This window comes from Aquila chrysaetos, chromosome W (genome assembly GCF_900496995.4).
Source record: "Aquila chrysaetos chrysaetos chromosome W, bAquChr1.4, whole genome shotgun sequence".
NCBI classification, from domain to species: Eukaryota; Metazoa; Chordata; class Aves; order Accipitriformes; family Accipitridae; genus Aquila; species Aquila chrysaetos.
This window is the reverse complement of record NC_054457.1, coordinates 6,141,218-6,213,306: the sequence shown is the minus strand read 5'-3', so window position 1 is coordinate 6,213,306 and position 72,089 is coordinate 6,141,218. Positions and strand designations below refer to the sequence as shown.

The 72,089-nt window shown below is 44.0% G+C and overlaps 1 protein-coding gene across 7 annotated transcripts; it reads right to left on the bottom strand.

The window, feature by feature from the left end:
* Positions 1-19,410: 19,410 nt before the first annotated feature.
* LOC121232762 (AN1-type zinc finger protein 5-like) lies at positions 19,411-71,288 on the bottom strand. 7 transcript variants are annotated; one of them, XM_041121180.1, is made up of 6 exons: positions 71,269-71,288; positions 56,977-57,140; positions 56,462-56,573; positions 55,550-55,647; positions 21,357-21,482; positions 19,411-21,080 (listed from the first exon to the last, which is right to left on the bottom strand). In XM_041121180.1, exons 2-6 carry the CDS (start codon positions 57,131-57,133, stop codon positions 20,932-20,934), a joined length of 642 nt encoding a protein of 213 aa, XP_040977114.1. In that variant the 5' UTR covers positions 57,134-57,140; positions 71,269-71,288; the 3' UTR covers positions 19,411-20,931. The 7 variants fall into 7 exon arrangements, with proteins under 7 accessions (XP_040977114.1, XP_040977111.1, XP_040977112.1 ...); XM_041121177.1 differs by lacking the exon at positions 71,269-71,288 and adding an exon at positions 61,989-62,422; XM_041121178.1 differs by lacking the exon at positions 71,269-71,288 and adding an exon at positions 62,192-62,422.
* Positions 71,289-72,089: the final 801 nt, after the last annotated feature.

Below are 72,089 nucleotides of genomic sequence, written 5' to 3'. Positions count from 1 at the left end.
AGCCAGCTCCAAAACAGACCCACCACAGGCCAAAGCTGAGCCAAGCAGCGATAGTGGTAGCACCTCTGTGATAACATATTTAAGAAAGGGTAAAAAACATGATGCAGCAGCTGTGAGGGAGAAGAGTGAGAAAAGTCTGAGAGAAGCAACTATGCAGACACCAAGGTCAGGGAAGAAGGAGGGGGAGGAGGTGCTCCAGGTGCCAGAGCAGATTCCCATGCAGCCCGTGGAAAAGACCATGGTGACACAGGTTGTCCCCCCACAGCCCATGGAGGTCCACAGTGGAGCAGATATCCACCCTGCCGCCCATGGAGGGCTCCACTCAGGAGCAGGCTCCTAGCAGGAACTGTAGCCCGTGGAAAGGACCCACTGTAAGAGTCGGTCAGAAAATCAGCATTGTCTCAACATTGTCAACAGGAACATGAACAGTACATTACCTGACAACGGCCTGTTTGGAGTGCAGCGGCCAATCCCAAGGACAGAATGTGCGGTACAAGGCTCCTGGAAGGTACCTGGCTAGAGCCGTTGGAGATAACCACATAGCTACTGTCAAAAAGGATGGATTGCAACCGTTGCCATAACATCGATGAAGAAATCATGAACTCTAGACGAACTTTGCTTCATTATAATACCAAAACACACCTCCTGGTCGAAGGCTACCCGCCTCTAAGACTTACCACGCCTCAGACACTGACCCTGTGCCTGCGTGATAGCCTCCCTCAAGAAGGGCGGAGATATGATAATTGTATTCTGAGAAGGGCGGAGACTCCTGAGGCAGAGGTGGAGCAAGGTGTGTTACTAAGCATAAAAGATGACTTCTAAACAATGGGAATTTGAAGCTTCCCCACCAAGGACCACGACGATCGACGACGCAGCATTAGCTGGACCCGGGACCGTTAGGACGTCTTGAGATCAGCGGTGGTAGCTATAACCTCTCTTTCTCCTCTCTCTAAACTTAACTTTACTTTTCTCCTTTCTCTCACCCATCTCTAACTATCGCGTGCCTCTTCACAGGCAATACACTAAAGTTTTACTGTGTGATTACTGCTATCCCCTTTGGTGTTGGTCACCTTAATTTTGCACTTTCGAGATCGTAGCAAACGAACCATCACGAGTCCACCGAGTGGACCGTGACATTAAACTGGCGTCATGGACAGGATCCTGAGAGACAGAGGGGTGCAGGTTTTGTGTGGTTTGTAACAGGGGAAGAACGTTTCGTTCCAGCTGCACCTGGCCCTACACCTGAAAGGGTGAGAAGTGTCCAGAAAGCAAGGGGGGCGATTCGGGATTCTGTAAGAGACTGAATTGTTATCTTGAACCATTTGCCTCAAAGATTGTTAGGTGTGAGGGACTGGGCTGTCATCAAGGAACTGTGAACTGCTTATCTTGAGCCCTTTGTCTCTGAGATGGCCTGTTTAAGCAGGACACTCCTCTGTCCATAAGGACGATTACCAGGCCATTGAGGCATCCAGGGGAGGAAACTGGGCTGGAGCTGATAAGATACTGGTTTCTGGTGTCGATCAGGCAAAGGTCCTGTGATAAATGAAACCTGCAGCGCATGACATCATCGAAATATGCCCTATAAAAACCCATAGAGACAAGCTGTGGGAGGCTTTTTCTTCCTCACCAAAGAATTGAAGATTGAGGACCGACGGGACGCCGCTGGATCCGTGGTGGTGACCATCCTTGCAACTCCCACCACCGACTGCTTGCCTGAGGACCAACGGGACGCCGCTGGATCCATGGTGGTGACTATCCTTGCAACTCTATCCCGACTGCTTGCTTAATTTCTACCTTTTCTTCCATTCTATCCTATCGCCACCATTTTCCACTTTTGATACTTTTGATAATAAAACCTCTTTTGACTATACGGCATTTGACCTCGTTTGTGTCTTAATCTTGCTCTTGGGATCATATCGAAACCTTCCCCGACATTGGATCGGGACAGATTCCCGCACACACCTCAGTGTATTTCACCCCAAACTCGAATTGAGGGCTCTGTCTATCAGGATCAAGTGAAGGATCTCTTAGTGCAAAAGGGGGAACTGTCCTCATTAGATGAGGTTGACTACTCGGGGAAGTTGAAGGGACAAGCAGAGAAAGTCTGCACTTGTGAGCAACTAAGTTTTGACTCCCCGAAGTGAGATTTTGGTCCCTTCAGCCACTCGGGGAAGAGGAGGGTGACGCAGCAGTTGTTGCGTGTGTGGTGTAACTAAGTTTGACCTCCCCGAAGTGAGTTTGGCCCTTTGCAACAAAAATGACTGAAAAGAATGGTTATCAAAACTCTCCATCAGTAAAAAAATCTTGACTCGTTTTATGCACTCTTGGCAAAGTATGGAGCTCGACCCTCCCCGCCTGGGGAAGAGTGGGCTCGAGACAATTGGGCAAATTTACAGAGTGTAACAGACCGAGTGATTTCTATACAGAATGAGGCTAGATCACGGTCAGGCAAAGGCAAAGCGATAATCTGTGCAGTTCTTGGAGCCAGCCTGGTCGCAGCAATTGAAGACCGCTATAAGCGGCGTAGCCAGGGAAAACAAATCATAGAATCCCTTGAAAATTTGGTACAACTTTTGCAGAAAACAACCTCCAACCTGGAAGAGCAGTTAGCAGAGAAAGAAAGAGTAATTTGCTTGTACAAACAGCAAGCAGAGGAAAAGGAGGAAGAAAATCGCTGTCTAAAAGATGCCTTAAAAGAAGAACTTTCAAAGTCTGTTGAATCATTGAATGAGAGAGAAATGAAAATGGAAAAGATAGGTATTCGGCAAATAAGTCAGGTATACCCCCAAAAGGAACTAGAGGAAGCAAGGAAACACTTCAGGGAAAACCCCCAAGTGAGGCCTTTGATTAAAGCAGAATATACTTATATAAATGATGAGGATAATGACCCACATATTACAACTAAAGAGATACCATACACTCCCACTGAATTGGCCAAAATGAAAAGAGAATATGGGCGCCTTCCCAAAGAATCCGAAACAGAGTATGTGTGGCGTGTATCTTTAACTGGTGGGGACCAAATTCAGTTAAGTGAAAGGGAAGCTAGTGGTTACTGGGGCCACGGTGTCTTTTTAACAACAGGGGATAGACGTGCCCCATGGTCCCTAACCCAGCGGGCTGCCTATTGGGCCGGAGGGCTGAACCCCTTAGACAGGGGGGATCCCCTAGCAATCACAGGCACAGTTGATCAATTGCTAGAAAGTGTGCACAAAGCAGCCTGCCTGCAAATGATACATGAAAGGAAGTTAGTTCCCGGATGTGAATCCCCAATGATGTTGCCGGTGAATCCTGAAATCATGACTCCTTTGATAAGGGGACTCACAGAATCACTCAAATCTACTGGGATTGTTCTCCAAAGGACCATAGCGTCTTTAGACCCTGTAGAAAAGTTGGAGAGCTTTATTAAAGGCAAAAGAGATGAAACTTATGTTGGCACAGATTCACCTTTTAATCATAGCTCGACTTCTTCCCACTCAAAACATAAAAGGATGTGGACATGGGGAGATGTAGCACAGGAATTGATAGATTATAGCAGAAAATACGGTCCTGTGAGAACTTTGGAGGAGAAACCTAAAGGAATCCGTCAAGTAGGAGCTAAAGATCTACCCCTATCTGTTAGTAAAACTGTAACCGCTCTCACTGACTCCGCCAGTGCTGCTGACTACTCCTACTCTAAAACTGGGGGAGGAGGAAGACAGCCCCTGACTCGACAGCAATGGTGGGCTTTGGGAATTAAAAAGGGAGTTCCCAGAGATGTAATGGATGGTTTACCCCTTAATAAACTGAGTAAACTGATATCAAAGTGGTATGGTCCAAAACAACACCCACAGCACTTAAGGTCAAATAGAGAAATCTCTCCTGTCATGCCCACAGCCCCCCCCGCGGAGAGCACGGGCGATGGGGAAAGTCAGCAGGGAAACTAGAACCTCCGTTCCTTAGCAGTGGGCGGGGGAACGGAGGATGGATTTATATCCGACAGCTCGCTAAAACTAACAGAGGAGATTTATTGATTACAGCTATTGTAGGTCCTAAGCGTGCACCCGTAACCTTTTTAATTGACACCGGTGCACAGATCTCTGCCCTGACTGAGGAAGATGCACAGAGGTGTGGGGTGATTCCCTCTAAGCGAAACGTTTGTGTCTTGAATGCTTTAGGGTCAACAGAAGTTATGAACGTTGTTCCGGTAAAGCTGATGCTGCCGGGAGAGGAAGGCACAATCACTATTAACATGGTGGTTGGGAACATTCCAACTAACCTGTTAGGAATAGATGCCCTTAAAGGAAGGGGGTGGGAGGATTCAGAAGGATTGTTGTGGACTTTCGGGACACCGCAGCTGAACATCAGGCTACTTCAAACTGCACCCCCTCTGCCATTTAGCAAAGTAACTAGTGTTAAACAATATCCCCTCCCCCTGGGAGCAAAGGAAGGTATCAAACCAGTCATGCAGGAGATGCGGGAACAAGGAGTGGTGATAAATACCCATTCTCCTTTCAACTCGCCGGTATGGCCGGTGAAAAAACCTAATGGGAAGTGGAGGCTCACAGTAGATTTTCGAAGGCTGAATGCTAACACAGGGCCTCTGACTGCCGCAGTCCCTAATATGGCTGAACTGGTAATAACAATTCAGGAGAAAGCTCATCCGATCATGGCAACCATAGATGTTAAAGATATGTTTTTCATGATACCTTTGCGACCAGAAGACAGAGATCGTTTTGCTTTTACTTGGGAGGGACAACAATTTACCTTTACCCGGCTGCCTCAGGGATACAAACATTCCCCTACACTAGCTCACCACGCTTTGGCCCAAGAACTGGAGAAAATACCAAAAGCCGACGGCATAGCTGTCTATCAGTATATTGATGATATTCTCGTGGGTGGAGATAAAGAAAAGGAGGTGGGGGCAACCCAACAGAACATAATTTCTCATTTGGAGAACTTGGGTTTGCAAATTCCCCCAGAAAAGATCCAAAAACCCTCACAAGAAGTAAAGTTTTTGGGAATCTGGTGGAAAGGGGGAATGACATGTATCCCACCAGACACCCTCACTTCTCTAGATCAGATTAAAATGCCTGAATCAAAAAAGGATTTGCAGCATGCTTTAGGGTTATTGGTATTCTGGAGAAAACATATCCCAGACTTTTCTATCATTGCCAGACCTCTTTATGATTTGCTGAGAAAACGGGCCAAATGGGAATGGACTGCTTCTCAGGAAGAAGCAATGCAATTGTTAATTTTTGAAGCAACAGCTCATCAGGCTCTTGGCCCTATCCACCCTACAGACCCTTTTCAGGTAGAATGGGGGTTTGCCACAACAGGATTGTCAGTACACATTTGGCAACGTGGTCCTGAGGGTCCAACCCGCCCTGTAGGATTTTACTCCCGCGGCTTTAAGGATGCTGAGAAGAGATATACTGCATGGGAGAAAGGTTTGTTTGTGGTTAGCATGGCTCTCATAGAAGTGGAGAAAATTACACGTCAGCAACCAATCGTGCTAAGAGGCCCGTTCAAAGTTATAAAAGCAGTCACTAACGGGACCCCCCCCTCCTGACGGGGTGGCCCAGAGAGCCTCGGTACGAAAGTGGTATGCCCAGATTGAACACTATTGTAACCTTTTCTCAGTGACTGAAGGAGCTTTAAAAAACTTAGCTATCCAAGAAACAGAAAGCCTGGACGGCAGCCAAGACAAACCTATATCTCAGTTATTCGGGTAGCCCCTCCTTTCTCCCACGATCAGTCAGTGAATGCTTGGTTTACCGACGCTTCGGCAAAGCGAGAAGGAAAAGTGTGGAAATACCGGGCAGTAGCCCTCCACACTACTACTAAAGAACAGATAATAACAGAGGGAGAAGGGAGTGCCCAGGTAGGAGAATTAATTGCAGTATGGAGCGTTTTCAAGCATGAAGCACAAACCGCTTCCCCTGTCCATATATATACTGATTCCTATGCAGTGTTTAAAGGATGTACTGAATGGCTCCCTTTCTGGGAGCAAAATGAATGGGAGGTTAACAGAATTTCAGTGTGGCAAAAGGACAAGTGGCAAGAAATCCTGAGCATTGCAAGACAAGGGAACTTTGCTGTGGGATGGGTAGCTTCTCATCAAGTAGATGGGGGCTCGGCAGGAGAATGGAACAACAAAGCTGATGAATTAGCAAGACTAGCTCCTGTACAAAAGGACCAGATCACAGAAGATTGGGATCGTTTGCTAGAATGGTTACATATAAAACGTAAACATACGGGAGCTAAAGATCTGTATCGTGAAGCCCTTGCCCGGGGTTGGCCTGTCACTAGGGAAATGTGTAAAACCTGCATATCAGCCTGTGAACAGTGCCGTACACGGCTCGAAAGACACCCCTTAGAGGATGACCCTCTGCATTTAAGAGAGGGTAAAGGCTTGTGGGATGCTTGGCAGGTAGATTATATAGGCCCCTTTAAGAAATCAGGAGGAAAACGCTTTGTGCTGGTAGGAGTGGAGATAACATCAGGGCTAGTCCAAGCCGAAGCTTTGAACAAAGCTACGGGAGAAAAAAACTGTGAAAGCACTGCGTGAATGGTTTGGAATTTTTCCAAAACCACAAGAAATACAATCTGACAATGGCTCCCACTTCACCGCCAAAATCGTACAGGATTGGGCACGAAGCGAAGGGATTAAATGGGTCTTCCACACTCCATACTATCCACAGGCCAATGGGATTGTAGAAAGAACAAATGGTCTCTTAAAACGACTTTTGAAACCACAAGAGGGAAATTGGGATGCCCGCCTATGGGAAGCTGTCAAAGGTGTAAATGACAGATGGGGGGTAAATGGATGCCCCAAAATTACTGCCTTTTGCCCGAAGGCTCCCTCTCTAGTTCCCTCATTAAAGGGACCAGATGATTCTAAGAATCCAGCACATTTCCCTGGACAACCTGTCCTAGTAGAACTTCCCACTGTAGGAAGTGTGCCACTGGTATTAAAAACCCCACTGAATGTATACTCATGGGTAGCATCCGATGCCCTAGGGAAGGAGCATCGGATAAATACTCGCTGGATAATTCCATCATTTTAATTTTCTGTATAGTATTAATCTCTTTTGCCTCAGAGAGGCAAGTTTTGGTTTTTTTTGTTTTGTAGAAGAACTCCGAGGGACGCCAAGAACAGCATGAATTATGAATCACTTAACTAGATTGATAGTACTTTTTTGTATTTTACCACTAATCTGTAGCCAAAAGAATACAGAATGGCCATGGTCCCAAGCTATTGTCCAGTATACTTGGAGTATGGGACAGTATCCCAAAGACCGTCTCCCAAACTTAGCCACTGTAGTAATGCATGATTCTGAAGTATACCACCCACTTGAGTGGGGGGGAATGGGACAAAAAAGACTGGGTCCGTGTCCTGACTGGAACGATTGGAGAAAAAATCCAAGTGGGATGCAGAAAGGTGGAAGGATCTCTTTATGAGAAAGCCTCTTCAATTACCATCTCTGGAAATCTATTGGACCCTAGTTCCAACATCACTGCGAAACTCTGTCCTACTATAGAATGGGGATGTAACAAACAGGATTCTCTCATTACGTGTTGCCGTCAAAAGAATGTCGGTAACTACCCCCTAGACCCAAGTACCAATAATGTTGAAATCACCAAATCCTGTCTTAAGGAACAAGGAGATTGTTGGTATAATTTCACTTTGACCAAGCCAGTTTATGTGGTGTGCTATTGGCGATCTAATCCACCGACCGGAGAGCTATCAGGCCTAACATTTAAATTCAAAATGAATGTTGTAACTAAGATGCTTGTTGCAGTAGTCACGCACGATGGCATAGATACCCTCTTTACGCTAACTGACAAAGATGAAGTTATACCCTCTTTTACAGTAGTACAAGGAAATAACATCACAATAAGATGCAGACTGATCACTGAATCTCACACTGAATCCACAAACAGTTATGGAATTGGACCTCATGGCCCTGTTTTGTTGTGTAAAAATCAAAACCTAGACTGTTGGTTAAACTTGACTGCTGTACAATACTCTTACAAAGTTATGTGTGGTAAAAACAACACTAAATATTGGGGAGGATTTAAAATAGATGTTGTAATACCTAGTACCCAACCAATTGTTGTGTTCAGTCCAAAAATCTTTGAAATTGGACCGTATGTGATCAGAAATACGGGCCTACAACAAATGTTGTTTAACCCGGCGTGGTCTCTCAAACGAGTTGAATTGTCAATGCAGAACAATGTTTCAGACATTCAGCCAGCTTGCTCACCTTTCCTAAAGACTTCTTACGAGGGATGGACAACCTGGCTGCAAAAACGAACTCTTCCCATGAGAAGAACACAGAGAGACCTAACCGGTGTTTTGGGAACAGGATTGGAAGTTTTAAATAGCATCAATTTGGAAGTAATAATGAACAAGTTGGCTACCTCAATTAGTGATTTGGCTAAATTACAACAGCCTTTGCGGTCTTCTTTATTGGCTTTGGGGACTAACCAGTGGCTGTTGTCAAATATATTACCAAAATGGGAAAAGGTAAATGTAAGGGACCACGAATTGATTACTGATGCACTTGGGGTGATCCAAAATAACGTCTCTTTGGCTCTCAGTTGTATCCAGGCTCAAATATGGATGCAGTCGATAGCCGCCTCAATTATAAGAGAAGGTGAAGAAGGCACTCTCCCCACTGAAATTCGGAAAATAATTTGGGACAGTGCCACTGATTTTGAGAAGGAACTCCAATCCTGGTGGAACCTGGTAAACTTTACTTATGATCCCGTTACAAACATAGCTACAACTTTTGTGCTTACTATATATAATGCTACCATATACCCAATTTATCCCGTTATTGCATTAGGGTTGAACCACAACGGAACTATACTCTATCCTTTTGAGCATAGAGTATGGGCCCGAAAGGTGAATGAAAAATGGCAAACTGTTAATTTGGAATCTTGTATTGTATGAGAACAACAAGGATTTGTTTGTGAAGGCAAAGCAATTGAGGCACAAGATATTTGTTTAGATACTGAACAAAATATTTGCCACTTTGAGATTCATCCTAATGAAAACCCTGAAACAGTACTCATATATCGGCAAAGGCTGTGTATGTTTGAGGACTGTTTGTGATTTTCTATCTGTAGATAAGGTAGTTGTGGAGACTAAAAATCATTCAAATTTTTGTGTTTGTAATTTTATTAAGATTGTCGGATGTGACTTTTCCTATTCAGCCCCGGTCACATCTCACCAACTTTTGCAATCTAACTATATGTTGATTCATGAATTGCTGCCTATACCCATTGGAATGAATCTCACTTTGGTAAAACAGTTATTACAACACAAGGATTTGGTTGAGATTTTGGAAAAAATTAGGGAAAACGGACAGAAAACCTTAATAACTGTTCATCACAATATGAAAGAAATACACCGAGTTTTAGAAAGAGTGCAAAAGGATGCAGAACATAGATGGTGGGACACACTTTTCGGATGGCCGCCTACTGCTACAGGCATCCTGAACAAGTTGTGTCACCCCATCGTGGTTCTCTTGATATTGGTTTTGATCAGTTTGGCTTTGTCTGCAGTATTGTATGTCATAGCCTGGAGAATGATGAATCGGTTAACGCGTTTGATGTCTGTACTGAACACATATAATATGCTTGATGTTCCATCCAATGTGGATATTCCCAAATCAATTGATGTTTTGAAACCTCATTGATTATTTTTTTTTATATATAAACAATTTTGATTGGAATTGATACAAATTGTAGTTGCCTTTCTATCTTCTCTCCTTTTCTCTCTCGCTCTCTGTCTTTTTCTTTTCCTTTTCTTCTTCCTCTTCTTTATCATGCTACCACCAAGCGGTCCTGACGTCCTGACGACCATGTTGAGCCACGGGGTGGTGTAAGAGTCGGTCAGAAAATCAGCATTGTCTCAACATTGTCATCAGGAACATGAACAGTACATTACCTGACAACGGCCTGTTTGGAGCGCAGCGGCCAATCCCAAGGACAGAATGTGCGGTACAAGGCTCCTGGAAGGTACCTGGCTAGAGCCGTTAGAGATAACCGCATAGCTACTGTCAAAAAGGATGGATTGCAACCATTGCCGTAACATCGATGAAGAAATCATGAACTCTAGACGAACTTTGCTTCATTATAATACCAAAACACACCTCCTGGTCGAAGGCTACCCGCCTCCAAGACTTACCACGCCTCAGACACTGACCCTGCGCCTGCATGATAGCCTCGCTCGAGAAGGGCGGAGATATGATAATTGTATTCTGAGAAGGGCGGAGACTCCTGAGGCAGAGGTGGAGCAAGGTGTGTTACTAAGCATAAAAGATGACTTCTAAACAATGGGAATTTGAAGCTTCCCCACCAAGGACCACGACGATCGACGACGCGGCATTAGCTGGACCCGGGACCGTTAGGACGTCTTGAGATCAGCGGTGGTAGCTATAACCTCTCTTTCTCCTCTCTCTAAACTTAACTTTACTTTTCTCCTTTCTCTCACCCATCTCTAACTATCGCGTGCCTCTTCACAGGCAATACACTAAAGTTTTACTGTGTGATTACTGCTATCCCCTTTGGTGTTGGTCACCTTAATTTTGCACTTTCGAGATTGTAGCAAACGAACCATCACGAGTCCACCGAGTGGACCGTGACACCCTCCAAGCCATAAATAGCTCACCCTTATGTTGCCAGTCCAGGTCCACCTGAGCCACTTCAATCTTGGCAGCCTGATCCACATGTTGGTTATTTTGATGTTCTTCAGTGGCCCGACTCTTGGGTACATGAGCATCTACATGACGTACTTTTACAACCAGATTCTCTAGCCGGGACGCAATATCTTGCCACAGTGCAGCAGCCCAAATGGGTTTACCTCTGCGCTGCCAGTTGCTCTGTTTCCATTGCTGTAGTCACCCCCACAGGGCATTTGCCACCATCCATGAGTCAGGATAGAGATAGAGCACTGGCCACTTCTCTCTTTCAGCAATGTCTAACGCTAGCTGGATGGCTTTCACCTCTGCAAACTGACTCGATTCACCTTCTCCTTCAGCAGTTTCTGCGACTTGTCGTGTAGGACTCCATACAGCAGCCTTCCACCTCCGATGCTTTCCCACAATGCGACAGGACCCATCAGTGAACAGAGCATATTGCCTCTCATTTTTTGGCAGTTTATTATACAGCGGGGCTTCTTCAGCACGCGTCACCTCCTCCTCTGGCGACATTCCAAAATCTTTGCCTTCTGGCCAGTCTGTGATCACTTCCAAAATTCCTGGGCGACTGGGGTTTCCTATGCGAGCCCGTTGTGTGATCAGTGCAATCCACTTACTCCACGTGGCATCAGTCGCGTGATGTGTAGAGGAGACCCTCCCTTTGAACATCCAGCCCAGCACTTGCAGTCGGGGTGCTTAGAGGAGCTGTGTTTCAGTACCAACCACTTCTGAGGAAACTCGAACTCCTTCATATGCTGCCAATATCTCTTTTTCAGTTGGAGTATAGCGAGCCTCAGATCCTCGATATCCTCGACTCCAAAACCCCAGGGGTCGGCCTCGGGTCTCCCCAGGTGCTTTCTGCCAGAGGCTCCAGGTAGGACCATTCTCCCCGGCTGCAGTATAGAGCACATTTTTAACATCTTGTCCTGCCCGGACTGGTCCAAGGGCTGCTGCATGAACAATCTCCCGTTTAATTTGTTCAAAGGCTTGTCGTTGCTCAGGGCCCCATTTAAAATCATTCTTCTTCCGGGTCACTTGATAGAGAGGGCTTACAATCAGACTGTAATTTGGAATATGCATTCTCCAAAATCCCACAACACCTAAGAAAGCCTGTGTTTCCTTTTTATTAGTCGGTGGAGACATAGCTGCTATTTTGTTGATCACGTCCATTGGGATCTGACAACGCCCATATTGCCATTTTATTCCTAAAATCTGGATCTCCTGTGCAGGTCCCTTGACCTTACTGTCTTTTATGGCAAAACCGGCTTTCAGAAGGTTTTGGATTATTTTCTTCCCTTTCTCAAAGACTTCTGCCATGTTGCCCCATATGATGATGTCATCAATATATTGCAGGTGTTCCGGAGCTTCACCTTTTTCCAGTGCAGTCTGGATTAGTCCATGGCAAATGGTGGGGCTGTGTTTCCACCCCTGGGACAGTCAATTCCAGGTGTACGGGACAACCCTCCAATTAAAGGCAAATTGTGGACGACACTCTGCTGCCAGAGGGATTGAGAAAAACGCATTAGCAATGTCACTTGTGGCATAGCACTTGGCTGCCTTTGACTCTAGTTCATATTGAAGTTCTAGCATATCTGGAACGGCAGCACTCAGCGGTGGCGTAACTTCATTCAGGCCACGATAGTCAACTGTTAGTCTCCACTCCCCATTAGACTTTTGCACTGGCCATATGGGACTGTTAAAGGGTGAGCGAGTTTTGCTGATCACTCCTTGGCTCTCCAGTTGACGAATCAACTTGTGGATGGGAATCAGAGAGTCTCGGTTGGTGCGATATTGCCGCCACTGTACCGTCGTGGTAGCAATTGGCACTTGTTGTTCTTCAACCCTCAGCAACCCCACAATCGAAGGGTCTTGAGAGAGACCAGGCAGGGTAGACAGCTGTTCAGTGCCCTCCGTCTCCAAGGCAGCTATACCAAAAGCCCATCGATACCCCTTCGGGTCCTTTAAAATACCCTCTCCTGAGATAGTCTATGCCAAGGATACACGGAGCCTCCGGACCAGTCACAATGGGGTGTTTCTGCCATTCATTCCCAGTTAGGCTTACTTCAGCTTCCAATACAGTTAACTCTTGGGATCCCCCTGTCACACCAGAGATACAGATGGGTTCTGCCCCTTTATAACTTGATGGCAGTAGAGTACACTGTGCGCCGGTGTCTACTAGAGCCTTATACTCCTGTGGGTCCAACGTGCCAGGCCATCGAATCCACACAGTCCAGTAGACTCAGTTGTCCCTTTCCTCCACGTGGCTGGAGGCAGGGCCCCTCTAATTCTGGCCAGAGTATCCGGTATTCACTTCTCATGAAATTGGCTCAGAAGTCCCTTCAAGAGGATCAGAAATAAGATCAGCCCTTCTACTCTGTTTGGAAACTGGAGCGGCATTTTTCCTGTTAGAATCCCCTTTTGTGGTGGTTTTTCCTCGCAGCTCATGTACCCGTGCATTTAGGACTGAGGTAGGTTTTCCATCCCATTTCCTCATGTCCTCTCCGGGATCACATAGGTAAAACCACAGGGCACCTCGCGGTGTGTACCTTCTATATTCTCTCTCTTGGGCAGAGGAGTGCTCACTCCTAATAGCTGAGACATTGGTCCTTACAGGTGGGCAATAGGACATATCCTCTTTGAATTGCTGGACATCCTCGGACAGCTTCTCCACAGCCGAAATGCAGGCTTGTAGGGAGGAGGAGAGATTTTCTTCGTATTGACGGAGTTGGCGAGCCTCTTCATCCACTGTCGGTGCCTCTTCGTCTTTCCAGGTCATTATCGCCAGTGAGTTGGCATAGGACGATGGTGCGCTCCGTACAAATTTCCGCCACATGGGTCGTGTGCATTGGACTTCGTCTGGATCTTTGGGCAATAGTGGGTTGTCCGGGTCATCATGAATCGTCTCTAGCACAGCTAATTCCCTCAGATATTGGATACCTTTTTCCATGGTGGTCCACTTGCTTGATTGACATATAACATCTTCCTTGAAGGGGTACCTTTCCTTCACACTTGACAGGAGTCGCCTCCAGAGGCTGAGGGCTTGTGTTCCTCTTCCAATTGCCTTGTCAATGCCACCTTCCCTGGCAAGTGATCCCAGCTGCTTGGCTTCCCTACCTTCTAATTCCAAGCTATTAGCCCCATTGTCCCAGCATCGGAGGAGCCAGGTGATAATATGCTCACCTATACGGCGGCCAAAATCTTTTCGCATATCCCGCAGCTCACTCAAGGATAGGGACCGGGTTATTACCTCTGGTTCTGCCTCTTCCTCCTGTTCCCGTGATGACCCTGGTTCACCTTCACCCTTTGCTAAGCGAGCTGATTTTTTTGTATATTTCTTTTTCTGTACGGGGGCAACTGATACTGGTGCAGGTTGATCCGCTAGTTCCGTTGCAGTACCGCTCGCCGGGTTTTGGATAACCGCAGCGTCTGTCGCCAAGGTTTGGGTAGCAGCGTCTGTCGCCAAGGTTTGGGTAGCAGCAGTGCTCGTCGCTGGGGCTGGAGGGACCGCAGTGCCCATTGCCAAGGTTTGGGTAGCTGCTGTGCTCGTTGCCGGGGCTGGAGGGGCTGCAGTGCCTGTTGCTGAGGTTTGGATAGCCACAGTCCTCATTGCCAGGGCTGGAGGGGTTGCAGTGCCTGTCACCAAGGTTTGGCTGGCCGCAATGCTCGTCGCCAGGGCTGGAGGGGCCGCAGCGCCCATTGCCGGGGTTTGGGTGACCGCAGTGCTCATCGTTTTGTTGTTAGGTCCAGAGACCTTCTCTTCCCCTTGAGGGTGCTGAGTTGTGTCGAACAGGGCTCGATAGGCATGGGCCAGGCCCCAGCACATTGCAGTGATTTGTATCTCTCTGGAGCTGCCGGGGTGACAGCATACCTTTTCCAAATATTTTACTAGTTCTTCTGGATTCTGCACTTGTTCAGGGGTGAATTTCCAAAACATTGGAGGTGCCCACTTTTCTAGGTACTTGCCCATACTACCCCACACACCCTGCCACTCATAATTATCTAGCCTCGGGGCAGACCTCTGGGTGATCTTCTTAAATAGTTGTTTAACCTTAAACAAGAGCTGAACCACATTCAGGAACATGCTAATTCCCAGCAATAGGGCTAGGACCGTGCTGGTATCAACATCCCAAAAGTATTCAAATTTTTCAAAATTCTCAAACACCATTGTAACTGGACTGAAGGAGAAAGGAGAGGGGAAGAAAGGTATTCCACTCATAGACTGGTTTTCCAAGGAGGAAAGGTGAATGGTATAATTATTAACAGTTTCTCACAGATGGCTCCCGCAGTATAAAGGTGACAATGCTGAGTGCAAATACCGGATTAATCCCACAACTGATGACTTTATCATACCATAAACCAGTGTTATACAATACATCAAAGCGAAAACCTTAATCCACCTCCCATGGATGATAAGCAGCAGAAGAGGGACTACATACAGCAAGCAAGGTGATACATAACAGAACTTTAAAAACCAGAGCAACAACTCTAAGAACACATAAATCAACATAATGACCAGCGACTATTAGACCAATATAATGAATGCTTATAACAAATTTGTTTTAACGAGCTCTGGTCAGGTTTGTCGTTATCTCAACCCTTCGGGCCCCACGTTGGGCGCCAAAATGGACTGTCATGGTTTAACCCCAGCCAGCAACTAAGCACCACGCAGCCGCTCACTCACTCCCCCCCCACCCAGTGGGATGGGGGAGAAAATCAGGAAAAAAGAAGCAAAACCCATGGGTTGAGATAAGAACAGTTTAATAGAACAGAAAAGAAGAAACGAATAGTGATAATGATAACACTAATAAAATGACAACAGCAATAATGAAAGGATTGGAATGTACAAATGATGCGCAGTGCAATTGCTCACCACCCGCTGACCGGCACCCAGCTAGTCCCCGAGCAGCGATTCCCCGCCCCCCCACTTCCCAGTTCCTATACTAGATGGGACGTCACATGGTATGGAATACCCTGTTGGCCACTTTGGGTCAGCTGCCCTGGCTGTGTCCTGTGCCAACATCTTGTGCCCCTCCAGCTTTCTCGCTGGCTGGGCAGGAGAAGCTGAAAAATCCTTGACATTAGTCTAAACACTACTTAGCAACAACTGAAAACATCAGTGTTATCAACATTCTTCACATACTGAACTCAAAACATAGCACCCTACCAGCTACTAGGAAGACAGTTAACTCTATCCCAGCTGAAACTAGGACACCCCCTTTCCCCATCCCCCCTGTGCTGCTGAGCAGGGGGGAAGAGGCAGAAGAGTTGGGAGTGAAGTTGAGCCTGGGAAGAAGGGGGTGGGGGGAAGGTGGTTTTAGTTTTGGTTTTGTTTCTCACTATCCTCTCTTTTTAATTGGCAATAAATTTAATTAATCTTCCCCCAGTCCATCTTGCCCATGGTTATTGGTGAGTGATCTCCCTGTCCTTATCTCAACCCACAAGCTTTTTCGTCATTTTTTCTACCCCTGTCTTGCTGAGGAGGGAGAGGGAGAGTGAGAGAGCAGCTTGGTGGGTACCTGGCAACCAACCAAGGTTAACCCACCACAGTCCTTTTTTCCTAAAGGACTAAACAAAAAAACCCCAAACATTAGACCAACTTCATGGTGCTTTAAGGGAGAAAGCTCTACCCTACACAGTTCTACTGTTTGCATTTCATGTAGAGGTACTACTGTAAATTGGTAACTTCTCTGAAGATGCTTATGCTGTATGGGGAGATCCTGTTCAATATGTGAAACACATTGGAAAAGGCACTTCATATCTGTAACCACATCAAAAGTAACCCTTTTATTAAGGCATCTATGGGGAGGAAGAGAGAGACACCTTGCTGAAATACTTATCCTAAGTAATAGTTATTAATTCATGGAGCAGACTTCCACCTTCCCAATATCCTTACAGGGCCTTCTTCAGCAATGCAAGATCCCACACCTGCCATTTCTCTGGCTGTAAGAAGTAACAGCATGCCATGGAAAATTTTCCATCTACTTTGTTGGGTTTTTTTCCATTATGGAAAGAAGAAAAACAAAAAGCAGATATAGCTTTTAGGTCTTAATTCAAACAAGAAAAGCTAAAGATAATGCCCGAAATTTAAATCTGTTCCTTAGCATTTCCTGTACAGTAAAGCATATAAAAAAAGTTACATTATCTTAATGCAAAAGGAAATAATGAAACTGAAGATAAAACTTTACAACCATAGGTTTGCCATGTATTTGCCATCACATACTTTATACTGAAACTCTATCCTCATTCTTTTGCCTGATTTATGAATAAAAGTACATTAAATATATCACACACAGAAAGCCTCATGGCATTTGTTAAGTGAGCCAATTATTTATATAATCAAGGGGATGATCAATGACAATCAACTTGTTAACTCTGAGTCATGTTAAGAATTGTATGTGGTCAAATACACTGTTAAATAAAAAGTAGAAATAGTCAATAGCAACATCTAGAAGCTAAAATTACTAAATATCTTAATTTGATTTTTATTTTAAGAAATGCATGTAAAAGAGCATAACAATTTATATATGTTTTATCATGCAATTCTATGTGTTATGCAGTTGCATAAACAAAGTAAAGTTTTAAATCAGTTACATGGTTTAACATTACATCTTCCATTCTCAGTTGGTGGGAGATACCTGAACTGGAAGAAAGCTCATCTATTATCCTATAGACACAGAGTAAAATATGCTTCATATATCAGTCTGAAGTGCCAAACCTGCTTCTGAATAATTTAGAATAAAAAAAAAATTATAGCTGAAATAGAATGCCTGTGAAGCTGTAATATTTAGGTTTAGAATATATGATTATCAAAAACACATTTTCAAAGGGTCAAATACCAGCAAGGTCTCAGGATGTAGTCAGGGCTTCTTAACTTCATTACGTCCTTATACACCACAACCAACCCCATCATCTGACAGTTCATCAACCTTAGAGCAACTGGTTTAAAACACCACAGGAAGCTTGTTGTTCTTCCTCCAAATTTCAGGTTTGCACAGAATCCGATGGAACCCACTATTGTGGGGCCATAATCCTAGCTAGACATTTAAGAGATAAGAGTTAAGTAATTCTTAGTCACCTAGCTACTTTTGTTTACTCATTTGTTTGTATGTTCTTTCTTATGCCCTAACTAAGAAGTCCCCATCATTTGGTAAACTTGTCAGGGGCAAGGTATATCTTCCTATAACAGCATATTTATGTACAAGTTAAACACATATCAGTTTAACAGCCAAATGTTAAATAAGGACTAGTATCATGTTAAGCAATCACATTGCCTTCTTGGAAGATGGGTATATTGTTTGTAAGCATTTGTCACTTTAAATTTAAAAGACCAAATGACCAAAATCCAAAGTGTTCTGCACCTATATTCATATTCTTTTTGCCAAGGGATATGTACCACACTGTTTGCACCAAAATTTGTCTATTTATCTATTATCTATTTATCACACTTTGTCAGTACCCACTCTTACTAAACAGCCTTCCCCCTCTTTGAATGTTTAATGAGCCTCAATGGAAATAGTGCTCCTGAATGATTATAGACCCTATATAAATTATTAACAGAATAAAGCTTAGTTTTGAATATAGGCTCATATCCCACCTGTGGACAATTTACATGACACAGTTCATGATTTTATAGAACAATGAGGGGTTTTTCATTCCATACTTTCCTCCTCAGATCTACTGAGATAAATTATTTAAACAAGCCTTTGTCCAGATTAAAAAAGCAAATGAATGCAAGAGAGATCATCAGAATCACTAAGTACTAGTATCAGCATGGTTATCCTTCCTAAAATACTCTCACCCTGACAGTATCGCAAATCTGGACACATTCTCCTCAAATATCCAATTCCAAGGTGCATTCACAAAACAACAAAAAAACCCCAAAACCCCAAACCAAACAAGCTTTTTATGATGCAGTTGAGTTGATTTTACTTTAATACAAAAAGGTAGAAAAATGATAGTTTTGATGCTTTAAAACAGTTCCACGATTAAAAAAATAAAATTCATCCTGGCACATGAAGGCCCAAGAACATGCCCTTGTTCCCTTATCAGAAGTATATATAGTGGCAGCAGTAATAACTTATCCCTTGAGTGTTAGTACTAGCTGACTGATGAGATGCACATTATACATTTCTGATATAAACAATTTTTATGTATTATTCAGCAATGAAGATAGCTTCTTCCAAGTCAACATGTGCTATGTGCTCTGTACTTTTGTTTCTCCTTGGGAAGGGTAAGTCTGGCATATGTGACATCCATATTTGGATACAGACCCTGACAACTCTGCCCAGGCCTGCTGGCGAAGATTTGAACAAAACAATGTAGTCAGTATACCGGCTGTATTAAAACAGATCCACTAGAAATAACTTTCATAGCCAAAAGGGGAAAAAAACCCAAACAAACCAAAACCCACAAAAAAACCCCAACCACAAACATTTAAAGTTCACTGCTAATATTTCCTTCATTCCCTTTAAGCACATTGTTGTTTGCCAACATCTTTGGTCATCAAGTAGTTACCTGTATTCCAGCTGTTCATGCTTCTCTGACCTCAACAAGCCATCTTAAACAAGTCAGTATGTCAAAATAAGAAATAAGGAGATTAGACAGACATGTTTAAGCAAAAACACATCTATACAACCCTAGTATTAACTTTGTACTCCAACCTCCACAGGGCCACTTTCAAGTTACAGCAATAACTAAAACCAATGAACTATCACAAAAAGTATTTCCTTCTGTACATGATTTTTATTATTTACATAATACAATAGAGCACAGATGCCGGATAGTGCGATTATGTGCAATACCTAAGTACGAACTATCTGTACGTGTTTGCATATCTGATAACTAAATTGAAAGAACAAAGTTAAAGCAAAGCCTGATGCTTTTAATAGTGAACTAAAAAACTAAGACTGAACACTGCAATAAAAGTCAGAAGTAGCATCTTGTGTACATACACAACTATTTACAGATGAGAAGAGGCATTACTACAACACTAGTCTACACTATACTTAATTATATAAAAAACCCCACAAGTTTCATACATCACAAAAAACCCTTCCATTATAACATAGAAGTGATATTACCAGACAAGCATCAGTGAACTATACTGCCCTTCCTAGTTATTATACAAAGCTGTAGATAATGGAGCCCATGCAATACACCCAAGAACACTACAGTTCTACACCAAAGTACAATTAAAAAATGATAAAGCAGCCCTCCAAGAGTGGTTCCAGCTCCCACTTAAGTCTACAGGAGTCACGTTGGGTATGGTTTTCCATACCCAACAATTGTTGCATGTGCAATTGTTACTTTTTTTTTTTTAAATTAAAAAAAAGCTCCTAATATTCTTTTGAACCCAGAACACACTGCATTTAAGAAGTACATGAATAATGAACTGCTCAAATACTTCTGCAACTTACACAGACGCATATGTCACTTGATAGAGCTGCAGTGTTATGTTCAAAAAACCCACACATATGTAGCTTCTGTTTTGTAAGTCAATCTTAGCACAATATTGTGCTACACAACATTTTTAGCTATGCAAGGAAAAGCAGACAACTGTTTCAGGCCAGTTCTTAAGTTTCTAACAGGACATTTCCTTTGGGAAACTATTTTCATGATTCTAAAGTTAATGTAATCTGTTCCAAAATAGTTTTTTTCTCATACATATCTGATTCTTTCCATTTTTCCCATTGCAATTGTTAAATGACTTTTTTTTAAATATGGCACCACCACTCATCTTACTGGAAGGGAGAGCCCTCTACGTGGCTTACATTCTGCTGGAAAACAATGGAGTGTGGAAACTAAAAGTAGAACAAGATTTTAAATGATAGAAGTAGACTGCCAACCTTTCTGACATATCCTTCTCCCAAACAGGCACATAGTCTTTGGCTAGTGTTATACACCTTGAACATCAAAAAAAGGCAGATCTGCTGCAAACATGCAGATAGTATGCATCTGTTTGGCACATGTGAACTAGAGCCTGTCCGATGTGCATGTGCATTCCTGTGCAGGTTCTGATCATCCAATTATATTGAGGAGAGCACATACATTTTCAAGGGCTGTATCTATCCAGTTCTGCCTGTAACAAACACCCAAACATTCTGAAATATCATTAAGACAGAGAAGGCTAAAATTAAAACTTTGGAGAACAAAGGAAAATGGCCATGCACCTGCTCTTTAATGCTTTCCTAGGGTATATTAAAATAAAACAAATAAAAGTCAGTCTTTTCACAAGTAAGCTAGTTTATATTCTCTGGATTTTTTCAGCCACCACAACTGGATTCTCTTTCCTGATTTTTGCTGCAGCTTCTGCTTTGTAATCATATGGGCAGTTATGCTTGTCAGAATAACGGTGAAGTCCACAAAATAAGTTTCCACATCGGCAATCAAATCCTGTACAAAGGAAAAGCAACATCACTAGGAAGCTTCAGACTTAAGCAATCTATAAATTAAGGGCTTAGTCAGTACAAAGGGGGAACGTGCATCTCCTTTAACGAACAGAATAAGTGAAATGAATATTTCCAAATATCAGCTTTATTAAGGGATCTAACATTATGGATTTTGAAACAGCAAGCAAGTTTAATGGCTACAGATATTTCAACAAATTTAATCTAGTAAGAGACAACTAATCATATAGATCTGTTCAATATTGACAAAGTGCTCTCATACCTGTAAGGCCAACCTTCTTTCTGCACATGAAACATCTGTTCTTCTTTGGTTTAGGTAGTTCAGAAGCTTTCTCTTCACTCTGTGAAGTACTAGGTTGAGAAACTGATGGGCTTGGTTGAGTAACAACTGTTAAAGCAAGCAAAAGAAATAAAGGTTAATTTTTTCCTTTTATTGACTTCACTTAACTACTCGGTAGCATGCTTGTATTTATTAACAGTTAATTCTCCTCTACTAAGACCCTGAAGTTTATGGTCTGAAGTACTAATAGAATACCTATTCTACTTAACTTCCCTTTTATCTCTACAGAAAACAATCAAGTTTTCCCCACTGTTCCATCACCTAGAAGATACAGGATACCTAGCGTTATCACCTGTATATACCCGTATAGGTGTAAAGGCTTAGAAAGCACTCCAGAAGTTCCATGTACACACAACATTAAAAGTTGTATGATCTAGTTTAAATTAATCCAAAACAATAACAATATTGTCACAGTTAAAGTTGTTGAACAGAGGGGATACTTGTGGAAAAGAGTCAATAGAAACATATTTTAGAAACAAATTACATACAGTAATGCTTTTTTGTCATAGTACCAAGTTACTCTGCCACTATACTCACCAAGTCAGATGATCTAAAACCTCAGAGTCAACCAGAACAGCTAACATTCTTGAGCTTCAAACCACTGGTTCTGTGATATATCAAGCATACTACTACAAACCACACAGCTCAAAAGAGCCCTTGTTTCAGACACTTTTTTCAGTAAAGAAAAAAAAAAGTACATATTTACATTGGATATCTGTATCCTAGTACTATATTCAACCTTAATGATCAAGCAGGTAGAGTCAAAATTACTTATTTTTCAGTTGCCTTTGTCATGAACACTTTTGGTCAAATTTGTCACATTTTACTCAGTTTCTCTGCAGGATAAAAATGGGTCATTTTGTGAACTTCTGTGGATCTGTTAAGTTTCTTTGAAAAATTAAATTTTTCATCAGTTGTTTTTAAAATCCTTTTTATACTCAAATTAGTGCAGAGGAAAGTCAAGGGAGGTGTGTTTGTATACAAACTTTAACACATACAACCCGAGGAGTCTGTTCTTGTTCAGTTTTCCTAGACACTCAGTTGTATGATTACAACCATTGTTTTAAAAGATAATGAGCAAACTATAAAATACACTCTATAATTAATGATTGAGAGCGTAGGCTTAAAGGACTAATTTGTAACCAACTTTATGCACACAAATAGGATTTCTTAGTTGAGATCCTTTTGGATCAGTAAGCATTGCATTCTGTAAGAAGTGGATTTTTCCAGACATCATGAACCCCTTATAGTTAACTTTTTATTATCTTTACTATTAATACTTGCTCTTTTAAATTTTTATTTGTATTATGTTCATATGCCTATTACTACTAACACAGAGCCTCACAAATCCAAGCCCCATTTCACAATTCATTGTAAAAGTTAGAGAGCCTCCAGTCAGTAGTTCATATTCCAGACTGCAAACAAGATTCAGAAGTGACAAACTTTCAGAGGTAACAAGGAACTTTCAGTGCTCGTACCCCAAAAGTTTTATACAGGAAAACAGTATTTTCTTATACAATATTATAACTGTAACAGTTCTAAGGAACAACTCAAACTCTTTACTATCTTTATTTGACATATTCTATAGATTTTTCTAGAAAGTGTGAAGAGTTCAGTGTCAACACTATTTTGCCAAGTCTGAGGATAACAATAACATCCAGTCTTGGATATATAATACTTTTTTCCATATTTAAGCATGCTATTGGTAAAAAGCAAAGATATGGCATGACAATCATTACTGCTATTAATACTTTTCAGAGTAGTTGCCACAGCTGCTTTTTTTTTTTAAATTAAACAATTCCTTTGTCTTGACAATTAATATTTTCTAGATGAATAGATATAATCCTTTAAACTTGTCTTTAAACCCTAAGTACTGTTCAGTATCAGATAATCTAGTTGAGAGCCTGTGACCAAAAAAATCAGGTTAAAAAACACTGACACCACAGTGTAAGCCTGTTGGATACCACACACTTTAGCTGACAGGCATTAGCTATGGCATTAAGAATATGACTAAACATCTCCTAAACCAAGAAGCATGGTCAAGCTCCTTTTAGATTTGTTATACTGCCAGTCTGTTTAAAAAGAAATGCTAGTTGCAAGCCATGGCAGATGGAAAAAGGGAACCTTCCGAATCTCTCCCCCATCCCACTCTGGGGGAGCGAGCGAGCAGCTGTGTGCTGCTTAGCTGCCTACCAGGGTTAAAACACAACAGGCCTTTTTGGTGCCCAATGAGGGACTCAAAGGGTTTGAGATGATGACAGATTTGATTAGAATGTGCTAGATCAAGTTTATAGCTGTTACTGCTGTTTAGCTATTAATCAGCAGGCTCCTGTGCTTGCCATGGGGCTTGCTTGCCTCACTGTATATTAGAGTCTAGTGCTCATTAGTGGCTGCTTTTTGCTTTTGTTGCTTGCTGTACCGCTTATCATCTTACTCTACTGTGCCTGGAAACATTTTGATAACAGCAATGGCCATGCACATGGGCTGGCAGATGGCCAGGGCATTGCTGCTGTTCCTGTGCTGCTGTACTGGACAGGCTGGAACTCTGTGTGAAGTCAAGTCAAAGGGACTGTGACCTGTGGACAAGTCCACATGGGAGCAGGACACCCTGAAGCATCTGTGGCCATGGATATGTCCATGCCACAGCAGGTATACCTCTGAAGGGATTGTGGCCCAAGGATAAGTCCACACTGGAGAAGGTACACCTCGAAGCATCTGTGGCTGTGGATAAGTTCACGACACAGCAGGTATACCCCTGATGAGACTGTAGCTCATAGATAAGGCTCCACTTGGAGCAGGTACACCCCTAAGGGACTGTGGTCCATGGATAAATCCAAGTCAGAGCAGGGGCAAGGGGAGGAATTCATTGCAATGTTAAACCCTATGGCCTGGTACAAAGGGACCAAGGGTGGAGATTGTAATGGATATACCTTTAAAGTGTTGTAACCTGGGATTTGAGTTGCATGTTATAGGAAGTACTATAGCAGGAACCACTCAGACCAATGGAGGAAAAACCTCACAAGAAGCAGTGCAAGTGCAGCAGTGACCCAATCTGAGCTCAATGTACCATCAAGGCAAAGAGATAGTCCAGTAGATCATTCCGTATCACAAAACAAAGATTAAAACCAAATCCATCTAAGGGAAAATGTTACCAACTACTACAAATGTACTTTCTCCTCCATATAAACTAGCAAGTATTCACTGCCACAACCAGCAACATAGGAACTAGAAAGCAGTGATAACAATCTTAAGTGCAAAGGCCCATTTCCCAAAAGAGCTGCCGAATAGAATCCTTCCCCCCTTGTAGAGCTCGACGACTGTGACGATAAGGTTGAGTGCTTATGGGTAAGGATGAGAGGGAAGGCCAACAAGTCAGATATCGTGCTGGGAGTCTGTTATAGACCACCCAAGCAGGTTGAAGAGACAGATGAAACATTCTACAAGCGGCTGGCAGTAGTCTCTCAATCGTGTGCCCTTGTTCTCGTGGGGGAATTCAACTTTCCGGGCGTCTGCTGGAAATACAACACAGCAGAGAGTAAGCAGTCTAGGAGGTTCCTGGAGTGTGTGGAAGATAACTTCCTGACACAGCTGGTAGGTGTGGCAGTACATTCCCCACCCCACCCCCCATCCTGCCAGCAGGAAACAAAACTTCTCCAGGAAGGGAGAAGGGGAAGGAAATCCTGGAGGCTGCAGGTTGAAATTTGAACTGGCCAATCGAGATGCGCCAGGTACACCGAGGTGACCCTCCTAGCCAATAGAATTAAATGACCACAGGTCAGATTCGACAGGGGTATAAACAGGGTCCCGCCGGAGGACACGTTGGCAGTCCTCCTCGGAGCAGCGGGTCTGCAGTCGGGGACTCCCCCTCGGGCCGGGGCACCGCCTGAGGTAACTCCTCGAGGGAGAGAGCCCTCAGCTTTTAGGTGAGTGATATGCGCATTTTGAGCCATCACTTTAAATCTTGGGGATTCTTAAGTCGGCCGTGTAGTATTAATTCTCTTTACATCATTGAGCCTGTGGTTTTATAAAATGTTACCGGACTTCTAACTAACTTTTGCTGAAGAATAAATCTGAGTTTTAACACCTGTTGGATTTGGTTAGTCGTGCATCCGTAACATTTTAAATTGGCGTAGTTGGCAGGATGGTGTTAATGGAGGAATTATTACGGAGGCACAGCTGCAGCCCTTCTCCCCCAGGTCTGGACTGGGCGAAGGAGAAGTGGTCCGACCCAGCAGCGGTCGTGGAGAGAGTAGAACTGTGCCGCGGAAGTAGTCCGCAGGACAGCAAAGGCAGCGTGTGGGCCCTCCTGGGCGCCTGCTTGATTCGAGCACAGAACCAAAAGAGTGATTCTCCTAAAAGGCAAGGGGAAATAGATTATCTGAAGGTGGAATTGGAGGAAAGGGATGTGCGGCCCCTTACTGAAACAGAAGGGCACGCGGGTCCGCACGGTGGGAGCCCCCGGAGCACTGTTTGCATGGCCCCTTGGTCGGGACCCAAACTCGGCGAGTTGCAAGCTAAGTTTTCGCGCAAGCCGGGCGAAACCGAACCTGAGTATTTGTGGAGAGTTTCTCTAACGGGGGAGGATCGGATACTGTTGAGTGATGATGAAGCAAGAAATTACTGGGGACCGGGAGTATTTCTGAATGATGGACCACCAGGGAATCGGTCAGTAACGTCCCGAGGAGCTTACTGGGCTGGGGGTGTGAACCCCAAGGAGAGAGGAGAATCTGTTACTATCCGGGAAAAGGGACTGTCGGAGTTAACTGAGGGCAGCAGGAAGGCCCGCCCAGCCCGTTGTAAACCCCGCCCCGAGCGGTCTCGAAGTCGGGGGCCGTCGGGTCGGAACTGCGATCCCGGAAGGGACGCTCTCTGGCAGAAGGCACCGGCACTGGGGGCAGCCCGAGCCGTGCTGCACGGGCAGTCCGCCGGCGGCATCCGGGAGTGGGATTGCTGGAGGGGAAAGCTAAAGACCCAAGGGAAGCGCCAGCAACCCCGCCCCCTCGGGAAGAGAAACGGGACCCTTTCGCGGCACTGCGAGAGGAACTGGAAGGGCTAAGAAACTAGAAGCTGCGGTTTGGAGTTCAGGCCGCCCAATCTGCATAGTGAATACCTGCCAATGGTCTGCTGATAAGGAGCCTTATATACACATTCCTGTGGGCCCAAAACAGATAAGGTTAGAATTCTTAATCGATACAGGAGCCCAAATTAGTGTTTTAAATGATCTACAAGCTAGTGAGCTGGGAATTAGGCCATCAAGAAAGGCTATAAACATTAGAGGAGTAACAGGGGCGACAGAAAAATGCCCCTTAGTGAGACAAGGGGAGTCAAAAGAATCTCAGTAGACATAATAAAGGGGGATGAAAGATGATGTTTAGCGCTTACATTGTTGAAATTAGCTGACATAGAGACAGTCCTTGATAAGAAGAGCTGGTCCCAAGAACCAGCCAATGAGGTAGAGACAGTTCCTGATAAGAAGCAGGAGCTGGCCCCAAGAGCCAGCTAAGACTGGTCTTGCGGCTTGGGTGAATACCAAGAAATCACTGAGCCTGCGCAAGAAAAGAGGTTACTAGCGGTGACGAAAAGGAGTCATCTATCTTCATCTCTGCGACCACCAGACGACCACCATAAAGAGGCACTGCGCAAGCGCAGTTGAGAGTAGACTATGGAAATGACCTCTCGGAACTCATTTTAATATGAAGCGGGGATAGGTCGTGCATATGTATAGGCGTATTGTGAATATGTAACACTTGACTGTATAAATTTGAAGCGAACTGCCGAGTCAGGCGCGCATGACTTTGGTGGGACTACCCCCCGTGCTGCCCAGCGCTGAATGAACATACCTACTTTACAATCTCACTGATAGTGGAGTCTGTTTCCACATGTCAGTTTGGCGAGCCAGCCAGGAGACTCTCTGCTCAGCTGCGGGACCGACTGCGGAGTGGACGCCCCTCGGCGCGCCCCGAGCACTTTCCTTGGAGGAGCCTCCACTGCCAGCCGCTCACCGCGGGAGCAGACAACAACCTCCTGAAGCCGCGGACCAAACGGTATGTTTCACAAAGGAAGCCTGTAAATTGTATGGGCCGGGGCAGCTGGTAAATCGCGCAGAGACGTCTGGCGTGCAGCAGAGTCCCCGTATGGGAGGAGGGTAACCTGTATGGTAACAAGGGGGGATTTGCTGACCGATAGAGCGGCCGCTAGTGATCTTGGGGGTAGATTGAGCAAATCCGGGGTGACTGCTGTTCCCCGGTATCGGGAGCCAGGACGGATCTGTCGATGACTGGTATATAAGAGGCAGGAGAAGGGTAAGCACACTCCCTCGCAATTGCACTTGGTTTATGGGGTAAGTGGACCCCCTCGCAATTGCGCTTGGTTTATTTTTGCAGCTGCTGAAAGGTTGTCAACTGGAGCGATGATTGTATGATGTGAATGTTTGGAAGTTTATGTTAAAGATTTTGTGTGGGTGTGTGGAAATGATATGTTGAAATTTATAGGTGTATGTATGTTTGTTAATGTGTGAATGTCTTTACGTCTTAATAGGGGTGATTCCCTGCTTTGTATGTGGGCTTGCAACTGGACTATATAATATGCAACTGGACTATATAATAATTAGCATCCGGCTTGGGTTTTGTTGAAGTGTAAATCTTGTGGGAGGAGGTGGTACTGTACATCTAACAGACGGAAACCAGACTGCCTTGAGTGTTTTCCCCAAATTCCACACTTTTATGATTGGGAAAGAACTCACTAAGAATCCGAAATAGTGAGATTGGTGTGGAAGGAAAATTTAATTCCAGAAATTTGGGACGTGTGGGAAGAAAACTGGGGAAAGACTATAAAGAAGTGTAAGAAATGATTTGCATGGAAGCTTATTAAAAAGACAAGCCAAAATCAAACTTAAGAATCATTAGGAGGAGTATTAAAATGGGAAACAATCAAGGAGGAGTACTGAGGAAGAGTCCTTTGGGTTGTGTAATTGCCCACTGGAAAGATATTGTTGGAACCGGAGGTACGGAAAGTAAAAAGAACCTTATTAAATATTGCAATCAGTGGTGCCTGTTGTATAAGTTAGAAGGTGATGCTAGGTGGCCACTTAATGGGTCAATAGATTATAATACTCTATTACAACTAATGCTGTTTTTAAGGAGAGAAGGAAAATGGGATGAGGTTTCGTATGCAGACATGTTTTTCACCCTCCGAAATCATCCGGAGTGGCAAAGGGACTGTGGAATGGTATCCCCACAGGACCCCATGGTGCTTGCACTTGAGCGAGAAAACAACAAGGAGCTTAGAGGTAAACTGAGGCGGTGCTGTTCGGCATGTAGTATTGGACAAAGATGTACAAAGACAAATAAAATTTATCAGGCACCAGAACAAGATCTAATTGATTTGTTTAAGCCTCCCCCTCGACCACAGGAACAGGATGCAGACTCGGATAGAACTCCGACCCCCCCGAACAGCCCTGTATCTTCCCATACTAGGAAGAAAACTACCTCAACAGCTTTACAAGTACCTCTCCGAGAGGCGGTGGGGCCGGATGGTGGGACAATGTTAATCAAAGTACCCTTTTCTACTGCTGACCTAGGGGAATGGAAAAAGGTTGCAAAAGATTATAGGAGAGATCCGATAGGTGTAACTAAGCATTTCCAATTTATTGTAAAACAGCATAACCCTGATTGGAAGGATATACAGCTATTATTGGAATATATGACTGAGACAGAGAAACAGCTGATTTTAAAAACAGCAGGGAACCTAGCTGAAGATCATTATAAGATCACAGGAGGGGAAATTAAGGAATATTTCCCTCTCCAAGACCCAAAGTGGGATGTTAATAGATCTGCACATATGGAAAGATTGCAAGGGTATCAGGATTGGATTACAAAAGGAATGGAGAGGGCAATCCCCAAAACTATAAATTGGTCAGCTTTCTATGCAGTCAAACAGAGTCCTTCCGAGTCTCCATCCGAATTCCTGGATCGACTGAGGGATGTAATGCGCCACAGCACACCGCTGGATCCTGGGTCAGAGGTAGGAGTACAACAATTGGTCTCCCTGTTTTTGGGTCAATCTACAGGGGATATAAGGCGTAAACTTCAGAAATTACGCCCTACAGAGAGTAGGAATTTAGAAATATTGTTGGATGAAGCATGGAGAGTATTTAGTAACAGAGAGGAAGGATATAGGCAAGGGCAAAGGAAATTAATGGCTGTTATCCAGGAAGAAAGAGGAAGAGGGCCTAGACGAGACTTGCCCTGACTGGGCAAGGATCAATGCGCTTTGTGTAAGAAATTTGGTCATTGGAAAAAGGAATGCCCAAGGAACAAGGAGGATCAGAGGGCTCAAACAGGAAGAACGGTAGCCCATGTGAAGGGAGATTGACGGGAACCTGGGGAATCTACCCTAGCGGATCCACTGGTTATAATTAAGCTAGGGAAAACACAACAAGAGGTAGAATTTTTGGTAGATACAGGAGCAACATACTCGGTTCTGAATCAAGCTTTGATGCCCCTGGGAGATGATTATGTCATGGTGAAAGGAGCGACTGGCCAAAGTGAAAAGGCATATTTTTGTAAACCTTTAGAATATAAATTAGGAAAACAGTGGGGTATTCACAAATTTTTATATATGCCCAACTCCCCAAAGGCACTTTTGGGAAGGGACTTGTTGGAACAATTGGGAGCAAAAATTGTATTCGAAAAGGGAGAAATTACTCTGGAGGTAAAAGATCAGCAATATATTCAAATGTTGAGCCTAACCTTAACCAGTCTCCCCCTAGAAGGAAGCATTAACGAGGACATCTTAAACCAAGTGTACCCAGGGGTATGGGCTACTGATGCACCTGGAAGAGCAAAAAGTGCTCCACCTGTTGAAGTCAGGATCAAGGAAGGCCAAAAGCCAGTAAGAATTAAAGAATATCCCCTAAAGAAGGAAGACAGAGAAGGAATCCGGCCAGTGATAGAAAAATTTTTGCAATTGGGATTATTAAAAGAGTGTGAGTCTGAATTCAATACCCCTATATTACCTGTTCGGAAGCCCGATGGGTCATATCGGGTGGTCCAAGACTTACGGGCGGTGAATAAGATAACTGAAGATCTTTACCCGGTAGTGGTGAACCCATATACCCTGTTGACCGTATTAACACCTGAATTGACTTGGTTTACTGTTTTAGATTTGAAGGATGCTTTCTTTTGCCTCCCTCTCCATGAAGCCAGCCAAAAATTATTTGCATTTGAATGGGAAAACCCCAAGAGTGGTCGAAAGACCCAGCTCACTTGGACGGTGTTGCCACAAGGATTTAAGAATAGTCCTACCATTTTCGGCAATCAGCTTGCGAAAGACTTAGAATCCTGGGAAACCCCGTCTGAGGAGGGGAAGCTGTTGCAGTATGTGGATGATATCCTGATCGCCACCAAAACAGAGAAAGATTGTATGACATGGACGCCACTGAGCAGAAACACCTTGAGTGGAACAAGGAGACCGAACAAGCCTTTGAGCTACTGAAAAAAGCTTTGATGTCGGCCCCGGCCTTAGGACTCCCAGATGTGAGTAAGCCGTTTCTTCTTTACTCCCATGAGAAGCAGGGCATTGCCCTGGGAATATTAGCACAAAACCTGGGCCCATATCGACGGGCAGTTGCCTACTTCTCTAAGCAGTTAGACACGACTGCAAAAGGTTGGCCTGGATGCCTGCGGGCGGTTGCGGCTGTAATACTGAACATACAGGAAGCCCGAAAGTTTACTCTGGGCCAGAAAATGACTGTTCTGGTGTCTCACACAGTATCAGCAGTACTGGAGGCAAAAGGTGGACATTGGCTCTCTCCGCAAAGATTCCTGAGATATCAAGCTATATTGGTAGAGCAGGATGATGTGGAGGTTGTAGTCACTAACATTGTTAACCCAGCTTCTTTTCTCAGCGGGAACACAGGAGAACCGGTACATCATGAGCGTTTGGAAACCATCGAAGCAACATACGCCAGTCGCCCAGACCTGAAAGACAGCCCCATGGAAAACGGGGAAACTTGGTTCACAGACAGAAGCAGTTACGTCCTAAATGGTAATCGACATGCGGGATATGCCGTCACCACCAGCCAAGAGGCAATAGAATCAGGGGCTTTGCCCATGAACACTTCCGCACAGAAAGCAGAAATAATTGCTCTAACACGCGCCCTGGAATTGGCCCAGGGCAAAGTTGTGAACATTTATACAGACTCAAAATATGCCTTTGGAGTTGTACACGCACATGGAGCAATTTGGAAGGAGAGAGGACTACTGAGTTCTCAAGGGAAAAATATCAAACACGCAGAAGAAATTCTGAAGTTACTGGAAGCTGTCCAGCTCCCTAAGAAAGTGGCAATTATGCATATTAAGGCACACCAGAAAGTGAGCTCAGATTTGGAAAAAGGGAATGAACTGGTGGACAGAGGCGCAAAACAAGTGGCCAAAACAGAGGTAAAAATAGAAGGGGCTTTAATTCCTGATAGACAAATCTCCCTAAAAGGTAAGCCAGAATACACCAAGGAAGATCAGAAGCTCATTACAGATTTAGAAGGGTCATATAATGAAGAGGGGTGGGCTCATACCCCACAAGGAAAGCTAATCGTTCCCTCTTGCTTATTATGGCATTTGATACGGGAGGAACATAGGAAAAGACATTGGGGAACAGAGGCTCTGTATAATCATTTAATAAGAGAAATTGTGGCTAGAAATTTATACACCATGGTGAGACAGGTGACTCAACAATGCGATCTTTGCCTCCAGACTAATCCTAAGAATACCCCCAAGCCAGAAATGGGCCAGATTGGAAAAGGCAATGGGCCTGGACAACAATGGCAAATTGATTTTACAGAACTTCCAAGAAAAGGGGGGTATCGATATTTATTGGTATTAACTGATACCTTCTCAGGTTGGCCAGAAGCATTCCCAACAAGAACAGCTAAAGCTCGGGAGGTAACTAAAATACTGGTACAAGAGATAATACCACGTTTTGGGGTTCCAGCAACCATATCCTCTGACAGAGGACCACATTTTGTCTCAAAAATAGTACAACAAATTAGCCGCCATTTAGGTATAGATTGGCAGCTTCATACTCCATATCACCCCCAGTCGAGTGGTCAAGTGGAAAAAATGAACCACTTAATCAAACAGCAAATTGTGAAATTAGGACAAGAAGCAAATTTGACATGGCCTCAGTCTCTCCCTTTAGCCCTTCTGCGTATACGAACAAGACCAAGGGCGAGGGAAGGACTGAGCCCCTTTGAAATGTTGTATGGACAACCCTATGGGATACAGAGAGGGGTGTCTGTACAAGCGGGGGATGAAATTATGACTTCTTACATGGTAGCATTAGGTAAGCAACTTAATAAAATCAGGAACTATATGGTAGGGACTCGAGGGAGAGGTTTGGATGGGCCTGTACATAATATACAACCAGGAGATTATGTGTATATAAAGTCTCTTACAGAAAAAACTCTGGACCCGCAGTGGGAAGGACCATTCCAAGTACTACTCACCTCCTTTACTGCAATCAGAATCAAGGAACAGAACGCTTGGATTCATCACACCAGAGTGAAAAAGACTCCATGGAAAGTCACCACAAAACCCGATGGACACTTAGTTTTTATGCGGTAATATGGGCAACCGTGGGGACAAGGAGCGTAGCATGGGATGGGAACGTGTTTGTTCAACTCACAAGATGATACTTCATGGGGATTTTCTGAGGTATGGGAAAAACTAACTTCCTGGTTGCCAAATTTAATATGGCTAAAACAACTGTTTGTGCCAACAAATATTTTGAGAGAATGCTAGATAGGGAAACAATGTATTAGAAGTACTAGGATTAGATATAGTAAAAGAATTTACTATTTTCTAGAAAAGGGGGGACTGAGACAAGGGGAGTCAAAAGAATCTCAGTAGACATAATAAAGGGGGATGAAAGGTGATGTTTAGCGCTTACATTGTTGAAATTAGCTGACATAGAGACAGTCCTTGATAAGAAGAGCTGGTCCCAAGAACCAGCCAATGAGGTAGAGACAGTTCCTGATAAGAAGCAGGAGCTGGCCCCAAGAGCCAGCTAAGACTGGTCTTGCGGCTCGGGTGAATACCAAGAAATCACTGAGCCTGCGCAAGAAAAGAGGTTACTAGCGGTGACGGAGTCGTCTATCTTCATCTCTGCGACCACCAGACGACCACCATAAAGAGGCACTGCGCAAGCGCAGTTGAGAGTAGACTATGGAAATGACCTCTCGGAACTCATTTTAATATGAAGCGGGGATAGGTCATGCATATGTATAGGCGTATTGTGAATATGTAACACTTGATTGTATAAATTTGAAGCGAACTGCCGAGTCGGGTGTGCATGACTTTGGTGGGACTACCCCCCGTGCTGCCCAGCGCTGAATAAACATACCTACTTTACAATCTCACTGACTGTGGAGTCTGTTTCCGCATGTCAATAGCTCGAACCCAACTTTGGCTACTGGGGGAAAAGAGAATGACAGCTGTGGAGGTGGCTTTAAGCCCCTATGAGGGAAATATACTGGGATTTGATGTGCTGCCAGGCAGACAATGGTATCTACCCAATGGTAGGGTGTGGAGCTTTGGGGGCAGGGAGGCAGAGGCTATTCATGTGAGAACATTGCAGGTCGCTCCTGCACTACCGCAATCTAAGGTAACCTGTGTCCCTCAATACCCACTTCCAGCCACAGCCAAACGGGGCATTTTGGAAGTAATTAATGATCTGGAGAAAAGAGAGATCATCAGTTGCACACATTCCCCTTATAATTCTCCTGTTTGGCCAGTCCGTAAATCAGATGGAAGGTGGCAACTAACAATTGATTATAAAAGATTGAACAGTAATACCTCACCATTAACTTCTGCTGTTCCAAGTATTACCTCAGTGATTGCCCACCCTCTCTATGACTTGCTCCGAAAAAACAGAAAACGGGATTGGACTTTGCCACATACGGTTAACACTCTGAAAGATGAGCTTAAGGCTTATCAGAGACTAGGTCCATTGCACCCACAAGATCCTTTAAGGGTGGAATGGGGATTTGCCGCACATGCCTCATACTGTGGCGTGTTTCAAAAGGGGCCACAGGGACCAGCCAGGCCTTTATTATTCTCTTCCACTGCATTTAAAGAGATGGAGCGATGATATTCAGATTGGGACAAGGGGGTCCTCTCCCTCACTAGAGCAGTTAAAGAGGCTGAAAAGCTGTGTACTTCACAGGATGTTATAGTACAGGGTCCTTTCCCTCTCTTAAATTCAATCCTCAATGGGTCACCTCCTCCAGAGGGTGTAGCCCAAAAGGCCACAGTAAGGAAATGGTATGCATACCTAGAAGGGATAAGCCAATTGTTCCCACTAAAGGAGGGTCCGACTAAGGTTTTCAAACTACAGCAACCTGTAAACCCTGACCCAGCCTTGCTGGGTCAACCGTATAAACCTTCTCCAATTGAGGAGGCACCCGAATTCATGGCAGGCTCAGATGTGCAGGGAGTGTGGTTCACAGATGCATCTGCCCATCAAGTGAGATCAAAATGGCAATATAAAGCAGTGGTATTGGAGATTGGTACTGGGAAGACAGTCAAAGAAGAGGGTGAAGGTAGTGCACAAGTAGGAGAACTACGGGCTTTATTACTGGCTGTAGAGAATGGTGCTACCATTGTCTATACTGACTCTTATGCAACCTTTAAGGGTGCTACAGAGTGGATATGTCAGTGGGAATCTAGTAAGTGGGGAGTAGGTCATGTGAAAGTGTGGAGGACAGAGGACTGGCAATGTCTCCTGGCAATAGGGAGATCCTGACCTTTAAAGGTGGGATGGGTGAAGGGACATGCTTGGGATGGAACCCCAGCTGCGAAATGGAATCAGCAGGTGGACCACCTGGCCCAAATCAGGATGGTCACCAGTGAGAAGGAAGATTGGGACAGACTAGCAGAATGGTTGCATATCAAACGAGGCTGCTCAGGGAAAGCAGATCTCTATTATGAATGCCGATCTCGGGGTTGGCCAGTGTCTATGAAAACCTGTGAAGCAATTCTTACAGCTTGCCCACAATGCCGAATAAGGCTTAAGGCTAATCACGCAAACCAAGCTCTGGCCCAGCATATCAGACAAGGCAAGGCTCTTTGGAGCACGTGGCAGGTTGATTACATTGGTCTTCTGAGACAATCTCATGGGAGTGGAAAGACTCAACACATCAGTGCCCGGTGGATAATCCCGGACTTCTAACCCTGTAACCTGGTTTTAAGACCGAGGCCTAGTTTGTGCTTTCTTACAGGACCATGAAGGACAAAATCATTCCAGTCCTTTTGCTGACAGTGATGACGGTGACAGGCGTGGATGGTGAAGATCTGGATGATAATGTCGTGGCAAAATGATGGACATTAATATATCGTGAGTCCTTGACCTCGCATGAGAGCAATGTAACACTTATAGTTGGAGGTTCAGATTGGATGGGGGAGGAGGTTATACTCATGTTGTTTATAGTTGGTCACCAGGTGCAGTAAATGCTAGTTCAGTATGAAACACCAGATGTGACTATATGCTCCAACTCAACCCATGGGATCACGGGGTGGAGTTGGAATGGCACTATGCTGTGCCCTGAAATTCCATGGGGCCAACTGTGTATGGTACTCGAGGAACATCGATAGAGCACCCTAGAACTGAGTTTACAGCTATCAACCTTAGCCAATGCTACATCTAACAATTTGGGGACTCTCAAACAATCAGTTATAACATATCGATAAAATGACTATCAAAAATTGGGCTGTATTGGATTAGATGCCAAAGAAAGAGAAGGTATATGTAAAGTTTTGAACATGTCAATGGACAACTGCTGTGTTCACTCCAAATGTGTCAATGTGGCTTCAAGACTAAATCAATGAGAGAATTCGGCAAGAGACTCAGAGGCAATTGCTTCCGCACCAGGGACCAACTGGTTGGGAAAAGTTTTGATATGTTCAGATATTTTTCTTTCACGGGGTGGGCGACCAGCCTTCTCTAATCTTTAATAATGCTTGTAGTTATGATTACTGTAATCTATATTGCAATAAGTTCTATCAAATGCTTGGTAGTGAAGCCTGTACTAACGGTTAAGTATACTCCTTTAAACTGTCCATACACTGGATATTCCTGTGTTCAGTATTCCACTTTAATTCTAGACCAGAAGGAAACAATGACCCACAATGAGCGTCAAACTCACCAAACTGCACCCCCTTTTAACTTTGGAGGCAAGAGGTGACTGTACCACCACTCCAAGGAAACCAGTCGAATCATGACTGTGGTCACGGGGTGGATTGTGGCAGTACATCCCGCCCCCCCCATCCTGCCAGCAGGAAACAAAACTTCTCCAGGAAGGGAGAAGGGGAAGGAAACCCTGGAGGCTGCAGGTTGAAATTTGAACTGGCCAATCGAGATGCGCCAGGTACACCGAGGTGACCCTCCTAGCCAATAGAATTAAATGACCACAGGTCAGATTCGACAGGGGTATAAACGGGGTCCCGCCGGAGGACACGTTGGCAGTCCTCCTCGGAGCAGCGGGTCTGCAGTCGGGGACTCCCCCTCGGGCCGGGGCACCGCCCGAGGTAACTCCTCGAGGGAGAGAGCCCTCAGCTTTTAGGTGAGTGATACGCGCGTTTTGAGCCATCACTTTAAATCTTGGGGATTCTTAAGTCGGCCGTGTAGTATTAATTCTCTTTACATCATTGAGCCTGTGGTTTTATAAAATGTTACCGGACTTCTAACTAACTTTTGCTGAAGAACAGATCTGAGTTTTAGCACCTGTTGGATTTGGTTAGTCGTGCATCCATAACAATAGGTGAGCCTACCAGAGGAGGAGCCTCGGTAGACCTACTGTTTACAAACAGGGAAGGACTGGTGGGAGATTTGGTGGTCGGAGGCCGTCTCGGGCTTAGCGACCATGAAATGATAGAATTCTCGATTCTTGGTGAGGTAAGGAAGGGGGTCAGCAAAACCACCACTATGGACTTCCAGAGGGCAAACCTTGGCCTGTTCAGGACACTGGTTGAGAGAGTCCCTTGGGAGACAGTCCTGAAGGGCAAAGGGGTCCAGGAAGGCTGGACATTCTTCAAGAAGGAAATCTTAATGGCTCAGGACCAGGCTATTCCCATGCGCCGCAAGACGAACTACCAGGGAAGGTGGCTGGCGTGGCTGAACAGGGAGCTTTTGCTGGGACTCAGGAAAAAAAGGAGAGTTTACCATCTTTGGATGAAAGGGCAGGCAACTCGGGAAGAGTACAGGGATCTTGTTAGGTCATGCAGAGAGGAAATTAGAAAGGCAAAAGCTCAGCTAGAACTCAGTCTGGCCACTGCTGTAAGAGACAACAAAAAACGCTTTTACAAATATGTTAACAACAAAAAGAGAGCAAAGGAGAATATTTGTCCTTTAATGGATAGAGAAGAGAACATTGCCACCAGAGATGAGGAAAAGGCTGAGGTAATTAATGCCACCTTTGCCTCAGTCTTTAATAGGGAGACCAGTTATCCTCAGGGTACTCAGCCCCCTGAGCTGGAAGACAGGGACGGAGAGCAGAATATACCCCCCATAACCCAGGAGGAAGCAGTTAATGACCTGCTATGCTGCCTGGACACTCACAAGTCTATGGGACCTGATGGGATCCATCCAAGAGTACTGAGGGAGCTGGCAGAGGAGCTTGCCAAGCCACTCTCCATCATCTATCAGCAATCCTGGTCAACAGGGGAGGTCCCAGACGACTGGAGGCTTGCCAATGTGACGCCCATTTACAAGAAGGGTCGGAGGGAGGATCCGGGGAACTACAGGCCTGTCAGCCTGACCTCAGTACCAGGGAAGATTATGGAGCAGTTCATCTTGAGTGTGCTCACATGGCATGTGCAGGACAACCAGGGGATCAGGCCCAGCCAGCATGGGTTCATGAAAGGCAGGTCCTGCTTGACCAACCTGATCTCCTTCTATGACCAGGTGACCCGCCTAGTGGATGAGGGGAAGGCTGTGGATGTTGTCTACCTGGACTTCAGCAAGGCCTTTGACACTGTCTCTCATGGCATACTCCTTGAGAAGTTGGCATCTTATGGCTTAGACAGGTATACTCTTCACTGGGTAAAAAACTGGATGGATGGATGAGCCCAGAGGGTTGTGGGGAATGGAGTTAAATCCAGTTGGCGGTGGGTCACAAGTGGTATTCCCCAGGGCTCAGTTTTGGGGCCAGTTCTGTTTAATATCTTTATCAATGATCTGGATGAGGGGATCGAGTGCACCGTCAGTAAGTTTGCAGATGACACCAAGTTGAGAGGGAGGGTTGATCTGCTCGAGGGTAGGAAGGCTCTACAGAGGGATCTGGACAGGCTGGATCGATGGGCCGAGGCCAATTGTATGAGGTACAACAAGGTCAAGTGCCGGGTCCTGCACTTGGGTCACAACAACCCCATGCAGTGCTACAGGCTTGGGGAAGAGTGGCTGGAAAGCTGCCCGGCAGAAAAAGACCTGGAGGTGCTGGTCCACAGCCAGCTGAATATGAGCCAGCAGTGTGCCCAGGTGGCCAAGAAGGCCAACAGCATCCTGGCCTGCATCAGAAATAGTGTGGCCAGCAGGAGCAGGGAAGTGATTGTTCCCCTGTACTCGGCACTGGTGAGGCTGCACCTTGAGTACTGTGTTCACTTTTGGGCCCCTCACTCCAGGAAAGACATTGAGGTGCTGGAGCGTGTCCAGAGAAGGTTAACAAAGCTGGTGAGGGGCCTGGAGCACAAGTCTTGTGAGGAGCGGCTGAGGGAACTGGGGTTTAGCCTGGAGAAAAGGAGGCTGAGGGGAGACCTTATCGCTCTCTACAACTACCTGAAAGGGGGTTGTAGTGAGGTGGGTGCTGGTCTCTTGTGTCAGGTGGCTGGAGATAGGACAAGAGGAAATGGCCTCAAGTTGTGGCAAGGGAGGTTTAGGTTGGATATTAGGAAAAATTTCTTTACTGAGAGGGTTGTCAGACATTGGAACAGTCTGCCCAGGGAAGTGGTTGAGTCACCATCCCTGGAGGTGTTCAAAAAGCACGTAGACAAGGCACTTCAGGGCATGGTGTAGTGGGCATGGTTGACAGTTGGACTCGATGATCTTGAAGGTCTTTTCCAACCTAAATGATTCTATATGATTCCCCCACAACTAAAATATATTCCAAAAAGGAAAAAGCAGATAACGTGCAGAAACAGGCATGTAAAAGGTCCCAAGGCAAGGAGATGGTGCAGGGCGCCCTAAATCAGAATTGAAGTGTTCAATGTATTATTCTACACAGATAACACCTGCAGAAAGGAGGTATCCTTCCACTTTTATGCCAGCAGAGTGAGATCTAATAATGAGTTTTAATAATGAAGTCCTCAACGTAGCTTCTGATTAACAGCTAGAACAGGGACAATACCCTTTAACTAAAGCTCACACATCAGAACAAAAACCCCTTTTTCATCAAACTGTGGCTCAAATGAAATATAAAACTTTTAGTTGTTCTGGCATGACATTAGGAGCCAAATTCATCAGATACTATCCTGACAATTGCTTGCCACAAAAGGCTCCCTCTAGCATACAAGCCAAATCTAACTGGGCAACTACAATGCCATTCCTCAATATATTAAATTCATTTTATGCCAAAAATCATACTCTGTTAATCATCAGGCAAAGTACTCTAAGCAATTGCCATATGATTGCCATGGAATAAATCACTAGACAAAAGCTGAAACAATGGTAGGAAAATGGTTGCTACTGTTACCTGCAGACCTGCTTCCTCAGTACCAATAACTCTATTCATTGAAGCAAAGCCTTTTACCACCAGAACATGTTTTATCACCTTAACAGAGCTCCTGTTGGCATGTAGCCCCCTCCATCACCATGGTTATTTCTCTTGCCAACCATTGGCTCAGGTTACCAGATGAGGTTTATTTAATTTTATGAGACAGGTTCTCCTGCTACAAGGTTGAAGAACTTGGGAGCAAAAGAAATTTTCAGAACTGGGCAGGACTTATTAATTTATTAATAAGTAAGACAACAATAAGTTAACCACAGGCATTGTAAAATGCAGTACCATCAGGAATAACAAAACAGGCCCAGGGGATGCCATTCAGAGGGACCTGGACAAGCTCAAGAAGTGGGCCCATGTGAACCTCATGAGGTTCAACAAGGCCAAGTGCAAGGTCCTGCACCTGGGTCAGGGTAACCCCCAGTATCAATACAGGCTGGGGGATGAAGGGATTGAGAGCAGCCTTGAGGAGAAGGACTTGGGGGTACTGGTGGGTGAAAAGCTGGACATGAGCCAGCAATGTGTGCTTGCAGCCCAGAAAGCCAACTGTACCCTGGGCTGCATAAAAAGAAGTGTGGCCAGCAGGTCAAGGGAGGTTATTCTGCCCCTCTACTCTGCTCTGGTGAGACCCCACCTGGAGTACTGAGTCCAGCTCTGGAGGCCTCAGCACAGGAAAGACATGGACCTGTTGGAGCGGGTCCAGAGGAGGTGCCACAAAAATGATCAGAGTGCTGGAACACCTCTCCTATGAAGAAAGGCTGAAAGAGTTGGGGTTTTTCAGCCTGGAGAAGAGAAGGCTCCATGGAGACCTTATTGCTGCCTTTCAGTACTTAAAGGGGGCTTATAAGAAAGATGAGGACAGACTTTTTAGTAGGGCCTGTAGTGACAGGACAAGGGGCAACAGTTTTAAACTAAAAGAGGGTAGATTTAGACTAGATAAGGAAGACATTTTTTAGGATGAGGGTGGTGAAGCACTGGAACAGGTTTGCCCAGAGAGGTGGTAGATGCCCCATCCCTGGAAACATTCAAGATCGGGTTGGATGGGGCTCTGAGCAAACTGATCTATTTGAAGATGTCCCTGCTCATTGCAGGGGGGTTGGACTAGATGACCTTTAAAGGTCCCTTCCAACCCAAACTATTATATGATCATAATTCTGCTAGGACAAGGACCAACATTATCCCAGTATGAGAAGTGCCTGGAAAAAAAAAATCACAAATACAAGTGTTGCATTATAAATTTGGGAATTCACTCAGTCTGAAAATAAGATGCATCTTTAAAGCAGAGGGGGAACAGCAAGGTCACTGATGATTGGAAGTAAGCCACAAGCCACAGCATGACAGCTGTTCAACCTGTACACAGAAAGGTCCTACAAACAGGAAACCTTGCTACTCTGACCCCAAAGTATTAAAGCCACAGTGACTCTGTGAGACTTCTGAAAAAGTAGCCACCACTGTAATAACTAGACTTTCAGAACTGACAGTAGTTTTCCTTACATAAACCAATACAGCTGGAGCAGTTCATGAAGGATTGTATCCTGTGGGAGGGACCCACGCTGGAACAGGGAAAAAGTATGAGGAGGAAGGAACAGCAGAGAAGAACTGTTATGAACTGACTGCAACCCTCCATTCCCCTTGTGTCAGTCAGAATAGAGAGAGGAGGTAGAAGAGTCTGGAATAAAGGACTGAAGTTGAGCCTGGGAAGAAGGGGGTGGGGGGAAGGCATTTTTAGTTTTGTCTTTGTTTCTTACCATCCCACTCTTTTTTTAATTGGCAATAAATTAATTTTCCCCCAGTTGAGTCTGTTTTGCCTGTGACTAATTGGTAAGCGATCTCCCTGTCTTTATCTCAACCCACAAGCTTTTCCATCTTATTTTCTTCCCCTGTCCTGCTGAGGAGTGAGAGAACAGCTGGGTAGGCATCTGGCAGTCAGCCACGGTCAACCCACTACATCTCCCCATATTTAAAACAACCAGAAAGGGCTACCAAAGTAATACCAAGTAGGTTTTTAGAAGCTTCCTCTATACCCAAACAAGTTATCCAAAATTGGACCCCAGCAGTTTAACAAACTGCATTGACTTCCACAGCACTAGGAAGCAGTAAGCATGCCAGTGAAGAGTGAAATGCTTGAGAGCATAAAAAAAACCCCAATTGTTTTAAACATTCTAACTACTTTTACATGAAGGTAATCCCCAACTCCCACCATGGAAGAACTGGGAAAATTAAAACAGAAGAAGGAATAAAAGCAATAAACAAAGAGCACCCAAAAGTCATCCGAAAGACATACTGCACTTCTGCAGTACCAGAACTGAAAACTATACTACAGATTACATAATCCTTACACTGCACATTAACACAACTGACTTGTATATGAAGTTTGAATCACTGAAAATAAGATGGACAGTATTTATTATGCTTTATCAAGCTTGAGAATAAATATTTTATTCTTCAGAAACTGCAATTGCTATGCTGATCTAGGTGCCCATGATAAAAGGCTAAAGAATAAACTGCATTTTTAATTTGATGCCAAAGAACTGGGATAAAACTATTCTGCAGTATGTAACTAATCTCCCACATGCCCAACTCTAACAGGCACACCGAATATTTTTACTCTTACATCAATATAACAGATACCCCTGTTTAAGTATCACACTGAAATATGGTTTAATTTGGTTACCATCAAGACTTGATGTCTGTTGCACATCTCAAAAAGATACAATAGCATCCTATGGGCAACAAGCACAGGACCAGCAGTTGGGTCCTCAATCTTATTTTTCAAGGTAAACAGCTTCAAGACTTAGAAGAGATTATTAGTTCCATTTCAGAATTGTTTCAATCAGGGACATCTACTCAAGCTACAGCAGACATGGGAAATGGGAAAATAATTTTGAATACAAGACAAAGCTGATGTATCTGATGATTTTATCAACAGCCACAAAGGAATTGTCTACAGATAGCACCCACAGTTAAATACTATAGCCATGTTTGAAAACAAATCAGAATCAGTTATTAAAACAAGAACCAAACAATATAATCTATTTATCATCTTGAACCTTCAATATCTCATAAGATAGCTGTCTATTCAGCATCTTACTCAGAATATTATCTGCAACACACACTGTATATATCATAGCTACTAGTTTTATCTATAAGTGAGGGCAACCCATAACACGGTCTCAACCTGCATGTATGACAGCTGTGGTGTTTAACATTAAAATAATTCGTCATATCGGCTTGGTACAGAGCCAAAAGACAAGTGAGCTAACCATCATCTCATGAATTTCATTAAATGTCAACTTTCAGGAACAGAAAGGGTAACCTACAATGTGGATGGAATAAGACTAAGTTAACAATATTTGGGAATGATTTTTTAACACTTATTTTACGCAAGACCATACGCATTTCAAGTTCCAGTTCGTTTTCTTTACAGGCAGCACTATTCCACAGCTGTGGCTTCAGAGTGATAATTCAACACACTGCTCCCTAAAACAAAGCTATTACTGAGTTAAGAAAAATAAAGTTTTTGATATGCATGCTGATACTAATTAAGTCTGGAAACACTGACAGACCTGATGGGAGACTCATTCAGAAACGTAGTGACCCACAAAAGCAAAAAACCCCTAGAAATATGCTATGACTTGATACAATATGATTATTTAAACATATTTGTTTTCGGAACAGTTTGGTTTTAGTGCTCGATATGTAAGTCAGCTCTCTTGTATGGATCTTTTATTGCCACTTAAAAACCTGCTAAAACAAAACAGGTTTCTTAAAGGCCTCTACTATGCCTCACCAACTTGGTAATGGTATTGCTCTGATGTAATAATCAACACAAGGAAAATAAAGGCGTTAGATAAGATTTTTTTGTATTTAATTCCTGTAAATTAGCATGGAAAAAACCACAAATATGAACAATATCTCTAGAATGCTTCAGGTATATTCTAACTTTGGTCAAGACTAGACTAGAATTCAATCCTTGATTAAAAAGTGTAGAAGCATATCAAAAGCCTATAAAATGCATGATATAACTAATGCCCAATTATGAATTGGAGTTTTGATATAAAGGTCTTTATATTTCACTGACTTGTGAACAGTTCATAAGATAAGCAACTGGACTGAACACATGCCACAATTCAATTACAAAACTACAACAAGCAAGAAAGTTGAATTAAGAAATTACAAGTTACAAAATATAGCATGTTAGACATCTAAATTACAACCAACTAGGCTAATTACGTCTGTCATGGCTTTCTTCCTTCAAAGGCTAATATATGATTAATTGCCTTCAGACCTGATTTGTTCTGAATGAGAATCCAGGTTACAACCTCAACCTGGGAAAAACAAAAGAAAACACAAGCCTGTTAAGCTTCATTTTTGTCAACTTCAGAACCTTCTAGAATCAGATGCTTAAATCCCAACAGCAAGAAAGTACACTTTTAGTCCACAGAATTAAAGACAATTGTCCAGACCTAACTATTTAGAACTTTCCAGCTTGCAGAAGAGAATGAGCCTTCATAGCGCTGAAGACATTTTTAAAAAACTAAAAAAAAATAAAAATAAAAATACCTACTTTGCTTGAAGGCTACATTGTTTGTTCCTGACCTACCATCTGATAGACAGTTATGAAATTCAATTGCCAGGGTGGGACTACAGATAAAACTAAACAGTCTTTTCATTAGCAACATCATGACAAGCATTATCTTAGAGAATTACATCTCATAGAAAGTGTTAGCTTTCTTGTTACAAGGTAACAAATTATCTACTCTACTATTGTTTCAGCTCCTCCTCAACAGAGGCCAAGACATATTGGATGCTGCTGGAAAGAGAAAGAAAATAAAAAAGAATATGGAACTATCCCAAACACAATAGGGATTTATAAAAAGTTGAGGCCAGCTTTTCTTGACTGCAAGATGCTTAGAGGATCAATGTACTAGTGAATACAGCAAATACTTGGTATATCTTAAAATGTCTGATAAACCCTTTGTAATTATCCTGGTTTCAGCTGGGCTAGAGTTAATTTTCTTCCTAGTAGCTGGTACAGTGTGTTTTGGATTTAGTGTGAGAATAACGTTGATAACATGCTGATGTTTTAGTTGTTGCTAAGTAGCCCTTATCCTAAGTTAAGGATTTTTCAGTTCTCCACGCTCTGCCAGCAAGCAGGCATATGAGAAGCTGGGAGGGAGCATAGCAAGGACAGCTGACCTGAACTAGCCAAAGGGATATTCCATACCATAGAACATCATGCTCAGTATATAAGCCGGGGGGAGTTGGCCAGGAGGCACGGATCGCTGCTTGGACATCGGTCAGCAGATGGTGAGCAATTTCATTGTGTATCGCTTGTCTTCTCTTGGGTTTTATTTTTATTATTTTATTATATTCCTTTTCACTACAACTATTATTATATTTTATTATTATTATTGTTAGTATTGCATTTTATTTTACTTTAGTTATTGAATCATTCTTATCTCAACCCATGAGTTTTACTGTGGGGTTTTTTTTTCCTATTCTCCTCCCCATTCCACTGGGAGTGCAGGAGGGAGTGAGCGAGCAGCTGCACGGTGCCTAGTTGCTGGCAGGGCTTAAACCATGACAGTCCTTTTTTGGCACCCAACATGAGGCTCCAAGGGTTAAGATAGATCTGACCAGAGCATGTTAAAACAAATTTGTTACAAGCATTCATTATATTAGCGTAATAGTCACTGGTCACAATGTTGATGTATTGGCTCCTAGAGTTGTGGCGCTTGTTTTTAGAGTTCTGTTATGTATCACCTTACTTGCAGTATGTAGCCCCTATGCTGCTGCTTATCACCCATAAGGTGAGGTGGATCAAGGTTTTTGCTTTTCTGTACTATGTAACACTGGTTTATGGTACAATAAAATTATCGGTCATGGGACTAATCCAGTATTCGTACTCAGCATTGCCATCACCTCTGTACTTTGGGAGCCATCTAGCAGAAACTATTAATAATTACACTTTTTACCTTTTCTCCTCGGGCAGCCAACCTATGGGGGGAGACATCTTCCCCTTCTCTGCCAGGCTAATTACAATAGCATTTGAGAATTTTGCAAATAGTGAATATCCTTGGGATGTTGAAACCACCATGGTCCTATTGCTAGGAACCAGCATGTTCCTGAATGTGGTTCAGGTCTTGTTTAGGGTTAAACAACTATTTAAGAATATCACCCAGAGATTGACACCCGTGACACGTACTGCAGCTACTCAGACCCCAGGGACAAGCACTGCAGCTACTCCAACTGCCTTGACTGTGGCTACTCAGACCCCAGTGATGGATGATGCAGCTGAACCAGATAATCAACCAGTGCCAGTATCAGTCACCCCTATACAGAAGAAATATAAAAAAATCAATTCACATAGTGAGGGATGAAGATAAACCAAGGTCATCACAAAAACAGGAGGAAGAGCCAAAACCAGAGGTAATCGCCCAATCCCTATCCCCGAGTGAGCTGTGAGATATGTGAAAAGATATCAGCTGTCATCCAGGCGAGCACATTATCACCTGGCTGCTCCAATGCTGGGATAACAAAGTGTCGTGGTTTAACCCCAGCCAGCAAGTAAGCATCACGCAGCTGCTCACTCACTCCCCCCCCACCCAGTGGGATGGGGGAGAAAATTGAGAAAAAGAAGCAAAACCCACGGGTTGAGATAAGAACAGTTTAATAGAACAGAAAAGAAGAAACTAATAATGATAATGATAACACTAATAAAATGACAACAGCAATAATGAAAGGATTGGAATGTACAAATGATGCGCAGTGCAATTGCTCACCACCCACCGACCGGCACCCAGCTAGTCCCCCAGCGGCGATTCCCCACCCCCACTTCCCAGTTCCTATACTAGATGGGACGTCACATGGTATGGAATACCCTGTTGGCCAGTTTGGGTCAGGTGCCCTGGCTGTGTCCTGTGCCAACATCTTGTGCCCCTCCAGCTTTCTCGCTGGCTGGGCATGAGAAGCTGAAAAATCCTTGACTTTAGTCTAAACACTACTTAGCAACAACTGAAAACATCAGTGTTATCAACATTCTTCACATACTGAACTCAAAACATAGCACCGTACCAGCTACTAGGAAGACAGTTAACTCTATCCCAGCTGAAACTAGGACACAGAGCCAGCAGCTTGGAATTAGAGGGTAGGGAAGGCAAGCAGCTGATGTTCTTGTCTAGGGAAGGGGGCACTGACAAAGCGATTAGAAAAGAGACACAAGCCCTCAGCCTCTGGAGACAACTTCTATCAGGCATGAGGGAAAGGTATCCCTTCAAGGAAGATGTTGTATGTCATCCAAGCAACTGGACCACCATGGAGAAAGGTATCCAGTACCTGAGGGAATTAGCTGTGCTAGAGATCATTTATTATGACCCGGATAATGCGCAGTTACCCACAGATCCAGATAAAGTCCACTGTACGCAACCCACATGGCAGTTTACACAGAGTGCACCATCATCATATGCCAACAAATTGGCAGTAAAGGACTGGAAAGATTAAGAGGGACCAACAGTGGCTGGCTGACTCCAGCAATACGAAGAAAGTCTCTTCCTCCCTCGTCACAGCTGTGGAGAAACTGCCAGACATGCTAGCTGAGAAACTATCCTGAGAGTTCCAGCGATTTGAGGATAAGTTCTGCCTCCCACCTGTACAGACCAATATCTCCGCTATTAGGAATAAGCGTCCCTCTGGTCAAGAGAGAGAAGATAAAAAGGTAAACACCACAGGGTACCCTGTGGTCTTACTGGCGTAAACACAGAAAGGATATAGCAAAGTACAATGGAAAACCTACATCAGTCCTAGATGTCTGGGTACATGAGTTGCAAGGAAAAACAATCACAGATGAGGGTTCTTCCAGGAAAATTGCTGCTCCAGTATCCGATGGGCAGTGTAAACGGTGCGCCAGACAGAATGAAAAGGCTGATCTTACTCCTGATCCTATGAGAATGAATTCTACTCCATTTTAAAAAAAGCAAGTGGAGAATCCTATGACAAAGACTAGAGGAGCGCTGCCTCCAGCCAGGTGGAGGAAAGAGATAACTGGGTCTATTGTGCCAGGCCGTCAAATCCACACAGTCCAATAGACCTACAGGAATATAAGCCTCTAGTAGACTCCGGTGCACAAAGTACCCTAGTGCCATCAAGCTATAAAGGGGCAGAACCTATCTGTATTTTCAGAGTGATAGGGGGATGTGGACACATATTTAGCTAACATCGGTCGCAAGAGCATTCCAGACGCCTTTAGAAGACCTTGAACAGAATAAACAAGAAGACAAAAAAAGAAAGATGCCAATTAGAAGAACACAGGTGCGCATTCCACGATAAAGGGAACTTGGCACAAAGAACCTCAATTCGGCAGTTTATCTTGACCAATTAGACTGAGACGAGTCTCGCATGTTTTAATTGGTATAACCAATTATGTCCTATGTTTATGCACGTGTACAGAGTTAGTATAACCAATTATATCTTATGTTTATGCGCGTGTACAGTGTTGATATAACCAATCATTTTATGATTGTGCGCGTGTACAATGACTTTGCAGAATATGTGACTATAAATATGTGTGTGTTTTAGCAATAAAGTGTCATCTGTTGTCTGCTCTCAAGATTACAGGCGTCCGTCTACTTCAATCTCCTCAGGGGGATCACAAGAGTTAACTGTATTGGAGGCTGAAGTAATCCTAACTGGGAATGAATGGCAGAAACAACTCATTGTGACTGGCCAAGAGGCCCTGTGCATCCTTGGCTTAGACTATCTCAGGAAAGGGTATTTCAAGGACCCAAAAGGGTACCGTTGGGCCTTTGGTATAGCTGCCTTGAATACAGAGGAAACTGAACAGCTGTCCACCTTGCCTGGCATGTCTGAGGACCCTTCGATTGTGGGGCTGATGAGGGTTGAAGAACAACAAGTGCCAATTGCTACCACAACAGAGCACCGGAAGCAATATCACACCAACCGAGACTCCCTGATTCCCATCCGTACACTGATTCATCAACTGGAGAGCCAAGGAGTGATCAGCAAAACTCGCTCACCCTTTAACAGTCCCATATGGCCAGTGCGAAAGTCTAATGGAGAGTGGAGACTAAAGGTTGACTGTCAAGGCCTGAATGAAGACACAAAGCCGGTGAGTGCTGCCATGCCAGCCATGCTAGAACTTCAAAACGAACTGGAATCAAAGGCAGCTAAGTGGTACGCCACAGTTGACATTGCTAATGCGATTTTCTCAATCCCTCTGGCAGTGGAGCGCAGGCCACAGTTTGCTTTTACTTGGAGGGGTATCCAGTACACTTGGAATCGACTGCCCCAGGGGTGGAAACACAGCCCCACCACTTGCCATGGACTAATCCAGACTGCACTGGAAAAAGGTGAAGCTCTGGAACACCAGCAACACATTGATGACATCATCGTATGGGGAGACACAGCAGAAGAAGTTTTTGAGAAAGGGAAGAAAATAATCCAAAACCTTCTGAAAGCTGGTTTTGCCATAAAAGAAAATAAAGTCAAGGGACCTGCACAGGAGATCCAGTTTTTAGGAGTAAAATGGCAAGATGGATGTTGTCAGGTCCCCATGGATGTGATCAACAAAATAGCAGCTATGTCCCCACCAACTAATAAAAAGGAAACACAGGCCTTCTTAGGTGTTGTGGGTTTTTGGAGAATGCATATTCCAAATTACAGTCTGATTGTAAGCCCTCTCTATCAAGTGACCCGGAAGAAGAATGATTTTAAATGGGGCCCTGAGCAACGACAAGCCTTTGAACAAATCAAGAGGGTGATTGTTCATGCAGCAGCCCTTGGACCAGTCCGGGCAGGACAAGGTGTTAAAAATGTGCTCTATACTGCAGCCGGAGAGAATGGCCCTACCTGGAGCCTCTGGCAGAAAGCACCTGGGGAGACCCGAGGCCAACCCTTGGGGTTTTGGAGTCGAGGATATCGAGGATCTGAGGCCCGCTATACTCCAACTGAAAAAGAGATATTGGCAGCATATGAAGGAGTTCGAGCCGCCTCAGAAGTGGTTGGTACTGAAACACAGCTCCTCTTAGCACCCCGACTGCCAGTGCTGGGCTGGATGTTCAAAGGGAGGGTCTCCTCTACACATCATGCAACTGATTCCACCTGGAGTAAGTGGGTCACACTGATCACACAACAGGCTCGCATAGGAAACCACAGTCACCCAGGAATTGTGGAAGTGATCATGGACTGGCCAGAAGGCAAAGATTTTGGAATGTCTACAGGGGAGGAGGTGACACATGCTGAAGAGGCCCCACTGTATAATAAAATGTCAGAAAATGAGAGGCAATATGCTCTGTTCACTGATGGGTCCTGTCGCATTGTGGGAAAGCATCGGAGGTGGAAGGCTGCTGTATGGAGTCCTACACAACAAGTCGCAGAAACTGCTGAAGGAGAAGGTGAATCGAGTCAGTTTGCAGAGGTGAAAGCCATCCAGATAGCTTTAGACATTGCTGAAAGGGAGAAGTGGCCAGTGCTCTATCTCTATCCTGACTCATGGATGGTGGCAAATGCCCTTTATGGGTGGCTACAGCAATGGAAGAAGAGCAACTGGCAGCGCAGAGGTAAACCCACCTGGGCTGCCGTGCTGTGGCAAGATATTGCATCCCCGCTAGAGAATCTGGTTGTAAAAGTACATCATGTAGATGCTCACATACCCAAGAGTCAGGCCACTGAAGAACATCAAAACAACCAGCAGGTAGATCAGGCCACCAATATTGAAGTGTCTCAGGAGGACCTGGACTGGCAACGTAGGGGTGAGCTATTTATGGCTCAGTAGGCCCACGATACCTCGGGCCATCAGGGAAGAGATGCAACATATAGGTGGGCTCGTGATCGAGGGGTGAACTTAACCATGGACATTGTCGCGCAGGTTATCCATGAATGTGAAACCTGTGCTGCAATTAAGCAAGCCAAGCAGCTAAATCCCCTGTCGTATGGAGGGCAATGGCTGAAATATAAACAGTGGGAGGCCTGGCAGATTGACTATATCACACTCCCACGAACCCACCAAGGCAAGTGCCATGTGCTTACAATGGTGGAAGCAACCACCGGATGGCTGGAAACATATCCTGTGTCCCACGCCACTGCCCAGAACACTATCCTGGGCCTTGAAGAGAAAGTTTTATGGCAACACGGCACCCCAGAAAGAATCGAGTCAGACAACGGGACTTATTTCCGAAACAACCTCATAGACACCTGGGCCAAAGAGCATGGCATTGAGTGGGTATATCACATCCCTTATCATGCACCGGCCTCAGGAAAAATCAAACGATACAATGGACTGCTGAAAGCTACATTGAGAGCAATGGGGGGTGGGACTTTCAAACATTGGGATACACATTTAACAAAAGCCACCTGGTTAGTTAATACTAGAGGATCTGCCAATCAGGCTGGCCCCGCCCAACCAAGACTTCCACATACTGTAGAAGGAGATAAAGTTCCTGTAGTGCGCATGAGGAGTATGTTAGGAAAGACAGTCTGGGTTAGTCCTCCCTCACGCAGAGACAAACCCATCCAAGGGATTGCTTTTGCTCAAGGATCTGGGTGCACTTGGTGGGTGATGCAGAAAGATGGGGAAGTTCGATGTGTACCTCAGGGAGATTTGGTTTTGGGAGAGAATAGCCAGTGAATTAGGCTGTATGATATTTAACTGCTAAATAACCTGCCAATGTATGTCATTGTATCTATAGTGGCTATATGCCATATCAAGGGTATTACTGTAAGAATTACCCAAATGACTGAAGGATGGACTTTGAAACCGAGCCAAGTGCAACAGTGACGGAACTTGGAACTGGTGCCCAGCAATTTCCTCAAGATCAACATCTTCAACCTGCAGACCAAGGGTGTGGGGTTGCACCAAACATACCAGCCGCAAGCTCCAGAGGCAGTATGCAACAATCCAACACCTCACACCATCTCTCTAACTCTGAAGGACTGTTACAACAGATGGAGCCCCAAAGTCATGGACTAAATAAAACTGATGGACACATTAGAGGGATGGCCCATAGACTAAGGGAATACTATTTTGTGTGTGGGGGGGTGTCCATATACATATATAAGGCAAGGAAAGTGGTGGTGATTAATTGGAAAATGTAGGATATGGGCATGATGTAGATGGTATAGAATAAGGGGTGAATAATGTCCTGGGTTCAGCTGGGATAGAGTTAGTTTTCACAGGAACCTGGGAGGGGACACAGCCAGGACAGCTGACCTGAACTAGCCAAGGAGCTATTCCATACCACGTGACATCATGCCCAGTATATAAATGGGGAGCAGGCTGGGGGGAACGCTCTGCTCTCAGTATCAGAAGTGGCAGAGCATCAGGTTCCAGGTGGTGAGCAGTTGCACTGTGCATCACTCGCTTTGTATATTTTTTTATTAGTACCATTGTCGTCGTTGTTGTTGTAACTTCTCTTTTTGCGTTGTCCCAGTACATTGTCCTTATCTCAACCGTCGAGGTTCCATTTTTTTTTTTTTTCTCCTTTCTGATTCTCCTCCCCCTCCCGCCAGAGGGGGGCGGGAGGAGTGAGCGAGCAGCTGCATGGTCCTTTGTTACTAGCTGGGCTGAAACCATGACATCCTGCCACTGTATGTTATCATTACTATAATTGTTATATGCTACATCAATGGCATTACAGTAATAATCATTTAGATCAAGCAAGAAAGAACTTTGATAAAACCAAGCAAAGCATAGTGTTGATGGAACCAGGACTGACTTCAGCATGCAACAATCCAACCCCACACCATCCTCCTGCTGCACCCAACATCACCCACTCGCCACACCACACCAAACCAAAGCCCGATCCTGTTCTGTCAACTGAATAGACTTTGCAGCATCCCTCCTGCCCAGACAGACTTATGACAGATGGAGCCCAAATTCATGCACTGAATGAACTGAATAGACATTTGATAGAGATGGCCCATAGACTGCAGGAATGATATCTGTGTATATGTATCAAAAGACAGGAAAAGTGGTGGTGATTAATTGGAAATGCATCAGGAAGTGTGGGAACTGGGCATGATGTAAATGGTATAGAATAAGGGGCAGACATTGTCCTGGTTTCAGCTAGGCTAGAATTAATTTTCTTCCTAGTAGCTGGTACAGTGTGTTTTGGATTTAGTGTGAGAATAACGTTGATAACACACTGATGTTTTAGTTGTTGCTAAGTAGCCCTTATCCTAAGTTAAGGATTTTTCAGTTCCCCATGCTCTGCCAGCAAGCAGGCGTACAAGAAGCTGGGAGGGAACACAGCCAGGACAACTGACCCAAACTAGCCAAAGGGATATTCCATACCATAGAACATCATGCTCAGTATATAAGCTAGGGGGAGTTGGCCAGGAGAGGCAGATTGCTGCTCGGACATCGGTCTGCGGGTGGTGAGCAATTTCATTGTGCATCACTTGTCTTCTCTTGGGTTTTATTTTTATTATATTCCTTTTCATTACAACTATTATATTTTATTATTGTTAGTATTGCATTTTATTTTACTTTAGTTATTGAATCATTCTTATCTCAACCCACAAGTTTTACTGGTTTTTTTTCCTATTCTCCTCCCCATCCCACTGGGAGTGCGGGAGGGAGTGAGCAAGCAGCTACATGGTACCTAGTTGCTGGCTAGGCTTAAATCACAATAGCAATCTAAGAATAGTATGTAAGGACATGTTTAAGGACACCATTCTGTGCTAAAATCTGCCCCCAACTTGATGAACTTCTAGTTTTAGAGCAGCTGAAGACTGTTTCAAGAATTTATGGTTATGTACTAAGGAAGACAAATATTTGGAAAAAAACTTCTATAACAAAATTAATTTCCATGGTAGTTTTCCCAACGATCTCTACACAAGCTTTAGCAGAGCTTTGACTCGTTTCAACTCTGAGTTTCAAGCTGCAAGATTATTATCTTGAGTTGCCTTTAGGGATTTTTTTTCCCCTGTTCTAATCAATAGAGTGCTGTGTGACACTACCATTTAGTTGCCTTGTTGTGAGAAAATGAATATTGAGTCAACAGAAACAGAAGATTGCTCCTTTACAGTGGGCAAAATGACAAATCCCTATTGGTAGTTTTAATAAGACAAAATTAATCTATTACTTGACCACTGCTACCATTTTATACATTTCTTTCCTGACTGTCACTTTTTCAGGTAGCAATTCATAACAAAACAATATGGGTTTATAAATATTTTAACAAAGTATAAATTTCTAAGTTACATACAATAAGTCTCTTCATATAAGTTACAAGAAACTGAAACATGTAAACATCTCCTTAGTCTGTACATAACCAAAAAAGAATATAGTAAAAGCAATTGTAATTTAGTTCAAGTCACAATTTTAACTTAACATGACGTAATTACAATAGTAAAAACCTGTGTACAAACACTGAGCAACTATCAGCTGTAACAGCAGTCTTATTGACAAAGATGCATCTATATAATGCTGAGTGGTACCTTCTGGAATTTTAAACTCAGATTTTCAAAACAAAAAAATCATTTTATCTTCAGCTGTAGTGAAGAGATTTTCCTATTAAACATCAGCTTTTAATGTTTTAAGACTGTTTCAGAACTGTTAAAATTAACAAGTATCAATACCTATAGATATTGAACAAATACATTAAGATACCCATTTGAATAAACTGCTACATAATAAAACATGAATTCAATCACTCATTAGTAGGTAGGAAAGCAGTCCCTCCCCACCTCCCACCAAAGAAATACTTTACACTTCAAAGTTTAAATACTACAGCTACAACCTTCCTGAACAGGAGTAAAACTTAAATTGAACATTCTCACTAAGCAATTAATGCCATATGTATTCTATATCCACAGAACAATGTTTTTGTTATATCTACTGATTACTCAATTAGTCCAAGAACCTTTAGCAATCTTTGTTAGTATTTTAAATCAAGTATTCCCTTCGCCCCCACTCTCATCCTTCTGTAGAACAGAATTTATTAAGAACTCTGTTCTTCATATGCAACAAACCATTTTGATTGCTACAAGTCAGCAGGAACTGTGCTGCTAGATTTTACAGAAATCAACACTGACTTCAGAATTGAACATCTTGCATCCAGATGCAATTTGTCTTTTAAAAATGAAGGTTTGATAGCCAAAATGCTCCTCAAGCATCAAGTTATGTACTGAAATTGAACATGTGTCTGAAAACTATATTCTAGCACTAATCATCTTTCTTGATTCTGAGAGTACCAATACTCAAGAAGCATCCATAATTAACAGTTCCTCAAGACTATCACCACAAAGGGATATGCCTACTTAAGAGAAAGTAAATAAATTGTCAGCCTCTGTTAAGTCAGTTGTACCCAGTGTTACTCTGCAAACATACCTGGCTCCATCTCTGTTTTCGGTGATACTTTTTCCTCTCTCGAAATGCTCATTTCTGTCATTTGCTGCATTACAGGCAAAGCGGCAACAGGCACATTTCTGTTTACATACAGTGAAATGGGTAATTACATTAGTTTTGAGCTCATAATAAGAGCTTAAACTGTCAAAATCCATCAATAGACTACCTGATCAGTTATTACCAATACATGTTCCCAACGTGTACTTTTTCTGTCTCTCTTCCCTAGAAGAAACTAGGCAATCTGTAGCAAACATTTCCCCAGATAAACCAGAAATGTCCTTGTAAATGCAGTAGTCCAACACCAAACACTAATTAGCTCTCATTTATAAAGATTCATAAAGCACTGGCAGATACACTGTCCCTTTTTCCTCTGCATAAACTCACTGTAATAGGGCAAGGTTACTGCAATGTTATTTTAACTTGCTATACACTCACCATTCATTCAAACCTCAAAATAATACCTTCATCTGGTGAAGGGTCTAGAGCACAAGTCTTATGAGGAACAGCTGAGGGAACTGGGGCTGTTTAGTCTGGAGAAAAGGAGGCTGAGGGGAGACCTTATTGCTCTACAACTACCTGAAAGGAGGTTGTAGCAAGGTGGGTGTTGGTCTCTTCTCCCAAGTAACAAGCGACAAAACAAGAGGGAACAGCCTCAAGTTGCAGCAGGGGAGGTTTAGACTGGATATTAGGAAAAATTTCTTCACTGAAAGGGTTGTCAAACATTGGAACAGGCTGCCCAGGGAAGTGGTGGAGTCACCATCCCTAGAGATATTTAAAAGACTGTAGATGCAGTGCTTAGGGACATGGTTTAGTGGTGGACTTGGTAGTGTTAGGTTAATGGTTGGACTCGATCTTAAGGGTCTTTTCCCAACCTAAATGATTCTATAATCTTACCTTGATTTTTCAGATGTGCTACTAGCAGTACCTTCACAGTTGTTTAAGCTAGTGTCTGCTCTCTGTACAGATGCAGAGTCTGAGGTAGGACTGTTTGAACCACTAGCTGTCCCTATATAACAGAAATTTGAGAAGTTAATTATAACCAAAGTATAGAATACAAGTTAGTCAAGTAGTTTTGCATACAGTTATGAACCATTTCCTCATTCTACTGCGTCTTCTTAAAGACAGACTACGTTGTTAATGACCAAAATACAGGGATTGTATAAGAACACATAGCAGAGGGTAAGTAGAAATGCAAATTAAGGCTCAACACCAAGTGGGCCAAAATATATTACACAAAAATGCATTTTTATTTTTACTGTGATTTAAAAGTATTATTCCCTTCAACAGTCATAGTTTTAGTATGCAGCTATTAGATCTCCTGAGATACATTCTGCAATTCCTCTCATCACCTATGCATTATATTTTCAAGACACACACACACACAAAAAAAAAAAAAAAAGGACTCAAACCTTTACCCATTGGGCTGATTCTACCACTATTCTGCTGACGCTGAAGATGCTCTTTGTAGCAAACAGAACACATGCCATTTGTCCTAGGATTTCCATAAAATCCACATCCTGTACTACACAGCATGGGCCCTGGGGTCTGGTTTGTCTCCTGAGCCATTTCAATGCTGTAAATAAAATCAAGAACTGCATTAGGAACTCACATTTCACCAAAATCAATTACAGGGCTACAGAATTAAAGTAGGTCTGCTTACCTCGCCCACAAAAAGTGTATCAGCATTTTTAAAGATGACTATATGGATGTTAATATATAATTCAGTACTTCAATTGTATTGATAAGTAAAATCGTTATGAACCTCTAAGAGAGGTAAAAAGCGTTATCATAGAGTAGTGGGTTGACCTTGACTGGACATCGGGTGCCCACCAAGCTGCTCTATCACTCCCCCTCCTCAACTGGACAGGGGGAGAAAAATATGATGAAAGGCTCATGAGTGGAGATAAGGACAGGGAGAGACCACTCAGCAATTACCATCACAGGCAAAACAGACTCTACTCAAGGAAACTAATTTATTACCAATCAAAACAGAGTAGGGTAGTGAAAAATAAAACCAAATCTTAAAACACCTTCCCCCCACCCCTCCTTTCTTCCCAGGCTCAACTTCACTCCCAATTTTCTCTACCTCTTCCTCCCCCCCCCAGTAGCACAGGGAATTAGGGTTGCAGTCAGTTCATCACATGCTGTCTCTGCTGCTCCTTCCTCCTCACACTCTTCCCCTGCTCCAGTGCAGGGTCCCTCCCACGGGAGACAGTCCTTCATGAACTTCTCCAACATGGGTCCTTCCCACAGGCTATACAGTTCTTCACAAACTGCTCCAGTGTGGGTCCCTTCCATGGGGTACAGTCCTTCAGGAGCATGCTGCTTCAGCATGGGTCCCACACAGGGTCACAAGTCCTGCCAGAAAATCTGCTCCAGCATGGGCTCTTCTCTCCACAGGTCCTGCCAGGAACCTGCTCCAGCACAGGTTTCCCATGGGGGTCACAGCCTCCTTCAGGTACATCCACCTGCTCCAGTGTGGGGTCCTCCACAGGCTGCAGGTGGATATCTGCTCCACCATTAACCTCCATGGGCTACAGGAGGATAACCTGCCTCACCATGGGCTGCAGGAAAATCTCTGCTCCAGCACATAGAGCACCTCCTCCCCCTCCTTCTTCACTGACCTTGGTGTCTGCAGAGTTGGTTTTCTCACATTCTCACTCCTCTCCTCCAACTGCTGTTGCACAGCAGTTTTTTCCCCCCTTTCTTAAACATGTTATCCCAGAGGTGCTACCACTGTCGCCGATTGGCTCAGCCTTGGCCAGCAGCAGGTCCATCTTGGAGCCAGCTGGCATCGGCTTTATTGGACATAGGGGAAGCTTCTACCAGATTCTCACAGAAGCCACCTCTGTGGCCCCCCACTACCAAAACCTTGCCACACAAACCCAATACACATAGTAATACTGAAGTAATATACTTGTCAGACTGAGCTGTGCGTGCAGGTTACAACCAAATCGAATTCAACTGCCAACAGAAACTTTATTACCAACCTCTGAGCACTTACAGGGTAGAAAAAAAAAAACCCCACACAGCTAGATGAGTAGAATAAGACCAAGTTCGGGTCTACTAAACAACTCTGGTAATTAGCATAGCTTATTTTTGCAGACTCCAAAAGAACTCCACTTTTTCAATAATGTTGATCTTGCATCATTCTGATGCTAATCCCATTATTAGCAGTTTGTACTTTCACAACACATTTGTTAAATGACTGTTGCCCATACTTCAGTGATTTTTGTTCTCTTTTAAAACTGGTTTTCTGGGGTGTTTTTTTAATATTTAGGAGAATTTTCTGTAACAAGACCTTTAACTCTGCTTAAATTGCATATGAAGCCCAATACTGAATATTAACTGGCAACAACATGCATACAACAGGCCCTCAAAACAGATGATCAAAAAGCATTTCTGAAATAAGCTTAGACCAGATCTTACTCTTCCAAGAAAAATAAAACCATTTTAGACTGTTGAATGCATTCATTTACACAACCTACGCATTTCCAAAAAGCCAGTTAAATCTTTTGTCTTAAAGATATAGGCAGACTTCTGCACCTCCTAAAGGTAGATAACGCTAACCTTCATCTCTGCCATCAACTTCAAAAGTTAGGAATAAAAATGCTTCACCTTCACTGGTAGTTAACCTCCGCAAAACAAAGGTAGTAGAAGAACTGATATAGTAACCAAATCCTTAGTTCCCAATGGCAATAAAACTGGAATACAGTAATCAAGCAATCTACTACAAATTGAGGACACATAAGAATATTGCACTTGTCCTTCAAAAAATTAGATTTAGTGGAAGTACTGCCTATGGCACTTGGAGACATTTTAGTGAAAACTCTAGATTACTGCCTTCCTCTTTAAGGGCAGACACAATAAGGGATTTTTGTCTGCTGAAGCTCATGATAACTCAAACATACCAAATGCTAATTAACTCTAGTGTATAAAGAAAAGGCTTTTTATAACTTAAAAGCAGCCACACTACAAGCTGTAACCACATATCTCAACAGTATGACAACTGTAACTGACAGCAGCATTTGTCTAGTTAATCTAAACTTCTAGGATCAAAGTAAATCAATAGCAGGAGAAGAGTAAAATGAATCTGTTTGCCTGCTGGTGGTAATGGGACTTCAACAATTTATACCTTTGTTTCAGTACTACAAAGCAAACTCACACTTATTCTCATATACCTCTCAAATTGCAGTTTTATAACCATACACCAGTCAATGGATGCAACAGAAAATCCAAGACCTAAAAAAAATTCTCATCTTTATTGTAGCTCTATGTTATTATAATACAAATACAGACTGTACCTCTGCCCTTATTATGCAGGTACACTCAAAGTGCTATCACATACACTACCACCATCAATCTCAATTGACTCACTCAACTTTCAAATTAGCATGTTTCACCACTTACTAAGTTTAGCTTCAGGTATTAACATATTACAAACAAGAGTCTTCATGGCTCCTTTGTCAGCAGTCTCACTACTGGAAATACATGCTCCTGATTGAAAGATCAAGTTGTTATCCAATGCTTAAGAAATTGTGCTTTTTCACACTCTAAGGTCCAAGTATCTCCTGACTAGGTTATAATATACTTTCCAGAATTTAATCTGCTAACCAGGACACCAAAATATGCCATTTAATCTTTTGAACCAACAGTGAAAGTAAAGTTTTTGGAAGAGACAGATTACAGACTTCTCCAATTCTTCCCTACAAGCTTTTCTACTAAGATCACTAACTAGCTAAGGCCTTACAAATTCAGTTCTATTTCCCTGAAAAACTAGCTAATACCATCACATATCTGCTTTCCTGAACTTTTCTCAGAAACTTGGGTCACATGGGTGAGTGCATTAGCTTCCACCTGTCACAAGGCTGCAGTGTGACAGGCTAAACTAAAGGCTCAGACACAAAACCTTATCAACAGGGGCCTCTGAAATCAGCTTCTATTTATATCTCTGAAGGCTGCCAACTCCAACATCCCACAGAACTGAAGCAGCCGAGCATACAGCCACTGTAAGAAGAAAATATGAAATTTGATTAACATGCCTACAGCTTCTTCTCTAGAGAAAGAGGGAGTGCAAATACTTAAATTCAATAAAGAAAATGCAGCATCATGAAGTAGTCATCTCAGACAATTGCATCCCTATTTCACAGCAAAAACAGAAAACACCTGGCTATGATCAGAGACCTAAGAGATGATTACTCTCTCATGGCCTTACAAATGCATTCCCCAACCTTTTGGTTGGGTGGTTACAACCAAACCTTTGCAAAAAATATAAAGATCTCTTCTACCCCCAAAAGGAGAAAGTCTTAACCCTCAGAGATGTCCCTGTTTAACCCTGACCTCCCAATATAAAAAGGAGCTATTTTATCCAGCATGTCAACTCAAACAGTAATTTACATCACTGACCTTCACAGTTACTAGCAAATTTACCCAGCTAAACTAAAGGGGAACATAAATAGTTTATTATTATTGAAGTTAACAAAGTCTCATAACTAAGACATTTTTAGTTCCAAATCACAACTAAGCTGAAGCATAGTCAACTTTAATAACGGCAGATACTCAGATTATTTGAATGATCAATATAACTAAGCTCTTTCTTGCACACCGAATGCACTTCCAATAAACTACAAGCGAATCCTAACACTTATGCACTAAGTGCATAATAAATGCACTTAAAGTTATCCTAATACTTAATATAAAGGGAATACAAATGCAAGCTAATTTTAAACCAATAATAAAACCTTGGAATTGAGTCAGCGATAGGGCTAAACTGGCTGGTTAAATAAATACTTGTTTATCTGAATATCCTCAGCTAGAATATGGACCACAAAAAAACCCCCAAAAATCAAACAGCAAGTATGTTTCAGGTATACGCCTCTCTAACAGCGTTCTAGGTGAAGCAAAAAGACGTAGTAAATGCGAAGAACACGGATCAAAACCGGGCATTTCCCAATGACAATTAAATCCAGCTCAATGAGTCAGACAAAAGGGAAGGCAGCACCAAGTGCTCAAAGCATGATACGTTTTAGTTGCCTTCTCCCTCCCCCCCCCCCCGCACCGAGGACACCGGAACACAAAAGACCCGGAGGCTGCCGGGCTAAGGAGGAAAACAAAACCACCACACACCACCACACCCCCCCAAAACAACCAAACAAACAAAAAAAAAACAAACAAAAAAAACAGGAGATGGTGCCAAGCCGGAAGTGTGGAGCCCGGGGGCACTCCCCGCCGCTACAGGGCCTCTCACAAACCCCTGAATCATGTTCGGCAGGGGCTGCCGCGCGGCTCCCCTCACCCCCCACCGCCCTTCTCTCAGCGAGGACTGAGGAAGCCTCACTGTCTCGCTCCCTTTGTCTGCCACACTAAGGGGAGAGTGGGGTGTGCGCCAGCCCGGCCCGCGGCCTCCCTCCGCAGCACCCACCGCATCAGAGAGCGAGAGAAAGGACACCGCCAGGGGAGACGAGAGACGCCCTACCACCCCTCGCCTCGCGGAAGGCGGCAGAAACGCCGCGGGGAGGTCTAAGCGCCCCCCCGCGCCGCTCCTCTGCGCACACCGCCACCACGCTAACAGCTCTCAGAAACCGAGCCCACATCCCCCCCAGCCGCCCCGCAGCGCCCGCGTACCTGCTCCTGGGGGGGGGGGGGGGGGGGGGGGGGGGGGGGGGAGCGAGAAACCCCACGGCCGGTGTCGGAGGCGCTGCAGGTGGCTCTGGACTGTTTCTGGGAGAGCGAAGGGCAAGAGGGTGTGGGGCACAAAGCTGGCGGCACTACCACCGCTTCCTTTCTGCGGCAGCAGCGCGGAACGAGACGCGCAGAAGGACGAAAGGAAGGCGCAAGAAAGAGAAAGAACTGGGGAAGAAAGGTGGAGGAAGGAGGAACCCGAACCCGCCGGTCCGCTCGCGTCAGCTCCGCCTCCTCCTGGCTGCTGCCGAGGCCTGCGCGCTCCTATGCGGAGACGGCTGGGGAGGGAAAAGAGAGGACGAGGCACACACAAGGTGGCTCACGGTACCACCGCGATTGTCTGCAGAGTCACTAACCTCCCCCTCCCCGAGACGGGGGAACTATACAGGAATGGACAGAGACTCCACACATAGTCAGAGAACGTCGCTTACCCTCCAGGGGGGTGGGGAAGCGGAAGGAGCCACGTCCAGAGCGGTAACAACTGGCTACATGCAAGGAGATAGAGGAAACAAAGCCTTCCCCCATCCACTTATCCTAATAACAGACACCTCCGTCCCTAATTAACGGTTCCGTTTAAACTTGCACGTGCAGCAGTCACAGGTGAATTATTAAGAGAAGTCATCGTTGTGGGGTTAACTAAAAGGGGTTTATTAATGATTAAACAATGATCAAATAATAGTTAATTGACGATTGAATGAAAATTAAATGGTAATCAAATGGTGATTAAGAAATAATTGAATGGTAATTAAAGTGATTGACAATTATCTAAATGATTATTTAAACGATAATTTAGACAGTGGTCAAACATTTTACTACTTACTACACTTATAATTAAGCTGTAGCTGGATATGTAAATGTTGCTAACATACAATATACTTTGGGCCTAATGTAAAATGTTGCTTATCTCATTATAGATATCAGATGCTGGGTAAAGGGTCTCCCAACCTCAAGGAGTAACCTTAAGAGGTGTCCCTGCTCAAGGGGGAGATCACTGCCATGCAGCCTGCTGCCGGACAGGAGAGCTCAATGGGCTGGGGTGGGGCTACAGATATTTATAGCATAAAATGATTGACTTGTAGTCAAGCCCCCCTTTGGTGTATGTGCAGGAGTGCAGCTGTAGCAGTTTTAGTTTTGTCTAGTCCCAGCTCAGGCTGGCACTGCTAGCTCCTGATAAGACATGGCCTAGACTCCTTAGTTCCTGAGAAGGTATGCCCTAGCACAAGTCTCAAGGTTTGCACAGAAAGGCTGATTTCAGTCAGGGCTACTTATCGGTGATGCCTGAACCAAAGTACTGTTCACTCACTCAGTGGGGTGCATCCATCACAAGCAGCCATTTGGTTTTTTAATCTCACACTCCCTTTTTAGCTATCTTCTGGATTCATTGGCTATTGTCTACTTACACTTTTATACCTAAACAACTATTAAGGCACTAGTTGGCAACTTTTTTTTTAATAGGTTATCTGACTTAATGAATTGTCTGCAGTGATAAGTCAGTTTTTTAAAAAATGGGATAATTCTGTGCTTGATGGTGGATTTTTTTTCTGTGAGATTACAGTGTAAATAAATTCTATTTCTTGTGAGTTTCATTGATTTAAAATTCTTAAATTTTGGGTATTTATGAACTGTATTTACTAAAAGCAGAGGAATCTCTATAGTATACAAAGATATCAGATTGAAACATGTTTTCCAGACAACTGAGACATGAAGGGATTTGTTGTATATGGGATAAAATCTTTGTTCTATGGTCTACCTGAAGGTTTGCTGTCTTTCTCACAGACTTTATTGGTTGTGACCACCTATAAACATAGGGTGAACTTGAAATCCAAACTTTGACTTGCATTCAGTTTTGCAAATTTGTGGGTCACTGAACCTCAAGATTAAATATTTATATATTTTTGCATGTCCAAACTTTAGATCAGACTTTCTGTCTATTGGATGTTGATAAAACTACATGTTCAGAGGATGTAACACTGACTTAGGTGTCATGGTTTAACCCCAGCCAGCAACTAAACACCACACAGCCACTCACTCACTTCCCCCCCACCCAGTGGGATGGGGGAGAGAATAAAAAAAAAAAAGTAGTAAAACTCATGGGTTAAGAACAGTTTAATAACTAAAATAAAATACTAATGATAATAATAAAATATAATAATAATTGTAATAAAAAGGAATATAACAAAAAAAAAGGAATAAAACCCAAGAAAAGGTAAGTGATACACAATGCTCACCACCTGCTGACCAATGCCCAAGCAGCAATCCACCCCTCCCAGCCAACTCCCCCCAGCTTATATACTGAGCATGATGTTCTATCTTTGGCTAGTTCGGGTCAGTTGTCCTGGCTATACTCCCTCCCAGCTTCTTGTACGCCTGCTTGCTGGCAGAGCATGGGGAACTGAAAAATCCTTAACTTAGGATAAGGGCTACTTAGCAACAACTAAAACATCAGTGTGTTATCAACGTTATTCTCACACTAAATCCAAAACACACTGTACCAGGTACTAGGAAGAAAATTAACTCCCGCCCAGCCAAAACCAGGACAATTACAAAGGGTTTATCGGACATTTAAGACAACAGGTAAGAGAGATAGAAAGGCTACATCACTGTGGAGAGAGGGAGCGTCGTGGTTTCAGCCCAGCCGGTAACAAAGGACCACGCAGCCGCTCGCTCACTCCTCCCGCCCCCCTCCGGTGGGAGGGGGAGGAGAATCAGAAAGGAGAAAAAAAAAAAAAAAAAAAAAACCAAAAAAAAAAACCACGGAACCTCGTGGGTTGAGATAAGGACAGTTTACTGGGACGACACAAAAACAGAAGTTACAACAACGGTACTAATAAAATAATATACAAAACGAGTGATGCACAGTGCAACTGCTCACCACCCAGAACCCGTCACTCTGCCACTTCCGATACTGAGAGCAGAGAGCTCCCCTCAGCCCGCTCCCCATTTATATACTGGGCATGATGTCACATGGTATGGAATAGCTCCTTGGCTAGTTCAGGTCAGCTGTCCTGGCTGTGCTCCCTCCCAGGTTCCTGTGAAAATTAACTCTATCCCAACTGAACCCAGGACAGGGAGTTAGAAGGGCATGCAAGCCTGGAGAGCATGGGAAGAGGAAAAAGAAATCAAAGGAAGGAATAAAGCTTGTTATTTCAGACTTCTTGCTCACTGTGGGAGCAGCACAGGGTAGCTTATAGTTTCAAAACACTGTTAGTAGGTATAGGAGAATGATTATTTCATCATAGTAAATTAAAGGCAATTAAAATATTTGTAAGGTAGTATTTCTAGGAAATGGAAGATAAACATACCATGCTTACATGAATACATGTATCTTAGGAATAGAAGATCTTCTGTAAAATTCAAAGCTGCTTTAGATAAATGGTCTAGATAATTCAACTTTGCTTAAATGCAGTTTCTACCATATTCTATTGATTTTCTGAGGCTACAGTATATTGAGGCATATATTTATGTGCCTCTTTAAACCATTTAATCTGAAGAAAACAGCTAGAATTGGAAGGTATGGCTTTATGGGAAGTATAGCACTGAAATCATTAGAAAAAACTCTTTTTGCCTGACATGCCTTCTAGAGCTGATCTCTTTCCTTGTTTGCCAGACGGATGTCTCCTGAGACCCAAAAGCTTTTATCAGGTATAGATAAAACTTTCAGGTAAATGGAATTATACTGTGCTGAAGGAAAGCAAGCTCTGCAGAAGTATAGGGCACTAATAATGGAGCTCCAACACATAAAGGCAGCATGCAGAGGATAAAAGCAGAGACAGGCTACAGAGGAGGAATTGAGAAACATTGCCCAGGCATATAGGGATGGTATCAGGAAAGTTAAAGCTCAGTTGGAGTTGAGACTTGCAAGGAATGTCAAGAGCAACAGGAAGAGCTTTGTTAGGAAAATCGCATTCCCTAACCATTGTACCAATTAGTGTTTTATAGTATGAAATTGTATGAACTTTCCTAATAGTATGAAATTGTATTAGCTTTTTAAGAGATATATATTTTACACTGTATACTGCATAAACATGGTTAAGTCAGCATAACTGAAGGGCCTCAGCTCACTGCAAGGAGGACAGCCTCCACCTTGAAGATAAGGACCTTTTGTTTCTCAGAATCTTAAAGCCATCCACGAAGAAGAAAGGATATCCCTGGACTACCAAGATAATGCCAGCATCCTAGCCCCTCCAAACACTTCTGTGAAACCCTCCCATTATCTGGCATCATAGAGAAGTAACTGTAGCAAGACCAACTCCAGGGATACCTAGATCAAGAAAGAAGCAGATGGATGATGACACCATAGACTTATAGTTGCTTTTCAAAATAGCAGTGTGTGTGTTAAGTAGTGATTGGCCAAATCATGTTGTACCTGAATGCTTGAAAGGTATAAGAGTAAAACCGCATTCAGGGTGCCCCAATTTGAATGGGACACCTCATGTGCATGAATAAAGAATTACTCTTGCAATTCTATACTTTGCGTTCTAGCCTCTCTCCTCCATTGGCACAGGCCAGTTGTGAAATTTTCATGACAGTTTGGCAACCCAGGTGGGACTTAGCTGACTCGCCTGATCCAACATCTCATTACTGCCCGGACACTGACGATCTGCCCTGCTGGCCTGTGGGTGAGTTCACCTCAAGATACTCAGGCACAGGGGTAGTGGATCATGGATCTTGTTTGGCAGTAAGGAGGCGATTTTTTGTAATAATGGGAGGAGGACAAAGTATAGTGAAGAAGTCACTGGTAGATGAATTGTTGCAACACTGGAAATCTATTGATGGGACAGCTGGATTGTCAAAAGCCCAAGCTATAGAATTATGTCAGGAAAATTGGCCAGAAGTGACTACCTTTGGTGATGCGGACCAAACGTGGCCACAGTCTGATTCTTTTGATAATATTAAGCTGAGTTATTTACGCCAGCAATTAGAAGAGCGGTTCCCATCACAAATGGATTATTGGTATGTCTGGGATAATTACAGGTATCAAAGAAAATTTTCCCCTCTGGAATGCAAAATAAATAAAAATCTCCAAACGAACAGGAAAAAAAAAGAACTCTGCATTCTGGAATTTACCCTCAGCTAGCAGCTCCACCTACTTATCCTACTACCCCTTCTCCTGCCTTGGCTTTGGCTTCTGCACCAGCTATTGCTACTGCTCCCAGCTTTCAAGCACCTTTCCAACAAAAAAATGATAGGGCTGGGATTGGAACCTGGTCAGCTTGCTGCAGGAACAATCCACAGGCCATTTGCACCCGCTGATTTGGTCTTGCGGCAACAACAGATGCCCAAATTGCAGGATGATCTGGAGAAGGTGGTACAAACTATATGCAGCATTTTCCACATTTATGACCCTACATGGGCTGACGTGCAGCAACTATTTGAGGCAGTCTTTACTCTGGATGAGAAAATTAAAATTTCGGAAACAAATCATAGATGGGCTAGGGAAGCACCAGGCAGAACCCCATGGCCAGCTAATGACCCAGGATGAGACCCCAATTTCCCAGCCGATAGAGATATGCTGCAAAGAGTGAGAGGGGGACTGTTAGAATCCTTAGAACTGTCAGGAAGACTGTTGTCCTGGTTTCAGCTGGGATAGAGTTAATTGTCTTCCTAGAAGCTGGTATAGTGCTATGTTTTTGAGTTAGGTATGAGAAGATTGTTGATAACACTGATGTTTTCAGTTGTTGCTAAGTAATGTTTAGTCTAAAGTCAAGGATTTTTCAGCTTCTCCTGCCCAGCCAGCAAGAAGGCTGGAGGGGCACAAGAAGTTGGCACAGGACACAGCCAGGGCAGCTGACCCAAAGTGGCCAACGGGGTATTCCATACCATGTGATGTCACATCTAGTATAGAAACTGGGGGCAGGGGATCGCGGCTCGGGGACTAACGGGGCATCGATCGGTGGGTGGTGAGCAATTGCATTGTGCATCATTTGTATATTCCAATCCTTTTGTTATTACTATTGTCATTTTATTAGTGTTATCATTATCATTATTAGTTTCTTTTTTTTCTGTTCCATTAAACCGTTCTTATCTCAACCCATGAGTTTTACTTCTTTTCCCTGATTTTCTCCCCCATCCCACTGGGTGGGGGGGAGTGAGTGAGTGGCTGCGTGGTGCTTAGTTGCTGTCTGGGGTTAAACCACGACAACTGTAAATTGGGCTAAGGGCCAAGAATGCCAGCAAGGTAATACTGAACACCCCTCTGAATATTATGCCTGACTGGTTAAACAAGTGAGAATGTTTGGAGGGGTCAACCCTGAAAATGAGGAAAATCAGACTCTAATGGTATCTTTCTTTGTAGATCAGTCAGCCCCAGATATTAGGAAATATTTTTCTAAACATGTGCTAGAATGGAAGGGCAAAGGATTGGATGAAATAGTCAGCATCGCTACATTTGTATTTCATGGAAGAGATGAAAGACAGCTAAAGAAAAAAAAGAAAGAACAGGAACAAAAAGCTAGTCTATTGGCAGCAGCATTGAATAGCAATCCTAGACTAAGGGGGCAGGGATACTCTGTCTCCAAGGCAGAAGCAGAGGGAGGAATTTTAGGAACAATGGACCTCGAGGAACAGGAGACTGTTGTAATTATTGTGGACAACAGAGTCATTGGAAACGGGAATGCCCAGTACATCCAAAGGGCTTCCCAAAAAGACCATTCAATTCTAAGGTGCAATCTTTCCCCACTATGCGACAGGAGCAATTCAATTTTACCCAGGGCTGTTGGTTAGTGGGGATCTATTGTGCAGATACTACAGAAGCCTCTAAATATGAAATATTTTCCCCCTCTTCTTATGAGGATCCAGTCTTAAACCTTTCAGTTGATGGACATAATTATCCCTGTCTGATAGATACAGGGGCAACCTTTTCTACTTTAAATATAAAACCTAAACAAGCAAAAATAATTGGTGATGAAAGGACAGTAGGACTAGAAGGATCTGTGCACACTATACCACGCCTGAATAACTTGAAAGTACAAGTGGGACCTCTCACCACCTCCCACTCTTTTATAGTTGTACAGGACACTCCTGTCAACTTGCTGGGAAGGGGTCTTCTTTGTAAGCTGAATGCAAAGTTACATTGTATTCCAGATGGAAATAAACTCAAATTACCTATACCAAATTTACCAAAATTGATAACTGCTGTCATGGTTTAAGCCCAGCCGGCAACAAAGCACCACGAGGCCGCTTGCTCACTCCTCCCCCCCCGCCCCCTCCGATGGGATGGGGAGGAGAATCAGAAAGGAGAGAAGAAAAATAATAATACAAAAAAAAAGGTAGAACCTCATGGGTTGAGATAAGGACAGTTTACTGGGACCACACAAGGAGAGAAGTTACAATAATAACAATAGTACTAATAAAAGAATATACAAAATGAGTGATGCACAATGCAATTGCTCACCACCCAGAACCTGATGCTCCGCCACTCCCCCTGCTGCAATTCCACCACAACCCCCCAGCCGGCTCCCCATTTATATACCGAGCATGATGTCACATGGTATGGAATATCCCCTTGGCTAGTTCAGGTCAGCTGTCCTGGCTGTGCCCCCTCCCAGCTTCCTGGGAAAACTAACTAATTAATTCCTGTGAAAATTAACTCTATCCCCACCAAAACCAGGACATTATCCACCCCTTATTCTATACCATCTACATCATGCCCAGATCCTACACTTTCCAATTAATCACCTCCACTTTCCCTGTCTTCGAGATATATATATACACACCCCCACACACCCACACGGATATAATTCCCTTAGTCTATGCGCCATCCCTCTAATGTGTCCGTTGAGTTCATTTAATCCATGACTTTGGGGCTCCATCTGTCATAACAGTCCTTCAGGGTAAGAGAGATGGTGTGAGGTGTTGGATTGTTGCATGCTGCCTCTGGAGCTCGTGGTTGGTGTATTTAGTGCAACCCATGCCTACGATCTGCAGTTTGAAGATGTCGATCTTCAGGAAGTTGCTGAAGCCAGTTCAAGTTCTATCACCGCTGCACTTGGCTCGGTTTCATCAAAGTCCATCCTTCAGTCATTTGGGTAATTCTTACTGTAATACCCTTGATACGGCATATAGCCACTATAGATATAATGACATACAGTGGCAGGGTTATTTAGCAATTAACATCATACAGTCTAACTCACTGGCTATTCTCACCCAAAATCAAATCCCCTTGAGGTACACATCGAACTTCCCCATCCTTCCGCATCAACCACCAAGTGCACCGAGGTCCGTCATCAAAAGCAATCCCGTGTATGGCTGTATTGGGCTTCTGAGGCAAGGTTTTGGTAGTGCAGGGGTTACAAGGGTGGCTTCTGTAAGAAGCTGCTAGAAGATTCCCCTTTGTCTGACAGAGCCCATGCCAGCCGACTCCAAGATGGACCCGCTGCTGGCCAAGGCCGAGCCAATCAGTGATAGTGGTAACACCTCTGTGATAACATATTTAAGAAGGAAAAAAAAGTTGCCGTGCAACAGAAACTGCAGCCGGAGAGAGGAGTGAGAACATGTAAGAGAAACAACCCTGCAGACACCAAGGTCAGTGAAGAAGGAGGGGGAGGAGATGCTCCAGGCGCCGGAGCAGAGATTCCCCTGCAGCCCATGGGGAAGACCATGGTGAGGCAGGCTGTCCCCCTGCAGCCCAGGGAGGTCCACGGTGGAGCAGATATCCACCTGCAGCCCGGGGAGGACCCCACGCCGGAGCAGGTGGGTTCCCGAAAGAGGCTGTGACCCCGTGGGAACCCCGCGCTGGAGCAGGCTCCTGGCAGGACCTGCGGATCTGTGGAGAGAGGAGCCCACTGTCGTGGTTTCAGCCCAGCCGGTAACAAAGGACCACGCAGCCGCTCGCTCACTCCTCCCGCCCCCTCCGGTGGGATAGGGGGGAGACGGAGGAGAGAAAAGAAAAAAAACTGGAACCTCGAGGGTTGGGATAAGGGCAGTTTACTGGGACAACGCAAAAAAAGTTACAACAACAACAACGACGGTACTAATGAAAGAGTATACAGAAAAGAGTGATGCACAGTGCAACTGCTCACCACCCGGGACCCGACGCTCCGCCACTTCCCCCACCGAAAGTCGAGAGCAGGAGAGCCCTCCCCCCGACCCACTCCCCATGTATATACTGGGCATGATGTCACATGGTATGGAATAGCTCCTTGGCTAGTTCAGGTCAGCTGCCCCGGCTATGCCCCCCCACCTCCCAGGTTCCTGTAAAAATTAACTCTATCCCAGCTGAACCCAGGACAGCAAGTTTGCGGGAGCATGAGATAGTCAATCTGCCAGGCCTCCCCATATTTATATTTCAGCCATCGCCCTCCATACCAAAGGGGCTTTAACCGCTTGGCTTGCTCGATTGCAGCACATATTTCACATTCATGGATGATCTGTGCGATAGTGTCCATGGTCAATTCCACCCCTTAATCACGATATGTTGCACGTCTTCCCTGATGGCCTAAAGTATCATGGGCCCACCAAGCCATAAATAGCTCACCCTTATGTTGCCTGTCCAGGTCCACCTAAGACACTTCAATCTTGGCAGCCTGATCCACCTGCTGGTTGTTTTGGTGTTCTTCAGTGGCCCGACTCTTGGGTACATGAGCATCTACGTGACGTACTTTTACAACCACATTCTCTAGCTGGGCAGCAATATCTTGCCACAGCACGGCAGCCCAGGTGGGTTTACCTCTGCGCTGCCAGTTGCTCTGCTTCCATTGCTGTAACCACCCCCATAGGGCATTTGCCACCATCCATGAATCAGGATAGAGATAGAGCACTGGCCACTTTTCTCTTTCAGCAATGTCTAAAGCTATCTGGATGGCTTTCACCTCTGCAAACTGACTCGATTCACCTTCTCCTT

Coding starts and splice junctions, on each gene's coding strand:
- LOC121232762 (XM_041121175.1), bottom strand. CDS start 57,253: ATGCTGATACACTTTTTGTGGGCGAG. Junction 57,141..57,227: donor ATACACTTTTTGTGGGCGAG/GTAAGCAGACCT, acceptor TTTTATTTACAG/CATTGAAATGGCTCAGGAGA. Junction 21,081..21,356: donor AAAGAAGGTTGGCCTTACAG/GTATGAGAGCAC, acceptor TCCTTTGTACAG/GATTTGATTGCCGATGTGGA.